Source organism: Poromitra crassiceps (assembly GCF_964638095.1).
Source record: "Poromitra crassiceps genome assembly, chromosome: 14".
Lineage (NCBI taxonomy): Eukaryota > Metazoa > Chordata > Actinopteri > Beryciformes > Melamphaidae > Poromitra > Poromitra crassiceps.
Window position 1 is genome coordinate 36,461,519 of NC_139633.1, and position 72,089 is coordinate 36,533,607.

Genomic DNA, 72,089 nt, shown 5'->3' on the forward strand with positions numbered 1-72,089 from the left:
CTAGTGTTAAGGCGGCATGCCCCCTTTACAGCTGTTATGAATGCTGCATTCAGTCCTGTGGGATTGATGGTACAGTGCACTCCTGTTATTAGTGATCAGTGATCACCTTGGGACGGGTCAAATTGATCACTATAAGCAGATGATCATTATAACCGATTTCCCCCCCCCCCTTTTTCTTTATTTCTCATGCAGATTAACCATGTAATTGACATTTGTATATGTATTACATGAATACAGTACATATAAAGTAAAGGAATGTTATTGACTTTAAAAATCCATACAGTAAGTTAGGCCTCCAGCTGTTTCAAACACAGTGGTCTCATGTAGAGTGAGATGCTGCCATCTCTCCACAGACAGAGATGCCGCCATCTCTCTATACAGAGAGACATGCATCAAGTATCACTGCTGTATCTTGTTGGCTCATTTTTGGCAGTTTGCAAGTAAAAAATAATAAAACTACTGTAGTTTGAAACATTTTTTCCATTGTTCTCAGGTGGGACAAGATACCACCCTATGAGGGTGGTATCGTCCGCGAACTTCAGGAGCTTGACGGACTGGTGACTGGAGGTGCAGCTGTTGGTGTACAGACCAAAGAAGTAGGGAGAGAGGACACCGCCCTGGGCAGCACCGGTGCTGATGGACCGAAAGTCAGTTATGTCAACTAATCAATGTCAACTAATCAATGCTAATACTGTATTCTAATAGATAAAGGAGTGAGGATAATACAATTCCTTACTTTTAGCTATGCAGTGTTCTAAGCAGACCGGATGGCATCCAGCAGATGATAGAAGGCTCATTTTGTCAAATTTTACTTTAACATAATGAACTCCAATCAAAATGTACCATGTACTGAGTGATGTTGCCGTGTGTTCATCCCCACCCTGTTACCGCGCCACCCTGAGGAGGTCAAAGGTCAACTCTGTGACATCAAAGGCGAGGTGCTGATGGGCGGGCTCGAGGAAGACCTGCGGGGTTCCTGATTGGCTGGCGGCTTGCTGGGCGTGTTTGAGGGCATCCAGTGTGTCATAGATGACTCTGGCCCGCTGCTCCTCGGAGGGCGGGTCCGCCCAGCGGGGGCACGGCAGCGAGGGGCAGTGGAGAAGGTAGTAGACTGATGACATGTAGGTCTTAATGAACTCCTGTTTCACATGGAGAAAGTCTCTCTGCAAACAAACAATAATAATAATACAAATTAATGGATTAAGTTTACAGTATTAACTGTTATTAAACACAGGGAGGAAGGAACGGTTCATACACAAAGTCAGTAGTCTGCAATAACTGTATGTACTGTATACACACACGCACATGGTAACACTTTGCAATAATAGTACATTAATTAAGGGTTAGTTAATGATTAATAAGCATTAGCTAACCCATAATTAACCATTATTAAACATTAACTAAACATTAATGAAAGTGTTACCCAGAAAGGATTTACCAGAATGGAATTATGTTAACATTTTGGTAGAGAAAAGCCAGCAGGTCAGAAGACACACATGGACAGGCAGCATTACAGCACTATCTACAGGTTAGTATAGGTATTACACGCGCAGGCGCACACACACACACACACACACACACACACCCAGAGTCTGACCTTCTGCGCTCTGCTCATGTTGCTCTCAGCATCCAGCCAGGCGCTCTGAGGGAAAACACCAGTCAGTCAAACAATAAAACTCCACATCAGCCAGAGCACCAAAAGTCAATCAATATAACCAGTCAACAAGTCAGCCAGTGAGTGAGCCAGTCATAACCAGTCAACAAGCTGAACTGTGTATGGATATATAGAGTATGGATATCACATTTTCAAAAGGTTTTCCTCATCGAGTCTGGAATCACACCCGTTTCAAGGATTATGAAACAAGTCAACGTTACGTTATTATGTGGAGTGCTGTGCTGAACAGTGCTGCTGGACACTACAGGGAGGGGCAAGTTAACACCGGCCGTCGCTGTTCCTTGTTGTTCTGTATTCAAAGTTGGCAAAGTCGACATAATATTCTGTCAGAAAAGAGTCAGGTTCACCAAAGCACCGTGAAGTTGTTCTGTCGTCCCCCTGACAAGCATCATCACAGGGCAGCCTGACAGCTGAATACTGTATGTATGTATGCCAGTATGAAGCTCTGCCTACTGACCCTGACAGCATCCAGCAGGTCTGACTGGTCCAACAACACAGGGAAGGTAGACAGCACAGGACTGCACATCACATCTGAGAGAGAGAGCAGAGAGAGAGAGAGCAGAGAGAGAGAGAGAGAGAGAGAGCAGAGAGAGAGAGCAGAGAGAGAGAGAGAGAGAGGGCAGAGAGAGAGAGAGCAGAGAGAGAGAGAGAGAGAGCAGAGAGAGAGAGAGAGGGCAGAGAGAGAGAGAGGGCAGAGAGCAGAGAGAGAGAGAGAGAGCAGAGAGAGAGGGCAGAGAGAGAGAGAGAAGGAGAGCAGAGAGAGAGAGAGGGCAGAGAAACAGAGAGAGAGAGAGAGAGAGGGCAGAGAGAGAGAGAGAGAGAGCAGAGAGAGAGAGAGGAGAGCAGAGAGAGAGAGAGGGCAGAGAGCAGAGAGAGAGAGAGAGAGCAGAGAGAGAGAGAGAAGGAGAGCAGAGAGAGAGAGAGGGCAGAGAGCAGAGAGAGAGAGAGAGAGAGAGCAGAGAGAGAGGGCAGAGAGAGAGAGAGAGCAGAGAGAGAGAGAGAGAGGGCAGAGAGCAGAGAGAGAGAGAGAGAGAGAGAGAGAGAGGGCAGACAGAGAGAGAGAATAACAGCATCAGCAAAGCAGCACTGTTCCTGGAGTCGCTAGAAGAAATGTGCAGGTTTTGTGTTGGTCTATTTTTGTTTTGGAGTTTGTTTACCTGGTTTGTTGATGGTTTTGTTTGGCGTTTGTTTACCTGCACTCTGCATGGTGGGCCTGTCCATCAGCAGTGTGTCAGCCAGCAGCTGTCTGTGCAGAGCCAGCAGGTGGACGCAGCTCAGACAGTGAAGCAGAGAGTCTGGGAGGACACTGAGAGGGGACGCATCAGAATCAGAATCAGAATCAGCTTTATTGGCCAAGTATGTACACATACAAGGAAATTGGGTCCGGTTGGCTTAACTCTCAATGTCCTCAAAAGAAAAAGAAAAAAGCATGCTCAGGCCATGTCCACACGGAGACGAGTTTAGGTGTATCCGCTAAAGTTTTTTGTCATATAGACGTTTCGTCCAGATGGAACCGCGTTCTGGGACTATACGTTCTGGGAGTATACGCTAATTTTTCAAAACGGGTCCCAGAGTGATTAAATCTGAAGACGCCACCCTTGCATTTCCGTGTTTACAACCCATACGCATCTTTCCTGAAACGATGACGCCATAGCCCCACCTCTCTCCAGCAGCAACAATAATCATGGCAGTAGCGTTCGTGCTACAGCAGTGGGAATCTTGCAGCAAAATATAATGCTCCTCTATTACCACCGTCAGCAACAAGTGGACACGGAGAACAGCGTGTAGCCTACAACATCCTCAGGGCTCCACACAGCTGACTCTTCCCATCCACCCCTCCCCTCCCTTCATCGGATATTTCCCAGAAGGCTTAGCGGCGGCTACATTTTTACAATAACACAAACAAAATCAGGCTTAACGTGTTAGATAGAAATTATATTTATTTTTAATACAACATGCAATTCTGGAATATTTTAATATTGGACAAAATGAAATGAAATGAAATGTAAACCCTGAATGTAACCAACATACTCTCTTGCCCTATATATAGCCCTCGTAAATACAACGTGAATAGGGAAGTGAGAGGTTTGAGGAACACACAGGTTGCACTGTGATGTCTGTGATATCCGCTCGTGTCCACTCCAACAAGACTTTAGCTTACTTGACGCGACTTTTTCCAATAAAAACACATTTATGCCATGAGTTTATATAATGTATATTTATGTTGCATCATTTAGCCTGTGCTGTGATGTGCAGGAGCGGCCAATACGCTGGGATGTGTTTGCAACATGTCTAAAGATCATGGAAGTGGATGATATCAGGAACGTCACCGATAGTTAACGTTCTATATTGTAGGCTACAGGGAGACCATCAGCCCTGCTGAACAGCTCTGCATTTGCCTGTATACTGTAGGTTTCATCATTTTATTCATCGACATGGCAAACCTCCCCGCAAAGCGAAGGGTTTAAGCTGCTGCTACAGTGAGATACACATTATAGACTGTGCGCCCCTAGAGGTTGTATGCCATTATTGACGAGATTGTCTTTCTCTGTTATTCTACAGTGGTTTCATGTGGATACACACATTTCTTGAAACGTTTCCATGTTTATGGAAAACTTTTCTGAAACGAAAAAAAAAAAGATAGCTTCCGTCTCCGTGTGGACATGGCCTCAGGCTAAAACAAACAAGAACCATACCATTAACGTGTTGGGGGTAACTCATTACAAAAGTAACATATTACATGTAATATATTGCTTTTAGCAGTAACTCAGTAATATAACTTATTACTTACGTAATATTATACCAGTTACTTTGTCAAGTAACTCAAGTTACAAATTGAGTTACATTTTTTTAATCAAAGCACATATTTAAATAATTTCCTAATCAAACTGTGTATTATGCAAATAACCACTACAGATGACAATAACAAAGGAAAAGGATCACATTTAGAATTTTTTATTGTTTACACTGACTTCAAGATGGTTGAAATAATTTTTCGGGATGGTTCCGGGGTGACGATGTCATTCTGATACTGCTGTTATTACAGTGAAAGTAATGCAAAAGTAGTGTAATAATTAACGAGTTACTCTACACAGACAGTAATATTGTAGGGTACTTGTGTACTCATCATGCGATTAAATAATAATCTAAATTTACGTGAAACGGTCATTTTCGTAGTAAATCCACACACCGAGAAGTAACAAAGAGTAATTGAACAAAGAGTAACGAAAGTTACTTCCTTGTTTGCCATGAGGTGCATGTGCTGTGCTGATGACTGCACACAGCACATGTGCCTCATGGCAAACGAGAAAGTAACTTTGGTCATACTCTGTTAGTTCAGTTACTCTTTGTTAGTTCTCGGTGTGGATTTACTACGAAAATTACCATTTCGCGTTATTTTGGATTATTATTTCATGGCGTGGTGAATACGTGAGTGTACATGTGAGTGTTTCTGGCACTGTTGGAATGTGTATTTTGGGCATCTGAACGGGAGTAGGCAAAAGTACCATAGACTGCCATTGTAGCGCTAAGCTAAGTAGCGGCCCACAGGTTGAGAATGGCAGATCGAAAATACATTGAATACATATGTCGGTCACCCAATCCAATGTTATCGCTTTTGCTTCGTTAATTGCTCGTAGGAGGATTCTTTTTCTTTGGAAAACCTCTCAGCCACCTTCATTTAAAGCTTGGCTTGAGGACACTTTATTTTTGCTTAAATTGGAAAAAATTAAATTCACCCTGCGGGGCTCCTCTGACAAATTTTATTCACATTGGAGACCGCTGATCGAATACATAGATGGCCTTCCCCCAGACGACGTGGCTCCATAGAACAAGGGCCTGGGCCCTCCCAGGGATGGACGAATACCTTGCTGCCGCGCAGTATTCTTCTGGCCTCATGAGACCGAAATAGGCCAACTTGACCCAGATGCTTGCAAGTATAAACTTTGACAACTTGAGTTATTACTGTTTTCACTGTTATTCTACCTCTTACTGTATGTACGTGTGTATATGCGTATACATATGAATATGTGTATGTATGTATAATATTATTATTCTTATTTTATTTTATTTTATTATCTAATTTTATTTATTTTTTCTGTTGGAATGGGATTGGGTTGTGGGGAGGCAAAGGAGGGTAGATGTGTTGGTTGCGATGTTTCAATGTGAAAAAAAGAAAGAAAATTACACTGGTTACTGTACTGTAATGCCAATGCTCCTTGCTCAAAAATAAATATTATAAAAAAAAGAAAATACATAGAAAATACATGAAACTAAGATAATACGATGGTTAGGATATTTTTTTAAATCTTTACTATCAAAGAAAATGCTTACATTTGTGTTTTCTTTTAGCCTTAGCCACCATCTTGCCGATGATTCGCAAGGCATTCTGGGAGATTTCTCATAACCTACCTCTGAAAAAGCTCTGTTTGGTGGGCTATATAGTCCTACCACTTCACCCTAGCCCTCTGTCCCAACAAGAATGGGGACACTCTACCAGGACACGTCTCTGTCCCAACAAGAATGGGGACACTCTACCAGGACACGTCTCTGTCCCAACAAGAATGGGGACACTCTACCAGGACACGTCTCTGTCCCAACAAGAATGGGGACACTCTACCAGGACACGTGAACGCACGAAACAAGGCTTAAGGGCTAAGTGATTAGGGGCAAGGGGTGTATTGGGATGTGAGGGTGGATTTTTCCTTGAAGGCTGAACACATCATCCACTGGGTGTGTTAAAGCTCTCCAGTGGTTCTCTCACCTGAGCTGGGTTCTGGTCCGACTTTTGGCTGATTTCAGTTTGACGATCAGCTTGGGCTGCTGCCTGGCCAGCAGCATCTGCTGCAAAACACCAGCTGGAGCTGAGAGAGGAGAGGAGGAGAAGAGAGGAGTGGAGAGGAGAGGAGGAAAGGAGGGGAGAAGATATTAAGAGAGGAGAGGAGGACAGGACAGGAGAAGAGAGGAGAGAAGGAGAAGAGAGGAGTGGAGAGGAGGAAAGGAGGGGAGGGGAGAAGATATTAATAGAGGAGAGGAGGAGAGGAGATGAAGAGAGGTGGGGAGAGGAGGAGAGGAGATGAAGAGAGGAGAGGAGAGGAGAGGAGAAGAGGACAGGAGAAGAGGGGAGAGGAGAAGAGAGGTGGGGAGAGGATAGTAGAGGAGAGGAGGAGAGGACAGGAGAAGAGGGGAGAGGAGAGGAGAGAGGGTGGGAGAGGAGGAGAGGAGAAAGGACAGGAGAGGAGGTGAAGAGAGGTGGGGAGAGGAGGAGAGGACAGGAGAAGAGGGGAGAGAAGAGAAGAAGAGAGGTGGGGAGAGGAGGAGAGGAGGGGAGAGGATAGTAGAGGAGAGAAGGAGATGACAGGAGAAGAGAGGAGAGGAGAGGAGGAGAGAGAGGTGGAGAGGAGAAAGGACAGGAGAGGAGGTGAAGAGAGGAGAGGACAGGAGAGGAGGTGAAGAGAGGAGAGGACAGGAGAGGAGGTGAAGAGAGGAGAGGACAGGAGAGGAGGTGAAGAGAGGAGAGGACAGGAGAGGAGGTGAAGAGAGGAGAGGAGAGGACAGGAGGTGAAGAGAGGAGAGGAGAGGAGAGAAGAAGAGAGGTGGGGAGAGGAGGAGAGGAGGGGAGAGGATAGTAGAGGAGAGGGGGAGATGACAGGAGAAGAGGGGAGAGGAGGAGAGGAGAGGATAGTAGTGAATGAATGAATTTATTTGGTGATAAAATAAAATAACACAACAGTACATATAGTAATGAAAGAACAGACAATATATCAATCACCGAGGATAAAAACACAAAAAAGTCCAAGGGCTTATTTCCATTGTGGTCCTCACATAAAACATATACGGTAGTAAGACGAGGCATAAAAAACATAAAACACTTAAAACAATTTAAAAGAAACATAAAACAGCGGAGAGCGGTTACATTAAAGGAACTCAAAATAAAATAAATAGCAGCAGATCAAGCAAATAGCAGCAGGGCAATGTATCACTTATAAAAAGACTAAAATAAATAAAAAGGCTATAAAATAAATGTAAAGTGCATTGCCATGAAGCCAGTAATTTAAAGTGCATTTCCATGGAGCCAGTATTTTAGGGCTCTTTTAAAACTGGTCACAGTAGTACTTGCTTTTATGTCCCTTGGTAGATTGTTCCACTGGACTGCTGCGCTGTACCTGAAACTATTTTTCCCCATCAGACTTTTAAATCGACAGGGTATAAAATCTGTCGACCTACCTCGAGTAGCGTGCTGATATGTTTCTCGTACAAGTAAGAAGTAGTTTAGTAGGTACTTCGGGACCTCACGTAAAGCGATTTTAAAAGTGAGCAGCATTTTAATATATAAAGTGCGCTTTTCGACCGATAACCATCGGAGACTTTCAAAGTGCTTGGTGTCAAGGTGAGTACGGGGGTGCAACTTAAGTATAACTCTGATTAATTTGTTTTGGGCTGTCTGCAACCTGCCCTTTAATCGTTGTGATAGTCCGGTGTACCATGAGGTGGCAGCATAGTCAAAGTGACTTTGCACTAGTGCCCCGGCAAGAGTGTGTAATATATGAGTGTCTAGGAAAACCGTAGAGGAGAGGGGGAGATGACAGGAGAAGAGAGGAGGGGAGAGGAGGTGAAGAGAGGAGAAAGGACAGGAGAGGAGGGGAGAGGAGGTGAAGAGAGGAGAGGACAGGAGAGGAGATTAACTCATTGGCTGCCAGCCACTTCTGGAAAACGGATGCTCCCAGTGCCAGCCCTTTCAGAGCGTTTTCAGTGATTTCTCAAGACCCACAGAATATTGTGTGATATTACTATGTAAACACCGAACACGCCCAAAGAACGATGAGACTCTCTTGTATCATTAGCAAAAAAGTTTATTGATATCATTTTCCGTTCTTTAGTTATCAGCAGTAGAAGATAGGTTGGTTTCACCAAAAACAGACGTTTCAAACTAGAAGCTGAGATAATGAGCCTTTTGTGAAATGAAGCATTTCAAGCACATCACTGACTCTGAAGCTAATATTTTCTGATGTAGTGACACCTCAAAAATAATTTCCTTCAATAAAACAACGAAAACAAAGGAATTTTGATGGCAAAATAATATTTTTTAGCTGCAACCAGCAGCGCTGGCCCCTGCGTGCGCAGACCCTACACCTTCTTGCTGATCTTGATTTACTGCTGGTGGGCATCAGGTATTCCAGCTTGTGTTTGCCAATCTGTCCATCGAGCCTGCTGTCTGGGTCGGTGTTGTATGGTGCCCTGCGTGCCCCACCCCCCTCAACTGCAAACTCCTCCGTGGGAGTGTCTCTGGTGGCTCTCTGCTCTGAATTTTCTGCTGCACGTTTCAAAGTGCGCTGGCTGCACCCAGCTCTATTTTCACAGCGCTCCGCCGTTTTTGTATGCCGGCTCCCAGCGCTTCCAGCTGAGAATGATTTGGCTTTTCAGAAAGACGCTGGTGTCGGGTGCTCCTTTTCTGGCAACTAATCATGTGGAGGGGCTATCGCAGCAGAGACGGAGGGGCTCAATTGTGGGAGCAGATTGGCTGCTGTTCACAGCTAACGTTACAGCATGCATCGGTTTCCGTTTCCCCACGCCTTCTTCTACTCTTTTTTCTCATCTTTCTCTAATCCGGAGAGCACTGTCGCCACCTAATGGGTCCGTAAAATAGCTTCTACACCTTCAAAATCCCCCATACTTTTACAGGAGATGCATCAGGCTTTGATCCACGTCCCACCGTCAAAAAACGCAATTGACGTCTTTAGACGTCATTGGCACTCTACGTTACTATTTGAATTGACGTCTTTAGACGTCATTGGCACTCAATGAGTTAAGAGAGGAGAGGACAGGAGAGGAGATGAAGAGAGGAGAGGACAGGAGAAGAGATTTCACAAATGCACTTGCCAGTTTGAAAACAAGGCTGCTTCTCTCCAGAGACTGTTTAGAGCGAGAAGGCTCAACTGTCTGTATCAGTGGTGTTGTTTTTTACCTTTATTTATACAGGGGGAGTCTCACTGAGAGCAATGCTGTCTTTTTCAGGAGCGCCCTGTTCACATTCACACACACCTTCACACCTGGAAGCTCACCAGTGCAACCACAGTCTGATCTGCTGGCCACTGAGCAGCTCCACTGGAGCAGTTGGGGTTAAGGGCCTTGCTCAAGGGCACCTCAGTGGTGGTAACGGGGCAAGGGCTGCCTTGTCACTTAACCCCACCCAGATTTATTCTGCCGGTCCAAAGCATTGAACCGATGACCTTCCGGTCAGAACCTCGCTTCTCTAACCTTTAGGCCACCACGGCCCCAAACGTGTCACGTGGGTTTGGCCCCTGCCACGCCCCTTTAGGAGACGAGCAGGTCCTGAGTCTATTGGAGTCAATGGGAGAAGTGATCGTGATCACAAATTACGATTCTTTCGCTCCTTAGTCACCAAAGTAAATATCACATCCAGTTTGCCACATACAGTATCTTCTGAGCATTCTGACACTAAAATGGCATTTTTCAGACAGACAGATTTGGCAATAGAGCTAACGTCAGCAGGTAGATTAGCTAAAACTACACGTGAAGCTTGCAGATGTATTAGCTTAATCTGTGGTTGGAATCTTAGTTGTATCTTAGATACGATTAGATTGAGCTAAGACAAAGGGAGTTTTGTGTTTATGTGTGCTATTCAGTTTTGTTTATATGTGTACTATTCAGTTTTGTGTTTATGTGTGCTATTCAGTTTTGTGTTTATATGTGTGCTATTCAGTTTTGTGTTTATGTGTGCTATTCAGTTTTGTGTTTATATGTGTGCTATTCAGTGTTGTGTTTATGTGTGCTATTCAGTTTTGTGTTTATGTGTGCTATTCAGTTTTGTGTTTATATATGTGCTATTCAGTTTTGTGTTTATGTGTGCTATTCAGTTTTGTGTTTATATGTGTGCTATTCAGTTTTGTGTTTATATGTGTGCTATTCAGTTTTGTGTTTATATGTGTGCTATTCAGTTTTGTGTTTATGTGTGCTATTCAGTTTTGTGTTTGTGTGCTATTCAGTTTTGTGTTTATGTGTGCTATTCAGTTTTGTGTTTATGTGTGCTATTCAGTTTTGTGTTTATGTGTGCTATTCAGTTTTGTGTTTATGTGTGCTATTCAGTTTTGTGTTTATATATGTGCTATTCAGTTTTGTGTTTATGTGTGCTATTCAGTTTTGTGTTTATGTGTGCTATTCAGTTTTGTGTTTATGTGTGCTATTCAGTTTTGTGTTTATGTGTGCTATTCAGTTTTGTGTTTATGTGTGCTATTCAGTTTTGTGTTTATGTGTGTGCTATTCAGTTTTGTGTTTATGTGTGCTATTCAGTTTTGGGAACTCATCTCTAGCTCAAGTCAACATGTTAGGTCAGTCACAACACATCCGGATGACCACGCCCATTTAGGAGACGGGAAGAGTTACCATTTCATACTATTGGCGGAGTCTGTGATGATTCATCTTCAGTGCATTAAAGCAACAGCTCACCCTAAAATCCAAAACACATATTTCCTCTCTCCTGTAGTGTTATTTATCCATCTATATCATTTTGTGTTAGTTGTTTGAGTTTTGGAGATAATTGGCTGCAGAGTTTCTGCCTTCTCTTCAATACAATGGAACTGGATGGCACTTGGCTTGTGCTGCTCAAAGTGCCAAAGAAATACATTTGAAAAACTCAACAGCAATGTCTCTTTCCAGAAATCATGACCCGGTTACTCAAGATAATCCACAGACCTTGTTATGAGCAGTTTCATGGAGGAACTATGTTCTTTTGGCCGAACTACACCCGCTAGCTGCTAGCTATAGTTCCTACATGAAAAGAAAATAGTTCCTACATGAAACTGCTCACAACAAAGTCTGTGCATTATTGTACTTGTAGGAAATGATGATAATGTTTGTGTATAAGGACCACAACGGAAATAAGTCTGTGACTTTTTGTGCTATATTGACATTTTTATGATGTGTAACGTAATTTGTCATGTATTATATCAACTGTCCAATAAACTAAACTAAAGAATGATGAGCTCTGCTGCTCCTTCTTACCTCCTCTGGTTACTGAAGCCTCCATCGCTACGTCTTTCTCATAGGGAGTGCCACCATTCACTGGCAGCTCATAGGTCCTACACACAGAGTAGATCAGATCAGATCATAGGTCCTACACACAGAGAGTAGATCAGATCAGATCATAGGTCCTACACACAGAGTAGATCAGATCAGATCATAGGTCCTACACACATACTGTAGAGTAGATCAGATCATAGGTCCTACACACAGAGAGTAGATCAGATCAGATCATAGGTCCTACAGACAGAGAGTAGATCAGATCAGATCATAGGTCCTACACACAGAGAGTAGATCAGATCAGATCATAGGTCCTACACACAGAGTGGATCAGATCAGATCATAGGTCCTACACACAGAGTAGATCAGATCAGATCATAGGTCCTACACACATACTGTAGAGTAGATCAGATCATAGGTCCTACACACAGAGAGTAGATCAGATCAGATCATAGGTCCTACAGACAGAGAGTAGATCAGATCAGATCATAGGTCCTACACACAGAGAGTAGATCAGATCAGATCATAGGTCCTACACACAGAGTGGATCAGATCAGATCATAGGTCCTACACACAGAGTAGATCAGATCAGATCATAGGTCCTACACACATACTGTAGAGTAGATCAGATCATAGGTCCTACACACACAGAGTAGATCAGATCAGATCATAGGTCCTACACACACAGAGTAGATCAGATCAGATCATAGGTCCTACACAGACAGAGTAGATCAGATCAGATCATAGGTCCTACACAGACAGAGTAGATCAGATCAGATCATAGGTCCTACACAGACAGAGTAGATCAGATCAGATCATAGGTCCTACACACAGAGAGTAGATCAGATCAGATCATAGGTCCTACACAGACAGAGTAGATCAGATCAGATCATAGGTCCTACACACAGAGAGTAGATCAGATCAGATCATAGGTCCTACACACAGAGAGTAGATCAGATCAGATCATAGGTCCTACACACAGAGAGTAGATCAGATCAGATCAGATCATAGGTCCTACACACAGAGAGTAGATCAGATCAGATCATAGGTCCTACACACAGAGAGTAGATCAGATCAGATAATAGGTCCTACACACACACAGTAGATCAGATCAGATCATAAGGGGGGCACGGTGGCGCAGTGGTTGTCGTGGCGCTGTCGCCTCACAGCTAGAAGGTCCTGGGTTCGATTCCCACCTGGGACGCTGTGAGCACTGAAGAAGTGCATGCCCGTCTGCATGTCCTCGAGTGCCCACCGCCCGGGTGGGGTTGTCAAAAGGGCCTTTCTGTGTGGAGTTTGCATGTTCACCCCGTGCCCCCTGGGGGTTTCCTTCATATAGGAACCCCTCATGCAATATCCTGGTTGCTGATGTGGTGCCTCCTTTGATCATTCGGGGCGCCTGTTCGGAGGGAGGGGAACTGGTTGGAATAGCATGATCATCCCACGTGCTATGTCCTACCGGTGAAGGATCCCTTGTCAGGTGAAAAGAAGCGGCTGGCTAACTGCCCATGTCTCGGAGGAAGCATGGAGCCAGTTTATAGATAGATAGATAGAGTACTTTATTCATCCCCGAGGGGAAATTCTGGCGTTACAGCAGCAGTAGCATCAATGACAGCAACAAGAGCATCAATGACAAGAGCATCAATGACATTAAACAATTAAACAATAAAATAAAAAAAAGTTACACAAATAAAAAAGTTACACAAATTCCGTAGGTAAGGTGCAGAAACAGCAGTATTAAAATATTGCAATAAGAAAAGAAACAAACCAATACGTGAAAATATACAATATACAATATATACAACTTTACTTCCTCCGCCTTTACATCTTACGTTTCCCAGAAACTGTAGGTAAATTAAATCAAATCAAATAAATACTCCTAAATAGTATTGAATAATACTATTATTTATATTTCTATTATTTCTATAACTAAACTAAAGCTGTACAGTTTGTTATTTATATAATGGTTGATATGACTATACATACTATACATAGTGAGTGTGCAATGTGGGCATGTGCACAGTGCATTGGATTCAATGTTCAGGAGGGCAGGAGGGGAGGGGGCGGTAGGGACAGTGACCAAATTGGTGCCCCTAGGCTAGGCAAGATTTTTGCTGGTGCCCCCCCTCCCCCAAAGAAAATATAATCGCCCTTCCCCAGTGGCGCTGTAAGTACTTTTAGGTAGGGGGTGCTGTAAGGAAGGGAATCTCGGTGCTGCTCGCGAGGGCAGCGCCGAAGAAAATTTGACGTTTTTTGGACTTTCATCCATATTTAGAAGAATATTTAATAAAAAAAAAAAGCTCCCAGCAGGTAGAAGGGGGCGCGGCCACGCAGGGGGTGGGGTGGTATGGATTAGGGACCATGGTGAAAGTGCTGCAGCCCAGGCAGCCAGAAAGCCAGAATTAGAAAAATGATTTCACTATTATTTAAAGACTTAAGACGTTGTTCTGCTTATTTTTTGTCTACTATTGTAAAATATTAGTAGGCCTATTATCATGAAAAAGTATTGAAAAAAAAAAAAAAAAATTACCCTCTCTGGCGCCCCTAACGGCTCAAGCGCCCCTAGCATTTGCCTAGTTCGCCTAATGGACGGCACGCCACTGGGTAGGGAGAGGAGGGCCCTCCTCTCTCTGCGTGTCCAGGAGTTATTTTAAATTGTTATTGCGGTGGGTACGAAAGACCTCCTGTAACGCTCCTTGCTGCAGGGATGCTGACAGAGCCTCTGACTGAAACCGCTCCGTTGTCCAGCCAGCAGGTCGTAAAGGGGGCGTGTCGTGTCATCCATGATTTTGAGTATTTTTTGTAGCATCCTTCCCTCCACAACCACCTCCAGGGGTTCCAGAGTGGTCCCCAGCACAGAGCCCGCTCTTCGAACAAGTTTGTTCAGCTTGTTAGAATTGCTGGCTCTGATGCAGTTGCCCCAGCAGGTGGCTGCAAAGAGAATTGCGCTTGCTACCACAGACTGATAAAAGATATGCAGCATCTTGCTGCACACGTTGAAGGATCTGAGCCTCCTCAGGAAATAGAGTCTGCTCTGCCCCTTCTTGTAGACAGCCTCGGTGTTGCATCTCCAGTCCAGTTTTTTGTCCAGGTGAACGCCCAGGTATTTATAGCTGTCCACACTCACCACCTCCTCACCCCCGATGGAGATAGGGTTCGGCTCAGTGCTGGTCCTCCTGACGTCCACAACCATCTCCCTGGTTTTGGACACGTTAAGGAGGAGGTGGTTTTCTCAGCACCAGTCCACAAAGCGGCTCACCAGATCCCTGTACTCCTCCTCCTCTCCATCTCTGACACACCCCACAACTACAGAGTCATCTGAATATTTCTGCAGATGGCAGGATGTTGAGTTGTATTGGAAGTCAGAGGTGTATAGGATGAAGAGGAAAGGTGAGAAGACAGTACCCTGTGGTGCTCCTGTGCTGCTGACCACCCGGTCGGACACACATCCCTTCAGTCGCACAAACTGTGGTCTGTCTGTCAGGTAGTCGATAATCCAGGAGGTTGTGGAGGCGTCCACCTGCATCCTTTGAAGCTTCTCACGCAGTAGTGCAGGCTGGATGGTGTTGAAAGCACTGGAGAACATCATCCTCACAGTGCTGCCTGCTGTGTTGAGGTGAGAGTGGGCTCGCTGGAGCAGGTAGATAATGGCATCGTCGACTCCAACCCTGGGGCGGTATGCAAATTGCAGTGGGTCCAGGTAGGTGTCCACCTGGGGTCTGAGATGAGCCAGCATCAGTCTCTCCAGGACCTTCATGATGTGTGATGTCAAGGCCACCGGTCGAAAGTCATTCAGGGCAGATGGAGAGGGCTTCTTAGGAACCGGAGGAGGTCTTCCACAGCACCGGAACCCTCTCCTGGCTCAGGCTAAGGTTGAAGAGGTGCTGTAGAACCCCACATAGCTGTTCTGCACAGGTCTTCAGGACCCTTGGGCAGATACCATCCGGACCGGCTGCCTTGTTCTGGTTTAGCCTCCCCAGCTGTCGCCTCACCTGTTTGTTGGTGACAGACAGTCTGGTGGTGGGGGTAGGGGGGGTAGAGGGGGGATCAGCGGGTGGGGATGGTGGTGCTTCTTGAAGTCTCTGTTGGGAGGGGGGAGGGTCGTAAGGAGGGGGGGGAGTGGTGGCTCTGAGTGAGCTGGTTGAGAGAGAGGAAAGAGAGTGAAACGGCTGTGGGGGCAGGGAGGCAGGGGGGGGGGGGGGGGGGCAGAGTGGCTGGGGCCAGAGGGTGAGCCAGCTGAGGGTCCTGTGCCGCTGAATCTGTTGAAAAAGTTGTTCAGCTCGTTTGCTCTGTCCAGGTTACCCTCAGCCTGATCCCCCTTTGCTTTGAATCCCGTTATCTTCTTCATACCAGACCAAACTTCCCGAGTGTTGTTCTGCTGAAGCTTGTTTTCCAGCTTTTTCCTATATGTCTCCCTGCCCTCCTTCAGCCTGACTTTCAGCTCTCTCTGTGTGCTCCTCAATAATTCCCTGTCCCCCTCCCTGAAGGCTCTCTTCTTTTTGTTTCGGCTCTCCCCAGATCGACAGAGGGTGGAGCAGCAACCAGGATAAATAAATTTAAATTAGCACTAATGGGGGATAAAAATGGGATACAAAAAATAGGGGGGGGGATCTGCTCATAGGTCATATACACACAGAGTAGATCAGATCAGAGGTCATATACACACAGAGTAGATCAGATCAGATCAGATCAGATGCAACTTTACTACGTCAACAGGGTCAGTGCAGCACCAAATAGAAATAGGATACAGCAAAGAAAAAAAGATTATATAATTTAGAGCAATGCAAAGAGGGTGTATTAAATGCAACCAACAATAATCAAGTAAAATATAAATGAACAAATATGGTGCATGTGTTTGTGTGTGCGTGCATGCGTGCGTGTGTGTGTGTCTCAACAGCTAGAACAGACCATTTCACAGCTGGGCTACAGGTGTAAACTTCTAGTTTTCATAATTGGTAGCCTAGGTCATGTCCATAAGCTGGTTATGAGAGGCTTTCAGATGGCTGGTCTCCCAAAGAGAAGGGCCAAGCAGTTAGCGAGATATTGTTCTGCTATTATCGGTAGCCGCTCAATATGGAGGAGGCGCTGCTTTTTGTACCCTTAAAATGGATACTGACCGCTATCTTGCATTACAGTATAACTGTATATATCAACCTGCCATGTTATCATCCTGTGTGTTTCTTATGTGTATGCATTATTGTGGTTGCCATCTGGGCACTCATGTAACTGACTGACTCCCAGCATTTGAATGCACTATTACGGTTTATGTCCTTTGCATACTTGTATTTATGTGGACATAAATAAATATTTAAAATGTGCGTGCGCGCGTGCGTGTGTGTGCGTGTGTGCGTGTGCGTGTGTGTGTGTGTGTGTGTGCGTGTGTGTGTGTGTGTGCGCGTGTGTGTGTACCTAGCGGGGAGTGGATTTCCGGTGTCGTCGGTCAGTTTGAGGAAGGCCCAGCCACAGCTCAGGTCTCCTCTCTCTCCTGTCGACTAAAAACACACACAGCTCATCACACACCAGCGCTTCACATACACACAAATCAGATGGACAAATTCAGCTTTTCTGTGTGCGCGCCTGTGTGTGTGCGTGTGTGTGTGTGTGTGTGTGTGTGTGTGTGTGTGTGTGTGTGTAAGCCTTACATTCCGTATAAAGGTAACTCCCAGTTCAAAGAGGATTCCCAGGTCAGGCGAGTTAGAGCTGCAGCGCAGAAAACAGTCTCCGTCTAGGAGGGTGGGCAGGACACCGGTCATCTGGAACACACACACACACACACACACACACACACACACACACACACACACACACACACACACACACACACACACACATAGTCTGTGTGTGTGTCTGCTTTCACTTATGGGACAGTCATGGCATGTACACTGTAGGAGGTATCATCAGTCAGATAAATGTGAAGTCATGAACAGGGCTGGGTATCCAACTTCCATACTTTTATGGCAGGGTTCCCCAAATAGTGGCCACACATTTTTCGCTGGCAACCTTTGGTGCCAACATACTTCCATGCATCTTTCATAGATAAGATCAACACATTCAAACCACAGCATGATACTTAGGGTTACTGTAAGCAGGGTTTTATATTGGGTTTGAGTGCAGTCTCTGTCACCCGAGGTAAAGAAAGAGAGCAGCGTGGACTGAGATGATGGTGTGGTCAACAGAAGTCTCTGTCACCTGAGGTAAAGAAAGAGAGCAGCGTGGACTGAGATGATGGTGTGGTCAACAGAAGTCTCTGTCACCTGAGGTAAAGGAAGAGAGCAGTGTGGACTGAGATGATCGTGTGGTCAACAGAAGTCTCTGTCACCTGAGGTAAAGGAAGAGAGCAGTGTGGACTGAGATGATCGTGTGGTCAACAGAAGTCTCTGTCACCTGAGGTAAAGGAAGAGAGCAGCGTGGTCTGAGAAGATCATGTGGTCAACAGAAGGGCTTCTGTTGCTAAACAGCTGCTGGCTTGAACATCCTCAAGTTTGGTAATACTTTGTACTTCAATGATTTTGGTTTTATTGCAGTGTGGGATTTTCTGTCAACGTCCAATTTGCTGATGCCTTCCTGCTCTCATGCCCGACTGCCGATACCGATGTATCCCACATCTTTTTATTTATGTATGTATTAATTTATTTTTTCTGCCTGATTTCGGGGGGAGCATCAGGTTTCTCCTGGTGCGGAATTGGTGCGTGTCGTGCCTGATTTTGTGTGAACCTAAGTTGTGCTTCAACTTAGGTTAAGTAAGTCACGCTGGCGTGCACACCCTCACACCGGGGATTACTGGCATCGAATAGCTAGTCAACCATGGAACATTTGGGCGTAATTGGGGCATCATTGTTCCGTCGTATCGGCAGGGATGTTTCCCTGTGCATCCCTAATTAATCATACATTGATGATTATTGTACTGTTATATAGAACTAACGTGGGGCGGGAGGGGAGGGCATTGGACGCCACATGGGTGGGAGGGAGGGAGGGAGGGATGAACTTCTTTTTATTTATTTTGATTTGCTCCTAGGTGGGATTATATGATTCTTTGTGTCTGTCATTGCGATGTCTGTTGCTTTTCTTTGAAAAAAAAAAAAAGATAACAAAAAAAGAAGCATTTGTGTGGACCCCTGCCTCTTCATACCCTGGGAGAGAAGCTCCAGGTCTTGGGGCTCTTGGAGCTGTAGGTCGCCCTCACCGTGTGGATGTTACTCAACACCTGCAACACAAACACAGTCCCTTCACTATCAGACAGAACGTCCAAACAACATCAGCTAGAACTAGAATGACCGCACCACAGATATATGCCTCCGCCAAACAAGTGAGCAGTCGACATCCATGTCTGTCAGACTTGGACTTTTGAGTCAAATGTGAAGAAATTCCGTCAAGGCGTTACTGAGATATGGCGTTAAAGAGCTCGAAAATGGCGTTCGTGAGTTCACAGTGACCTTGACCTTTGAGGACCAATATGTAATCAGTTCATCCTTGAGTCAAAGTGACGTTTGAGGCAAATGTGATGAAATTCATTCAAGGCCTTCCTGAGATATCGCGTTAACAAGCTCAAAAATGGCATTCGTGACAGAGACAGTGACCTTCAACTTCAACCTTTGACCACCAAAAGGTAATCAGTTCATCCTTGATTCAAAGTGGACGTTTGAGCCAAATTTGATGAAATTCCGTCAAGGCGTTCCTGAGATATCGTGTTAAGGAACATCGGAGGGACGTACGGACGGGCAACATGAAACCATAATGCCTCTGGCTCGGCTAACGCTGGCGGAGCCATAATAAAAATGTAGGCCTACGACTAATGATTATTATCAATTAATTACTGTTTCAATTAAACATTTAGTCTACAAAATCTTTAAAAAAAAAAGAACATCACAAAAGAGCCCAAAAGTGACTATTCAAATATGTTACTTAGACTGACCAAAAACCAAAGTATTAATTTTATAATATGAAAATCTTTTCATTTGTGAAGCTGTAACCAGGAAATGTTTGGTATTTTTCCTTGATAAATGAGTAAGTAATTGATGATCAACATTGTAATAAATTAATTTGCTGTCATTTGACAGCACTAATAGTAATAATAATTTGTATATTGCTAGTCCACAACCCAAAGATATTCAGTGTACTGTCATAAATTAAATTAATTATTATTATTATGTCATTCTTTTTCCCCACCTCCCTCTCTTCCGTCTGGCCCCTGTCCCTCCCACACTCTCCCTCCCTCCCCTCTGTTTCCATAGATCCCTGATCGATGTGTTAATTGTTACTTGTATCTGTTGCCTGTTGTTATCTTGTTTTCTATGTACTCATACTGTATCAGCGTCTTTGGGTCACTGAAAAGCGATTTATAAATTAAATTAATTATTATTATGATGATGATGATGATTATTATTATTATTATTATGTCTAGCAGAATTCACACTTAAGCCCCACCTGAGTTCCATCGAAGGCACAGAGGCGAATGTGTCTGCTGAGGACCTGAACTCCAACACCAGGAGTGGGAATCCTCCTGCAGCTCCACAGGGTGAAACAAACACTCGTCCTGACCTGACGAGAATGAACCTACAGGAGAGGAGAGAGGAGGAGAGAAAGGAAGAGAGGAGAACAGAGGAAAGGAGAGGAGAGGAGAAGGGAAGAGAGGAGAGGAGAGAGGAGGAGAGGAGAAGGGAAGATAGGAGATGAGAAGTGAAGAGAGGAGAGGGGAGGAGGGGATAGGAGGAGAAGAGAGGAAAGGAGAGGAGAGGGGTGAGGAGAGAGGAGAGTTGAGAGGAGTGGAGAGGACAGAAGAGGAGAGGAAACAGAAGCATTAATTAATGACTAGAGGCTTTTAGCCTGGTAAACTGAACTCACATTACATTTCGTTCTACCAGACCGTCTGGCCTCAAGCCCTGCGAAGGCTTTCTGCAGAAACTGCAAAGCGTACGAGCCAATCAGCGACCAGCGTCGTAGTTGATATCGTAACTGGCCAATCAGGAACGCTGCTGAAAAAACAGTAATGGCTGCCTCCGTGCCTGTCCACCTCGAGTAGTAATGTCAACATTCGTCGAGTTTAAGCAGCCATAAAGTGCAGTTATTGCTGAAATAGACTCAATAACAACAATTAAACAAGTACAGGAGTTTACATCAGCGGGGTTTCTCGGCGGAAAAGATGGTTTCCCCGTTCTCTGAAATGTGAGTTGACGTGACCGGCTGGTTTACCAGGCTAAGAGGCTTTGCCCTGGTCCATTAAAACACACAGACAAACAAATACCAATCTGGGCACCCAGAGTCTCTCAGGCTGATGACTAATAAGACTCTGAGACAGACGGCTGATACTTTGGGCTTTCCGATGTAGAGCGGACGTCTGCACCAACACTTCCACTTCCATCGTTGTTTCCAGTCTGACAATGTCTCAAATGCAGTTATCTGTTTATAGAGATGAGCCACAATGATGTCTGGACCTAAAACACCTACAAAAAGTATCGATCAATCAACTCCAACTCAATTCTCTCAGAGGAAGTCTTGGTGCACCTGTGTTACGTCCTGCCTTTTAGACACAAAAGGGCTGCTGTGAAAAAGGCCTATTCTCTCAGAGGAAGTCTTGGTTCGGACAACCGACATACCGGTCGTCTGGCCCAGACTCGTATTAGTCGTCAGACTGAGAGACTCTGAGGTACCCAGATTGCACACATACAGACAAACACACTGTCTCACCTTGCCAGTGTCTGGGTCCAGGAAGAGGTCTCTAAAGGAGAGCTGTGATTGGCTGAGCTCAGGCTGAAGGTAATGACTTCCTCTGTACGTCAGCCCTACAGAAGAAATGTTTATATCAGTTAGTAAAACAAAACAAATGATGGTCTCTGATGGTCAAGGATCCCACTTGAACTTTTACTCATGCTTCTCTGCACCCACACCAAAGAGCACCTGTTTCAGTGATTTGACCAAGGACCCACGCAGCGCTTCCTCATCCCTTCTCTCAATTAAAAATGGTCTTTTACAGCAAGGTTTATTTTGCACAAATTCATAAAAAAAAGATTCTCATGTTGTAATAATAAAAAAAGAAATGCCTCTTAATGTGTTGTAATTTTTTCGCTGTGGTATCGAAAATGGTATCAAGTATCGATACTTTCTTGGGTATTGATATCAAAGCTGAAATTCTAGTATCGTGACAACCCTATATAACATCAACTACATTTGACCAGTTAACGGCATGCTGCTTGATAAAAAGAAAAAGAAAAAAGGCAGCAGATTCCACCTGCTAGTTTGTTCCAATGCAAATTGACTGCAGGCGCACTTATTGTTTATTGTTTATTTCAGGTCCCCATTAGTCACTGCCTCAGCAGCCACTATTCTTCCTGTGGTCAAACACATCAGTTACAGTACAATTAAAAAGTTAAAAAAAGTACACCAATAAAGTACTCAATACACATACATACATATATATATCCACATACATACATCCATCCATACATCCATCCACATACATACATACATAGGCTACAGTGTATACATACATACATACACACACACACACACACACACACACACACACACACACACACACACACACACACACACACACACATATAACAAAAACAAAAGCAACAATTATCCTAGACGAGATGTTGCAACTCTTCTATTATATGGCTCTGGCGTTAGCTAATGATCACATGAGTGGGGGAAAGGGTCAGTATCATCCATCTGCAGCGCCGGAGCACCATCGCCCCGCCCACCGTGTACGTTCTCAGACCCGCTGGATGTGTACACGTACAGACCAGAGGACGTTTCTAGACTCCTTCAAAAATGAAAGCCTGGATATTTTTATTTTTAAATCAGCGTTCTGTAGGTATATGATATTCTATATGCTTCTGTGCATTAGTCATTCGGATGATTGAATGTTTGTATGATTCATGACCTTGGCGTTGATCTCGCTGGTTAATTGGCTAGCTATTCTACTAGCTAGCCAGCAACTACCCCCACTATGAGCTCCATGGTCAGCCTCTGAGACCCAGGACAGCCCCCTCACCCCACCCACCCTCCAGCCCGCTTCTACCCCGACTTAGAGGCCCCTTCTCCAGGGGAGACCACCTCCGGGAGCCACCCACCTTCCATGAACCTGCCCAACCGCATACCCAGTATTAAGCACCCCTCCCCAGGCTACACACAGACCCCCGCCCCGCCAGGACCTTGTCCTCCAGCGACCTACGTTACCAACTTGCTGGACCTTGCTGGCTCAGTGGCCACACTTTACGGACTTTGCTATCTAGCTATAGCTAACATCAGTGTTTGGCTGCTGCAGTGCTCGCCTACCTCGCTCGCAGTGACTGCTTTTATTTTAGAAGGAGTAGGTCTAGAAAGTATCCGGTCTGTACGCGTACACTTCCAGTCTGTATGTGTACACTTCCAGTCTGTATGTGTACACTTCCAGTCTGTACACGTACACTTCCAGTCTGTATGTGTACACTTCCAGTCTGTATGTGTACACTTCCAGTCTGTACACGTACACTTCCAGTCTGTATGTGTACACTTCCAGTCTGTACACGTACACTTCCAGTCTGTATGTGTACACGTCCAGTCTGTATGTGTACACTTCCAGTCTGTATGTGTACACTTCCAGTCTGTATGTGTACACTTCCAGTCTGTATGTGTACACTTCCAGTCTGTACACGTACACTTCCAGTCTGTATGTGTACACTTCCGGTCTGTATGTGTACACTTCCAGTCTGTATGTGTACACTTCCAGTCTGTATGTGTACACTTCCAGTCTGTATGTGTACACTTCCAGTCTGTATGTGTACACTTCCAGTCTGTATGTGTACACTTCCAGTCTGTATGTGTACACTTTCAGTCTGTATGTGTACACTTCCGGTCTGTATGTGTACACTTCCGGTCTGTATGTGTACACTTCCAGTCTGTACACGTACACTTCCGGTCTGTATGTGTACACTTCCAGTCTGTACACGTACACTTCCGGTCTGTAGACCGGATACTTTCTAGACCTACTCCTTCAAAAATAAAAGCAGTCAGTGCGAGCGAGGCAGGCGAGCACTGCAGCGGCCAAACACTGATGTTAGCACGCAAGCTAACGTTTGATAGCTCCCGGGGGACGGCTGGCTGTCTGTACCCCGGGAGCAGTGCTTAAGTGTGGGCCACTGGGCCAGCAAGGTCCGGCCAGTGGGTAACGTAGGTCCCTGGAGGACAAGGTCCTGGCGGGGCGGGGGTCTGTGTGTAGCCTGGGGAGGTGTGCTAATAGTGGGTATGCAGTTGGGCAGATTCATGGAAGGTGGGTGGGGTGAGGGGGCTGTCCTGGGTCTCAGAGGCCGACCATGGAGATCATGCTAGCGCGGGTAGGAACAGGATGGACGAGTTGCTAGCTAATGTTAGCTAGTAGCATAGCTAGCCGATTAACTAGCCAGATCAACCCCGGGAATGTGATCAATGTTGGGGGGAATAGTCTGTCAACATCGGTCATGAATCATGCAAACATTCAATCATCCTACAGACACTAATGCACACAAGCATAGAATATCATAAAACCTACGCCGATTTGAAAAGAAAAATATCAAGTCTTTTATTTTTTGAAGGAGTAGGTCTGTGGTCTGTACGCGTGCACTTCCGGCGGGAGAACGTACACGGTGGGCGGGGCGAGATGCAGATGGATGTATCTGGAAAGGGGGGGTTCACCGTGACGTAACGCTGAATCAAATCTGCGATTTTGGAGACCCCAAAAAAAGGAGGTTTGAACCCCTAGAGGGCACTCTCACTGGCTGAAAATGACACAGTGTACCGTGTAGAATTCTAACAGTTTAGTCTCAAATGTAGAGATTTTTCCTTCACACACCACCTCAAAAGCCATAATACAGTTGAAAGCTGAAAAAAAATTGTTTTAGGGGTTAGTCCTCCTTGAAGTGTGTGTGTGTGTGTGTGTGTGTGTGTGTGTGTGTGTGTGTGTGTGTGTGTGTGTACTAACCTTCCTCCACCAGCAGTTTATTAAGAGTTGATGGTCTGAATCCTGAAGGGATCGCCCCCATGGCAGAGAGCACATCGGTCGTATCAATCTGTCCATCACAATCACACACACACACACACACACACACACACACACACACACACACAGTGAAAACAATAAGAATCCTCAATGCAGTGCAGAACACTTGGTGCGTGGAGAGAGTCTCACCTCAGTCAGAGCCTTCCTGACAGTAGACCAGTTGGAATGGGAAGCAGTGCTGTTAGAGAGCAGAGAGGAATGGAAACACTGACATTATTCAGAGAAAGCATCATTAAAACAACATCATCATCAATTTCAATCTAAATTAATTCTGTATTTTCATCACTTGTTGTTGTCGTCGTCGTCATTTTTGTTCCCCCCCAGTTTTCTCCCCAGTTGTACTCGGCCAATTCCACCTGTCTAAGCTGTTCCCGTCGTTGCTGCAGCCCCTCTGCTGATCTGGGGCAAGTTGTAGACTAGCACCTGCTTCCTCTGATACATGTGCAGTCGCTAGCTGCTTCTTTTCACCGGACAGCGAGGCGTTTCACCGGCAGGATGTAGCAAATGGAGGGATCATGCTATTCCAACCCAACGACCAAAGGAGGCGCTAGTGCAGCAACCAGGACACGTACCCATATCCGGCTTCCCACCCGCAGACACGGCCAATTGTGCATGTATGGACATCCGACCAAGGCAACATGGGGCGCGAACCTGCGACCCTTGTGTTGGTGCTGTATTTTTTATAACTAATATAGTCCTGGGATCCTTTCATTTGACCGCATCACTCAGAATAATCTGAAGGACAAAACTGGTCTAAGAACCTCTGGAAACAACACAGTAAAACCAAATCTCAGCAGGTTCCAGTTTTTAAAACGGAGAACCTCACCTCCGTTTGTCTTGGTCCTCGGCCATGTCTTCACCATCCTGCTCCTCCTCTTCCTCGTCTGACTCATCATCATTATCATCATCATCTTCATCTTCATCATCGTTGACACCAGAACCACTCTGAAATGTTTTGGTACAGTGAGCGGTTTTAATCATCTAAGCCAGCGGTTCACAACCTTTCCCCACTCATGGCCCACTTGAAAATCTCAAAAATGTTCTCAGCCCACATTCAACTGTAAACACTATGGAGGCCAGATAATGTGTTCTCAGCCCACATTCAACTGTAAACAGTATGGAGGCCAAATAATGTGTTCTCAGCCCACATTCAACTGTAAACAGTATGGAGGCCAAATAATGTGTTCTCAGCCCACATTCAACTGTAAACAGTATGGAGGCCAGATAATGTGTTCTCAGCCCACATTCAACTGTAAACAGTATGGGGGCCAAATAATGTGATGTGTGAGTGTGAAGCAGGACAAACTGTCAAGGTGGATTTTGGAATTTTGTAGATGTTAAATGGATGACACACCTATACATTTTTTACTGGAGGCCAAATTTGCTGGCTGTGTGATGACTATAAGTGACTGATGACTATAAGTGACTGGGCAGTGTAATAGTATGACTATAAGTGACTGGGCAGTGTAATAGCATGACTATAAATGACTGGGCAGTGTAATAGTATGACTATAAGTGACTGGGCAGTGTAATAGTATGACTATAAATGACTGGGCAGTGTAATAGTATGACTATAAGTGACTGGGCAGTGTAATAGTATGACTATAAGTGACTGGAAAGTGTAATAGTATGACTATAAGTGACTGGAAAGTGTAATAGTATGACTAGCAGTGTAATAGTATGACTATAAGTGACTGGGCAGTGTAATAGTATGACTATAAGTGACTGGGCAGTGTAATAGTATGACTATAAGTGACAAGGCAGTGTAATAGTATGACTAGAAGTGACTGGGCAGTGTAATAGTAAGACTAGAAGTGACTGGGCAGTGTAATAGTATGACTAGAAGTGACTGGGCAGTGTAATAGTATGACTAGAAGTGACTGGGCAGTGTAATAGTATGACTAGAAGTGACTGGGCAGTGTAATAGTATGACTAGAAGTGACTGGGCAGTGTAATAGTATGACTATAAGTGACTGGGAAGTGTAATAGTATGACTAGAAGTGACTGGGCAGTGTAATAGTATGACTATAAGTGACTGGGCAGTGTAATAGTATGACTAGAAGTGACTGGGCAGTGTAATAGTATGACTAGAAGTGACTGGGCAGTGTAATAGTATGACTACAAGTGACTGGGCAGTGTAATAGTATGACTAGAAGTGACTGGGCATTGTATTAGTATGACTACAAGTGACTGGGCAGTGTAATAGTATGACTACAAGTGACTGGGCAGTGTAATAGTATGACTATAAATGACTGGGCAGTGTAATAGTATGACTACAAGTGACTGGGCAGTGTAATAGTATGACTATAAGTGACTGGGCAGTGTAATAGTATGACTAGAAGTGACTGGGCAGTGTAATAGTATGACTAGAAGTGACTGGGCAGTGGAGAAGAGGGCAGTGACAGCTGGAGGAGTGAAAATCAATGAAATAAACTGGTGTCATCAGTGTCATCTTGAGACACAAAATGGCTGGTTGACTGGTTGTGTACCTTCAGGTAGGTTTTAGGGACGACTCCTCTGTTGCCTTTAGTGTCCTGCGCCAGCCACCATCCATCTGCCGTCTTCCTGATGATCCTCAGCACCGCGCCCCTCTGAAACACAGGGCAACAAACCAGTTTGTGTGACTTCTCCCACATTATAACTTGCAAATCTGCGGGAATTGACAAAAATATGCACGATTCTCGCAATCCCGCGGCAAATTTTAAGCCCTGCGAAGCAGCACTTCATAGAAGCTTCGAGCAGGAGCCTTGCCATTCACACCAGAAGCATTCTCTTTTCTTTAACGCTTCGCTCGGCTCTGCCCTCCCCCTGCTCACAACTTGCATTGACTTCGTGCCTGGCAGCTCGGGTGCAGCGCGCTTGAAAAATAGAACAGAAGCTGAAACTATCGCTGCAGCCCGCGTGCTGGTGTGATCGGTCTCGCTCTTAACAAGGACGCTGAAATGAAACTGCCTCCACGCTGCGTAGCTTCAGCATTGCTTCAGCATAGCTTCGGCGTATGGTGTGTCCGGGCCCTGCAAGTCAAAGTTGCTCCTTTGACTTGCAGAATGCACAACTGTTCTATTCCAATCACTTAACTTTCTGCATTTCTCCTGCTTATTTATGAACCTTGTTACATTGAGAAATTCCATCAGCCTGTTTGATGGAGAGGAAAGCTTTCAGAATGAATATCTGACTTGTATAAATGGTCTAGAGAAGGGATTACCAACCTTTTTTGATTTGTGATGCCACATTGACGTCACAAAAATCTAGGGACCCCAGAATTTCACTACATTGGTAATATCATAAGTATCATCATCAGTGACATCATCAATTGGGGTCGCGACCCCAAGGTTGGGAACCACTGGTCTAGGGGCTGATCTTCACCACACACCAAACAGTGGCTGAAAATAAAGGTGTGTAGTTGCCTTGCGTGAGTCCTATCAGCCCAGAGCCATAGAGATATAAGAGTTGTGTCATCTCCATTCACTCCAATGGACCAGTTGATTTGTTGTATTTGTTTGACCTCGCCATAGTTCCTGGAAGTAAGTTTCTGGATTAAGCAGCAGTGTAGAATTGCAGCAGAATGGGCCGTTTGTGAGGTACTTTGAAAGGGTTTAAAGACGTTTAAAGAATCAAATTGTATATTATCAGCTTTATTTGATGCATTCAAGCGTACTTCCTGGAACTGTTCCCCCACACACACTAATAGCTATGTGAGTCACATGTCTATCAAGCATTTTGGACATCAGTTGGCACCACTCTCTCTTTAGCTCACTCACTCTGTATCAGCCTAGATTTCAGAATGATTCTACTAGGACTAGAACTGTGGAAACACTGTTTGAAGGACGTGAGCGCCCTCTGCTGTTTGAAGTCAAGATGATGGACCACATTTTTAAGACCAAATAAAAAGGCCAAGATGAAAGAAAATGTCCTCTGTTCAATTGATCAAGTGAGAAACTTTAGGACAGCACGGCGCCAGCTAGACATACATGCTCCAATGTCAGCTTGATGAGGGGGTCCAGGGGAGTCCCCAGCAAAATGAGTCAATGGTGTGAATTCACTAGGATTTCAATGAGTAGAAGTTAGCCCAAGGAGAGAATGTAGTGTATATACTTGGTCATAGCTTTCACTCGCTCCTGTTATCTCCCCATCGACATTACATTAAATTATATTATTATATTATATTATATTATATTATATTATATTATATTATATCATTATTATAATATTAATATCACATTATATTACATTACATTACATTACATTACATTACATTACATTATTTTATATTATATTATATTATATTATATCATATTACATTATTATATTATATTATATTATATTATATTATATTATATTATATTATATTATATTATAATCATATTATATCACATTATATTACATTACATTATATTATATTATATTATATTATATTATATTATATTATATTATATTACATTACATTTTCGGGGAGCTGCACGCCGGCAGGTTCGCCAGCTGCAGCGTGACAGCTTGACACCCGACCATGAGTTCCGCTTAACAAATAAGCAATTTATTTTGCAGTCATGCAAACACATTGAAGAGTGCCTTTTTGTCTCTTTTATTTATTTTTTACAGAAAACCTCTTTTTCATGATTATTCGAGAAGATGGAAAAACAATTGTTAGACCTGGTTATAAGAAGCCATTTTATAGAAATAGTGAAAGGGGCCTTAGTAGTAAAAGATTAGCGAGATGGTAACACTTTATTTGGATAGTCCACCTACACAGAGTCTACAGAGTATAGTAACAGTTTATTACCGGTAGTTGAGATTGGGCCTGCACGATATGAGGAAAATCTGCGATGTGCGATAACATTGTTCAATATAGCGATGACGATAAATAAACAGATATTAAAGCATGCATATTAGCTATACAGGTCCTATGTCTTTCTGCTTTAATAATGCTAATATAGACCCCAAACATAGCCTATGCCCACTGAATAAAGAAATGAAATACACACTGACTCTAGCTGAAACTACACACAGCGTGTTTGGGCTTTGGCAGAGGGGCGGAGCGCACTGTTGCAAGGGAAAGGTGTACGCTGGATTTACAACACAAGACAAAATGATCCGATGCTGAGTGGGAATGCATGACGCGTGTAAATAAAACCACTTTTGTTATTCATTGCGTTTCAGGCAGTCTTTGCGATGTGTTTATTGCGCATGTTCATATTGCGATGACGATGAAAATACGATTAATTGTGCAGCCCTAGTTGAGATTCAACAATTCAGCTGTTTGTCTTTGTCTGTAGATGTTGTATGAAAAGCTTATTAGTTTACATTTAACAAACAGATTCTGTTGCTTCCTGTTCCACACACCTGCACCTAGTGTAACATGTATGTTCATCAATTGTCACATAGACTCTAGGGGTGCTCCGATCCGGCTAAGCCACCATCCGATCCGATTCCGATTCCTGGGGTCACGATCCGATTCCAGAATCGATTCTCGATTCCAACGATTCTCGATTCCAGAATCTAGAATCGATTCTCAATTATGTAGTTTTATATTGCAATAACACAAAGGTAAATATAAGACAAAAAATTACAAATGTATTAATGCTGAACTTCAAATTCAACTTCTGTATTAGAGTCAGGGCCTAAATTCATTTTGCAAACTAGGGGGGAATTCCCCCCTTATGTTCTTCAGATAAGATGGATTTATAGGCTGGGGGGGGATCTGTAGACTTTGAGAAGGATTTATAGATTTTGGGGGGAATACATTAACCAGAGTTCTTACAGTTCAAGAGGTGGTGGCACCGTGGCAGTACAGTACACAAATGACATGAACATTTGGACACTTATTCAGCCGGTATCTTGCATGTTGCGTTCAGGTGCACTGTAAAAAAATTTTTTTTTTTTTTTTTTTTACGATTTTAAGAATCGATTCTTGGGAGTTTGGAATCGATCCAGGAATCGTGGCATTAACTCATTGAGTGCCAAGGACGTCGATCGATGTCCAAGTAAATAGTGACGTAGAGTGCCAAGGACGTCGATCGACGTCAAATGCGTTTTTTGACAGTGGGACGTGGATCAAAGCCTCAGGCATCTCCTGTACAAATATGGGAGCTATTGAAGGTGTCTAACCTATTTTACGGACTCATTAGGTGGCGACAGTGCTCTCCAGATTAGAGAAAGGTCCGGAAAACAACTGGAAAAAGCCGTGATCAAAGAGAAACCGCTCATGCTGCAGCCAGAGCCATATAGATTGCTCTGTCTGCAGCTGACGTTGGCTGCGAAGAGAAGTCAATCCGCGCACACAACTGAGCCCCCCCTCTGCCTCTGTCTGTCTGTCTGCATAGTTTATCCACACGATTAGCCACCAGAAAGGCAGCACCCGACGCCGAAGGGCCAAACCTTTCCTGCAGTCCGGTTTGGCATTTCCGTGTGCGCTGGGAACAAAAACGGAGCCTCCGAAAATAGAGTGGGTGCGTGTTGGCTGTGTGTAGTGTGGGGAGGAGTTTGCAGCTGAGGGGGGGAGGGGGGGAGGGGGGTGGGGCACGCAGGGCATCACACAACTACACCACATCACTACATCAGAAAATATTATCTTCAGAGTCCGTGAATGTGCTTGAAATGCTTCATTTCACAAAAGGCGGAATATCTCAGCTAATAATTTGAAACGCCTGTATTTGCTCAAAACGACCTATCTTCTCCGGCTCATAACTAAAGAACGGAAAATGGTATCAATAAACTTTTTTTTGCTGATGATACAATAGAGCCAGCTCGTTCTTTGTGCGTGTTCGGTGTTTACATAGTAATATCACACAATATTCTGTGGGCCTCGAGAAATCACTGAAAACGCTCTGAAAACTCTGGCACTGGGAGCGTCCGTTCTCCAAAAGTGGCTGGCACTCAATGAGTTAAGAATCGCGATCCTTTCAGAATCGATTTTTTGGAGCACCCCTAATAGACTCTATAGATAATCTGCTTAGAGTTTCAGCCCGACGGGACCCGACTCAGCACGACGGGCTCGGGCTTCAACTTACTCGGGTCGGGTCGGGTGGGGTTTGAATTTTCAGGCCCGGTGAGAACTCTAAATCTGTTGAACAGTTGAATTGTTGAATGTCAACTACAACTAATAAGCGGTTGAAATGTGACAAATACTCTGTAGATGATTATTAGATGTTACCGATGAGTTAATGTCATTGAAGACTAAATCCTAATATTGTTTGTATGAATGTGTTTATTTATTTATCGCTTCTTCTGCCATGTTGCTCCATGTGCAGGAAATGATGAACCATCACGATGCCTTGTGGGCCGAATGCTGCCCTCGCAGGGGCGATCTCGGGAAACAGGAAGTAACTCACCTGAACAGAAAGATCTCCTTCCTGTTCTCATCTGAAGTCGCTGAGTGCTGTGTAGATACGAGGGTCAGACTGAGAAGGCGGCTTCACTGCTCTCTTCTCGTCTTCATCATTGACGTCACTGTCGTCATCGTCACTGTCATCGTCGTCATCGTAATCATCTTCCTCGCTGTCTTCCTTGGAGGTGTGACTGTGGATCAAAACAAAGCATGTGGAAAAAGAGCCACACCGTCTTAACACGACTTTGCAATGTTAATTGACCAGACGAGCGTCGGGCTAGTACACCGGTAGATTCCTCGTATAGCAACACAAGGGTCGCAAATTCGAGCCCCTGTGTTACCTCCAGTTTGTCGGGCGTACATACAGGCACAATTGGCCGTGTCTGCGGGTGGGAAGCCGGATTCAGGATATGAGTCCTGGTCGCTGCACTAGTGCCTCCTCTGGTCGGTTCGGGAAGCCTATTCCAGGAGGAGGATAACGTAATCCTCCCACGCGCTACGTCCTGCCGGTGAAACTCCTCCTTCAACAAACCATGGTAATACTTAAAGCATATTTGAACATTTGAAGGCAAACTGTTACGTTACGTTTCTGCTGACATATTCACCTTATGTAGCCACGCCCATTTGACCCGGTTGTGTGGTCGTGTGACGACTTCCGGCAAAAAGAAAAAGGCTGGCTGCTCCAATATCATCTAACTCTGAATTAACTACCGTAAATTCCGGACTATAAGCCGCGGCTTTTTTCCCGTTTTTTGGCCCCTGCGGCTTATATAACGGTGCGGCTTATCTATGGATTTTTTCCAAAAAAAAAAAAAAAATCTCTCTTTTTTAGCACTCTTTCTAACTATAAATCCACTTCTGTTTTAATTTCCTCTCTTGCCCTCTTTTAACAACATAACATAACATAACATAACACAACACAGGTAAGCAGAAAGAAAAAGACGAAGCAATCACGCCATGAATGAGGAAATGACTCACCTGCTGGAGGCTGGAGATACACGGCTTGGGCTAAACTTTTACTCCGTGAAACACTATCGATTAAGTCCGACATCGCTCAGAGGTTTTGAGCAGCTTGAAAACAAGTTTGAAAACGTGCAGAAGTCCATCCACTCACTCACTAAAGAAACTAAGGCAACCGTGAACAGAGTTTATAATGCGGAAAAGCGCATCCGCGCACTGGAGGACAAAAACAACACAGTGAGTCCGAAAATGGATAAAATGCAAAATCGAAACCCTGCACACGCAGGTTGATGACTTAATCAGCAGGAGTAAAAGAAATAACATTCGCCTGATCAATGTAAAAGAGGGAGCTGAGATGGGTGACATGGACGCTTTCGTGGCAAAATCGTGTGTTACATCCTGGACCTGAAGGAAGGCGAGAAACCACCAGAGGTGGACAGGGCACACCGGGCGCCTCGGCCACGTCCAGACCCCGGCCTGCCACCGAGGGCCATCTTCATCTGCCTACTCCGCTGGCCCGACCGTCAACTCATCCTCCAGGCTGCGGGGAAGAAGCCCCTCACCTGGGAGGGTACGCGCTTTTTCGTCCGGCAGGACCTCTCCGCGTTGGTGCAACAGAAACGCGCAACATACAACAGCATCATCGAGTCAATGGATATCGCTTTGGCGTACTGTACCCAGCGAGACTCGTCATAACCATTGATGGACAGCGGCGGAACAAGAGCTCAAAGTGAAACTGCCGAATATCTTTTGAGTTGGACTGGTCAATAGTACTGTGAGTAACTAAAATAAAAAAATAAAAAACGGAATTCTCTCTTCTTTAGCACTCTTTCTAACTATAAATCCACTTCTGTTTTAATTTCCTCTCTTGCCCTCTTTTCACCACACCGCGGACACTGTGTGCACTGTAAAAATAAACAACGGTGGTGTTGTGTTATGTTGTTTTGTTGAAATGTTACGGTAATACGGTAAATGGGAGCTTCCTCAAACAGCCATCTCTTTCCCGACAATCCCCTCTGTGCGTGACCACTTACATATGGTAATTACGGTAAGCAAACGGCCACTCGGCCAACTCCCTCCCCCGACTACCAGGAGAAAATCACAAACTTCGGCGAATTCACACAAAGGAAGATCAAGGAATATTCACAACAAGACGAGCAGTAGAAGCGGAATATTATAGGAGTGTGAAAACATCCACAATCACCAACGGGTTCCAAAACGCTGGACTGCTGCGGGATGAAGAGGATGACGCCGCCACAGCTGGCGCTGAGGGCCGTCAGAGGCTTCAGAGGCTGTTCGATGCCGACAGTGACGAAGAGGAGTTCGTTGGTTTTGAGTGACAATGAAGGAGAGAGGAGAGTGGTTGACGAAGCCACCCTGAACCTGTTCGTTTCCGACACTGAAGATGAGGACTTTGGTGGTTTCAGTACGCAGGAAGAAGAGGAAGACGAGGATTAGTGACTTGACTTCTCTGGTTACAGGTTTGCTGCACATATAGCCTATTGTTGTGTGATTTTGTCTGGGGATTAGTGACCTGACTTTTGTTTTGTTTTGTTGAAATGTTAATAAATGGGAGCTTCCCCAAACAGCCAACTCTTTCCCGACATTCCTCTCTGTGCACGAACCCTTTCATATGGTAATTAAACATCAAAACACCCGCGGCTTATAGACCGGTGCGGCTTATAAAAGAAAAAAATAGTCAATTTTGGTCCCGCGGCTTATAGACCGGTGCGTCTTATAGTCCGGAATTTACGGTAATAATTTAGCCAATTGTATGTAACATACCAAATAAAAGCAAACGGCAATGTCTAAGAATGCAATGCCATGTAACTGGCTTGTTAATTCTCGCATTCCAGGGAATTACGTTAACGCTTGCAGGTCTTATAGACGTAAGTGGCTCGAGCTGCGCTCGGAGGAGAGAAAACCATCTGAAGCTTTCTTTGTTGGAGTCCAGGTATGTTTTACAAGAAAGTGCTCGTCATTGTCGATGATAACGTTATCTGACCTGGCTAACAGTGGATACTCCGCTTACTTGCTGTGTACCGAGCTCAAAGTAGTAGGCTACGTTCTTTGTTTTACCCCCTGCACTGTCCGCTACAAGAACAACTCTCTTATTTGACGTTCTTTTATATTTCGCGCCGTGACCACCTGAAGTGTTAACACGACCCGGAAGAATTTGGCCCACCCCCGCGTCTGAACATAAGCTGAATACAACACACTTATTTTGTTGCATGTTCTTGAAACTAATAATAACATATTTTGTCATATCGTCAAGAATATGGTTATGGCAGAAATAGCCTGAAATACAGTGATATTATTTCAGGGCCATATGGCCCACCCCTACCGTGCAGCAGCGCTGGGTCCTGGAGGTGAAAGCTCCAGAGAGAGGCTGTGGAGATGCTCCATGAGGCCCTGCAGTCGTCTCTCCTCCTCCTGCTTCCTCTGCTCGTAGTTCCCCACCGGAGCCGGGTCATCGGCCTGACGGCAACACAGACAGCAGGTTATTGTTTCAGTTTAGGTTAAGAGTCAGCTTTGATCAGACACAACACAATATAGTAGGGTAACTAAACTTTTTGTTGTGGGGCTAAACGTTCAAATTGAACTTTTTGTTTTGGGATGCAAGCGTTAAACAGGGGCTAAACTTTCAAATTGAACTTTTTATTTTGGGGCTTAAACGTTCATATCGCTGCTGTCGTGCCGAAACCTTGTATCTCCAAAACCACAACTTTTCAGGAGATGAAAAAAACCCTGTGTTTTTAAAATAACTGAACACCACGTCGCCAAAGTTGGTACAGTGTCTTCATATAGGGTCAGTTACTTGCATGTGTCATTACATTATTAATATTTTACCCGAATGAAGCTTAAATGGAGTTACAGGATTTTGGAAGACACATTTAGTAAAAATATGGATATTAGAGATTTTGTCATTTATTGATTCAAATGGCAGTAAGGCATCACATTACGTTATCATCAACTCACAGTTGCCTGCCTTCCTGATCAAACCCCCCCAAACGTGAATAAAGCTTAAATGGAGTTACAGGATTTTGGAAGACAAATTTTGTGAAAATATGGATATTAGAGCTTTTGTCATTCATTGATTCAAATGGCAGTAAGGCATCACATTACGTTATCATCAACTCATAGTTGCCTGCCTTCCTGATCAAACCCCCCCAAATGTGAATAAAGCTCAAATGGAGTTACAGGATTTTGGAAGACAAATAATGTGAGAATATGGACTTCAGAGATTTGGTCATTCATTGATTCCAGCTGCAGTAACGTTGTGCATCGCATAAGGTTATCAACTCATGTTGTTGATGCCTCAGCCTACCTCATCAAAGCCTCCCCAAACGTAATCCAGAAGGAGAAATAATAATCCATGGAGTAATCTGAATAATCCACTTTTCCACATGCAGTGATGAAGCTGGGAAACTTCTCTTATTATGATTGTTGTACTTTCTAGAAATTCTAGCAGCAAAACATGTTTTTTTCAAGCTCACTACCAATAAACCATAACATTTTCCTGCCATACCTTTCAAAATAAAACACATTTGACGTTCCAATGAATACAGCACTGGCTGACTAGCGAACTGAGTCTACTGGCTGACTAGATGGTTTGTCTGCACTCCTCTCCACTAGCATTGTCGCAGTCCTCAAAATTAATAAAAACATTAGTCTTGAGTGTTTCTTGAGTAAAGAAAGCCATTGCATAGCAAACCAATGCAAGAAGACACATTGGAGTGGAGAACAGTCCAAAATGTGTTATTTTGAAAGGTATAGCAGGAAACTGGTGGCTTCCTCCAGTTTCTGGCTCGATACTGATGCCTACTGGAGACATACAAGACTATTAACAATACTAGTTACTCAAAGGTATTGTGATTAATTGATTTTTGTCACTTTAGCACAGATTGGAAGAAAAGGCAAGAGATTAGGGTAATTCAAGGTTTAATGCAAACAAACCCCACGAATAGAAAAATACAATTTAGAATCAGTAGCCTATACATTTTTTGTAAGTAAAATAACCTATAGTTACAACTATACCCTACCTCATATTTAACCACAACTGCAACATCTTAAGATAAGGTCCACAAGGGATCACGGCATCACAGAGCCACAAAAACCTGACAACCTGCTGTGGGCACATAAATAACAAATAAGCCCCTGCAGCTGCCCAAAGTGTTACCCCATACCCTCTGCCTGTCCATAATGTCTGCAGACAGACAAACCCCAGCTGCCCCTGCCACAGCCATCAGACCTCCTATTGTAGGTCCTAGACCCAGCACAGGTACAGCCAGCTTAATGGCACCTGCTGTCTTGAATCAGTAATTCAATTAAAATTAATAAATTAAATTAGAATGTAACCTGACAAATCAGTGACTGTGTCGTAGTTGAGGGCATAACCGGGCCAATCAGTGCTGCCACTGGCAAAACCGTAATGTCATTTCCTTAAGCAACAAGTGGTAAAGTTAACATTAGTAGAGTAAACAGCCATAAGGGCAGTAATTGCAGAAATAGACTCAATAACAATTAAACAAGAACAAGAGTAATGCCCCAGAAAAGACTTTCACTGTTCTTCTGAGTTGATTTGGTAACACGGATTGGCTGAAGGCGTTGTGCAAGTACTCGCACCCACTGACTGAAGTCCAGACTGATACAAAACAAATTATAATCTTACAAAACACAAATATGAAGATAAACTCCCACTCACTGAAAAAACACACACACACACACACACACACACACACACACACACGCCGGCCTCGTACCCGCAGACATTTTTACTGGGTCTCCTGGTCTGATTATACAAAATATAAATATAAATAAATAAATAAAATAAATAGCGCTGGCGCCGTCCTCTGCACCAATCTCCTTGAGCAGCGTTGACCACCTCCCCCCTGCGACGGTGCTCTGGGCAGACAGAAAGATGGAGGGAAAAGAGTCAATACGACAAACGACCATAGTTTATACAAAGATTTAAAAAAAAGTGTGTGTGTGTGTGTCTACTGTGAAATGTGTCTATCCACTCATGAAACATTGTAATATCAATTCCTGATTACAGTAACACATTCACCCTACCTGTGTCCGCCTCCAAATCCTCGCTCTCTGCACTCTCTCTCCTCGCATGCTCCACTGTCCCCTCATCCTCTGATTCTTTCCTGGGTTGAGATGAGCTGCCTCCTTCTTCTGCTGTGGAAACAACGAAAACATCAGTGTGTGTCTGTATTATGCACTGTGACAGCTGCTGTGGAGATAAAAAAAAAAAAGTGTGTGTGTGTGTGTGTGTCTTCTGTGAAATGTGTCTATCCACTCATGAAACATTGTAATATCAATTCCTGATTACAGTAACACATTCACCCTACCTGTGTCCGCCTCCGAATCCTTGCTCTCTGCACTCTCTCTCCTCGCATGCTCCACTGTCCCCTCATCTTCTGACTCTGTGCTGGGATGAGATGAGCTGCCTCCTTCTTCTGCTGTGGAAACAACAACAAAAACATCAGTGTGTGTCTGTATTATGCACTGTGACAGCTGCTGTGGAGATTTAAAAAAAAGTGTGTGTGTGTGTGTCTACTGTGAAATGTGTCTATCCACTCATGAAACATTGTAATATCAATTCCTGATTACAGTAACACATTCACCCTACCTGTGTCCGCCTCCGAATCCTCGCTCTCTGCACTCTCTCTCCTCGCATGCTCCACTGTCCCCTCATCTTCTGACTCTGTGCTGGGATGAGATGAGCTGCCTCCTTCTTCTGCTGTGGAAACAACAACAAAAACATCAGTGTGTGTCTGTATTATGCACTGTGACAGCTGCTGTGGAGATTTAAAAAAAAGTGTGTGTGTGTGTGTGTCTACTGTGAAATGTGTCTATCCACTCATGAAACATTGTAATATCAATTCCTGATTACAGTAACACATTCACCCTACCTGTGTCCGCCTCCGAATCCTCGCTCTCTGCACTCTCTCTCCTCGCATGCTCCACTGTCCCCTCATCTTCTGACTCTGTGCTGGGATGAGATGAGCTGCCTCCTTCTTCTGCTGTGGAAACAACAACAAAAACATCAGTTTTTCCATCATAATCAAAAACCACCCGGAAATGTGGAACCCTGCAGCAGTTAACTAGTATGAGTTGTGCCAAACAAACGCCAATATCTCAAAAAGTATACATCACATCGCTTATATTTTGACATTCTGAGTGAGAGCAGAAGTAGCTCAAGAGTCTGATGTATCATGTATGTTGTGTAACTGTCGCTCAGGGCTGGCTCCATAAGGTCCCATTATAAAGTTACCCCCAGTAAGCCGTTTGTTTACCAACACTGATCCCTCGTATTATCCAGTAGAGAGAGAGTCCCACCGCACTTCAGCTATATTAGTAGGCAGGTCCGGTGCATCACAGAAACAGGAAGGTAGCATCAATAAAAAAGGAGAAAATCTTGAGCAGCTCGGACAATTAAATCCCTTCATTAAGTGCATCAGACAAAGTATCAGACTAAAAGTCTGATAATATACGTCTGATACTCTGCACCTATTAAAATGTATAAAAAAATTAAAGGTATTTAAATTGTCAGCGCTGCTCCAGACTTTTTCCCTCATATTATCCACTGTGAGAGCTGCTGTGGAGGGGGGGAGGGAACAAAAACAAAACAAAAAACATGATTAAGTGTGTGTCTGTGAAATGTGTATCCACTCATTAACCATTGTAATATCAATTCCTGATTAACACAATTCACCCTACCTGTGTCCGCTTCAAACTCCTCTCTCTCTCCTTGCTCCACTGCTGCCCCATCATCCTCTGAGCCTGTGGGATGGCAGGAGCTGCCTACTTCCTCTTCAGATGTGCTGTCAGATGCAACTACACTAACTGCCCTTATTGCCTGTGAATACTTCACATTGACCAGCTGGCACATCTCTTCCAGCGACAGAGACATTTCTACTGCAAAAACAAACAAACCGGGTCATAACAGATTAGTTTGCATCAACAGGTTATAGCATCATGTTGAAGCAAAAAGTTATCTAGCTAACTAGATTAGTAATTATGAATTACATACATCTGATGATGACAGTCTTAAATAGCGACAGCTCAAGTGAACAATAGGCTAACATGATAACATTAATTTGACCAGCTTGTATCTAGACTCAGAGAGCAAGCAATTTCTTTGCTGTTGAGACTACATTTATCATCACAGTTTCAAGAGAATTTCAAGTGACTGTTCTATCACCTTTCATGAAGTAAAGATTGAGCGAATGATTGATCTAATGTTAGAAGCTAACGTAGTGATATGACGATGATTCAACATTTCTCAGGCTAGAAAAAGGTAGCTAACATGGAGCGCTAACGTTTGTAACATTAGCTAGCTTTTCTAGCATTACTGTCAACAACCAACCACTTCGATTTATAATCACAATGTTGCCATCAGACATAAGGATAGGTACACTGACTGACTGCATAGTTTAAATGTTTATTGTGACGATGATTCAGCTTTTCTCTCCAGAAACAACATTGCTCGTTAGCCGCGATAGCATGTTAGCCCTTTGTCCCACTATCAACAACCACTTCGATTTATAGTGTTACCATCAGACATAACGATAGGTACACTGCATAGTTTAATGAGTTTGCAGTTTGAAAACATTTTATTGATCAATTTACCTCAGACGAAGTCAAAAAAAACCTGTGCCAGCTGGGAATCTGCGAATCCTGCGGTCTTTGCGGGTGGTTTTCTGCCTGGAGACAGGAGGCAGGGGTGGAGTTTCGAGGTTTGATGGACAGTTTGAGGGCCAATGGCGTTACGAGAATTACTCACAAGATCGTTTTAATGCTTTTCTATTGGTTAAAATTTGTAAAACACACACAGAGGGGTGGGGGGTGCCTAGTGCCACTGATTTATGAGAAAAAGTAAAAAAGTGAAAAAAGTGAGATTCGAGGTCCTGGCCCGACACCGACGATATGTGTGTAGATAAGCCGGCCGGCAGGGGACAAACAGGGTTGTTTATTTTGTTATGTGGATCCACAGTTATGTTTTATTTTAATCCATACCTGCCTACAAAAAGAGGGATTGGTTGTTATTTTGTTTTTATTGGTAATATCATAAGGTATTGGTTTTGATTTCGCACACACAAACAAAACCACAGTTGTTTAGAGAAAGCTCACGAGGAGCTATGGGTTTGTATAAATATGGGTTTGTGTAAATACACACCAGGAAAGCACATTTGTCTCAAGCAGACCTACACGCCACATTTAGAGGGAAATATAGACTGTATAAAAGTTGGGCAGCACTGTAGGCTTTTATGTTGAAGGCCGGAAACGGAAGTGTGGGTTGTTGTAGTTGTGGGGAACTTGAGGCTGGAAGAGTACGAGGAGGAGAGAACGGGAAGAGTGAATAAAGCTGGCGTCTCATGGTGAGAGTGTTCAAGTGGGAGTTGCTCCGTTTATTGCTTTTTATATATCCAAGTCTAAGCGCAGCCTAACGCTCGGCTACACTGGTGGCAGCGGTGTTTCAAGGGAACGTCCCGAGGAGAACTGAAGTATAACGCTAAGGAGGTTAGCTGGGCGTGCTAACTGCTACGAGGCTAGCTGCGTGTGTTAGCTGATAGGAGCACCACGTGCGATCATGTTGCGCGGCGGAGAATGGCCGTCGGTGAACGGGATGAAAGAGGAGCTGACAACGGTGATCAGCTCGGTGCTTGCGGGTGTGGAAGCCCGTTTGTTGAAGGAAGTGAGACGGCTATTGGATGCTACACTGGCCTGGGCAGAGGGGCTGATGCGGATGCTACGAGAAGTCATGCAGCAGGTTGACTTGCTGAGCACAGAGGTGACGAAGCGTGGAGAACGGCCGGAGGAGCCGCAAGAGAGACGGTGTTGGACTTGTGGAGAACCTGGGCACATAGCGAGGTGGTGTCGCAGCGGTCCCGGGGGACAGACCAGGTGCGCGGAACAACGGTACTGGGGACGCCCGGGTGTCTGTTGGTCATGCGGTGCGTTTGGACATGTAGCCAGGGAGTGTCAAGAGGCTGTCTGGGACCGGAGGACAGCGGAAGAGGAGAGACGTGCAGGCGGCTGGCAGGTGAGACTCTGCTGGTCGTGTGGTAGGCCAGGTCATTTGGCCAGAGAGTGCACTGAGAGGATAGAGGACAGAGGGGAGATACAGGCTCGGGAGAATGTGAGCAGCCGGAGAGAGGTAATCTGCAACGCGGTGACAGTCGGGGGAGCGACGCTCGTGTCTCCAGGTGAGCGAGAGGGGTTGACGCCGGAGGAGCCGGCCCAACCTAGGCGCTCCACAACCCCCACGGTTGCTGTGCAGAAAGCCGAGGTGGAGATGGATGCCGGTGGGGTTCGCCCTGCTGCCCTCAACACGCCGCCCCCTGGGGGAGGAAGACGAGAGGACGAGCGAGTGCAAGAGGCGGAGGAACAGGAGGAGTGTCCAGATGTGGACCTGACGGACGACAGAGTGACCATCAGGGATGTCGAGGTGGGTGAGTGGAAGCGCAGACAGATGGAGGATGCGGATATCGGTCCGGTGTACGCGTGGGTAGCGGCTGGACGCCGGCCCCCTGTGGAGGAGATTCCCCTGTGTTCCGGTGCCATGAAGGGACTGTGGGAGATTTTTACCGACCTGCGTCTGGATGAAGATGGGCTGTTGGAGAGGACAGGGCACAGTAGAAGGGGGTTCCAGACGGTTGTACCCAGCTACCTGCGAGAATTAGCACTGAAGGGGGCGCACAAGGGCCCTAGATCCAGTCATTTTGGGCCCGAAGAGACACTCAGCCGCATCCGTGGACATTTCTACTGGAGCGGACACACTGGGGATGTGCTGAGCTACTGCAGTGCATGTGATGTCTGTGGGACACAGAAGGGGGTGTGGGAGAATTTTTGGGGTTGAGGGAGTAGCGTGCTTCAGGTGGGACAGAAGCTGTAAAAGGGGGGATGGAAATGGTGGTGGTCGAAATGAAGGTAGAAAGAGAAAAGAAGTAATGAAAATAAATAATGTAAATGTTGGGGTTATTGTGGAATGGAAATGTGTGTAAAAAAAAAAGAAAAAGATTGTTGTTATGGAAATGCACTGTGAATGTTTGGGAATATTGATGCCTCTGCACAGGGGGGGATGCAGTGTGATGGAGTGTGTTAATGTCCGTGTCTCTGGGGGATTGGAGTGATGGGGTGTTTAGTTACTGAGTTAAGAGTGTGTAATTTTGAGGGTGATGGAATGTGTTGGGTGCTTTATGTTACATTACAATGCCAGGTAGTTACACCGTGAATGGATGCTGAAACGAGGACGTTTCTTTTGGAGGAGGGGAGGTGTGTAAGCTATTTTTATGAAGGTGCTATGCGATGTCATTTATGTTTACGTTCTAGGCAGCACTGTAGGCTTTTATGTTGAAGGCCGGAAACGGAAGTGTGGGTTGTTGTAGTTGTGGTGAACTTGAGGCTGGAAGAGTACGAGGAGGAGAGAACGGGAAGAGTGAATAAAGCTGGCGTCTCATGGTGAGAGTGTTCAAGTGGGAGTTGCTCCGTTTATTGCTTTTTATATATCCAAGTCTAAGCGCAGCCTAACGCTCGGCTACAACAATATTCCTGGAATGCGAGTGTAACAAGCCAGCTACATGTCCTTTGCATTCTACATTAAATGAAGATATTACTGTTAATTTTATGTTGTATGTTACATACTTATTGGCCAAGTAGTAACAATTATGGGCTGGAAAAGTCTGCCCAGGTGGGCTAAATTACTGGCTTCCGTAGGAGGACTATCATATCTTCGGATCTGCAATCGGACGTCTGAAACAGGAGAGCGTCAGCCTTTCCCCTTTATTGCCTATTGGAACGCTATGTGCACGAGTATATTAAATATAATATACAGAGTACAGTAGTAGGGTCACTTCTGGGGCTAGGTTTCTGGTGACTCGGGACTCGACTTTGATGATTCTAGTCTTGAGAAAATATCTTGGTTGTGTAAATGACTTTGATTCAAAGTGATTTGATTTGTTCCCGCAGACGATTGAATTTAAATTCTTCTTATATACATAGCACTTGTATTTTGATCCTTTTTTTTTTTTTTTACTTTTAAAAGTCTAAGAAATTGAGTTTTCTTTCTTATATTGAATTGAATGATACTCGGCTGTTGAATTGCTCTGACTTGACTTGCTGTTCTATCTGGAAACGTGTGTGCATAGTTAGTACCTCTCCTATCTTGTACGCGTGATGACAGGATCTACTACACAAACTTTGTTTCAGTTCAGCCGCCTGTAACGTTACATGGTACCTTTCATTTCCTGGTGTCGACAGAACATCACAGTGAAATACAGAAGCGTGGTACAAAGGAACTCACACACAGCACAGCTCGTAGATCAAGACTCAAGCGACTGCATCAGCCTAGCCTGGTAACCAGCCCCAATGAAAGTGCTGAATGAAGAGTAGGTGCTGCTGACAACTGTGATTCATATGGAGCTGGATACCAGGCTACATTCAACCTAGCCTCAACGACAGACTCATCAGTCATTCTGATGAGTCTCTCGTTGAGGCTACATTCAACCATAGTTTACTAACAAACCTGTCGTTTGATGTCGTCCGTTTCTCTCTGGACAAGTTGCAAAGGTCCTTTTCGTTTTGGAGGCATTTGCACAAAGATAAACAGCCCACATGTGCAGCTCTGCAGATGCTGCTACTCCATCTGACAGCACTAGCTAGCGTTAGCAAACATGCAGACGTCCTGCCATTGGTCGCTGGGCAACCTTCTTCTTCTTCTTCTTCTTCTTCTTCTTCTTCTTCTTCTTCTTCTTCTTCTTCTTCTTCTTCTTCTTCTTCTTCTTCTTCTTCTTCTTCTTCTTCTTCTTCTTCTTCTTCTTCTTCTTCTTCTTCTTCTTCTTCTTCTTCTTCTTCTTCTTCTTCTTCTTCTTCTTCTTCTTCTTCTTCTTCTTCTTCTTCTTCTTCTTCTTCTTCTTCTTCTTCTTCTTCTTCTTCTTCTTCTTCTTCTTCTTCTTCTTCTTCTTCTTCTTCTTCTTCTTCTTCTTCTTCTTCTCCGGTGTTTTATGGCGGTTGGCATTCTTAATTGTTGCATTACCGCCACCTAGTGTATTGTAACAGCTTCACACTTTATGGTCATTTAGTTGCATGGTTGCAAGTCCACCCTTTTCTCCCCGAGAAGAGCCTGGTGACGCGAGGTTATGTCCACCCAAGTGGCAACGTCGTTGGATTACGCCTTTCTGTCATAGATAGATAGATAGATAGATAGATAGATAGATAGATAGATAGATAGATAGATAGATAGATAGATAGATAGATAGATAGATAGATAGATAGATAGATAGATAGATAGATAGATAGAGAAATAGATAGATAGATAGATAGATAGATAGATAGATGATAGATAGATAGATAGATAGATAGATAGATAGATGATAGATAGATAGATAGATAGATAGATAGATAGATAGATAGATGATAGATAGATAGATAGATATATAGAGAGATGATAGATAGATAGATAGATAGATGATAGATAGATAGATATATAGATAGATAGATAGATAGATAGATAGATGATAGATAGATAGATAGATAGATAGATAGATAGATAGATAGATAGATAGATAGATAGATATATAGAGAGATGATAGATAGATAGATAGATAGATAGATAGATAGATAGATAGATAGATAGATATATATATAGATATATATATAGATGATAGATAGATAGATAGATAGATAGATAGATAGATAGATAGATAGATAGATAGATAGGCTATATGGATGGATGGATGGTAGAGGTCCTCTGCATTCGCGGCTCCTGTTGAAATGTCTAACTTGTCTTCTGTAGCCTAATGTGCTTTTGTGTCTGTTATTTTTAATTCTGCTTTTTATTCTTCTCCATGTTGGAGATGTAACATAAATGTATGCTCAGTAATACACAGTGTTAAGTGTAGGCTATATATAGTGTTAAGTGTAGGCTATATAGAAGAACGATCAATATATATATATATATATATATATATATACCGGTATATATACAAAATAAATTTGAGGCAATTTGAAGGCCAATTTAGGGGTATAACTCATTTTAAATATTCCTATTTTAACCAGATTTAGAGGAATATCTCATTTTAGGATACAGCCTTGTATATAACAGGTAATACTGATACCAGCCTTGTATATAACAGGTAATACTGATACAGCCTTGTATATAACAGGTAATACTGATACAGCCTTGTATATAACAGGTAATACTGATACCAGCCTTGTATATAACAGGTAATACTGATACAGCCTTGTATATAACAGGTAATACTGATACAGCCTTGTATATAACAGGTAATACTGATACCAGCCTTGTATATAACAGGTAACACTGATACCAGCCTGGTATATAGCAGGTAATACTGATACAGCCTTGTATATAACAGGTAATACTGATACAGCCTCGTATATAACAGGTAATACTGATACAGCCTTGTATATAACAGGTAATACTGATACCAGCCTTGTATATAACAGGTAATACTGATACCAGCCTTGTATATAACAGGTAACACTGATACCAGCCTTGTATATAACAGGTAATACTGATACAGCCTTGTATATAACAGGTAATACTGATACAGCCTTGTATATAACAGGTAATACTGATACCAGCCTTGTATATAACAGGTAACACTGATACAGTCTTGTATATAACAGGTAATAATGATACCATTGTATATAACAGGTAATACTGATACCAGCCTTATAACAGGTAATACTGATACAGCCTTGTATATAACAGGTAATACTGATACAGCCTTGTATATAACAGATAATACTGATACCAGCCTTGTATATAACAGGTAATACTGATACAGCCTTGTATATAACAGATACTACTGATACAGCCTTGTATATAACAGGTAGTACTGATACCAGCCTTGTATATAACAGGTGATACTGATACAGCCTTGTATATAACAGATAATACTGATACAGCCTTGTATATAACAGGTAATACTGATACCAGCCTTGTATATAACAGGTAATACTGATACAGCCTTGTATATAACAGGTAATACTGATACAGCCTTGTATATAACAGGTAATACTGATACAGTCTTGTATATAACAGGTAATATTGATACAGCCTTGTATATAACAGGTAATACTGATAGCAGCCTTGTATATAACAGGTAATACTGATACCAGCCTTGTATATAACAGGTAATACTGATACAGCCTTGTATATAACAGGTAATAATGATACAGCCTTGTATATAACAGGTACTACTGATACCAGCCTTGTAACAGCTAATAATGATACAGCCTTGTATATAACAGGTAATAATGATACAGCCTTGTATATAACAGGTAATATTGATACAGCCTTGTATATAACAGGTAATAATGATACAGCCTTGTATATAACAGGTAATATTGATACAGCCTTGTATATAACAGGTAATACTGATACAGCCTTGTATATAACAGGTAATAATGATACAGCCTTGTATATAACAGGTAATACTGATACAGCCTTGTATATAACAGGTAATATTGATACAGCCTTGTATATAACAGGTAATAATGATACAGCCTTGTATATAACAGGTAATAATGATACAGCCTTGTATATAACAGGTAATACTGATACAGCCTTGTATATAACAGGTAATATTGATACAGCCTTGTATATAACAGGTAATAATGATACAGCCTTGTATATAACAGGTAATACTGATACAGCCTTGTATATAACAGGTAATATTGATACAGCCTTGTATATAACAGGTAATAATGATACAGCCTTGTATATAACAGGTAATAATGATACAGCCTTGTATATAACAGATAATACTGATACAGCCTTGTATATAACAGGTAATAATGATACAGCCTTGTATATAACAGGTAATAATGATACAGCCTTGTATATAACAGGTACTACTGATACCAGCCTTGTAACAGCTAATAATGATACAGCCTTGTATATAACAGGTAATAATGATACAGCCTTGTATATAACAGGTAATATTGATACAGCCTTGTATATAACAGGTAATAATGATACAGCCTTGTATATAACAGGTAATATTGATACAGCCTTGTATATAACAGGTAATACTGATACAGCCTTGTATATAACAGGTAATAATGATACAGCCTTGTATATAACAGGTAATACTGATACAGCCTTGTATATAACAGGTAATATTGATACAGCCTTGTATATAACAGGTAATAATGATACAGCCTTGTATATAACAGGTAATAATGATACAGCCTTGTATATAACAGGTAATAATGATACAGCCTTGTATATAACAGGTAATATTGATACAGCCTTGTATATAACAGGTAATATTGATACAGCCTTGTATATAACAGGTAATAATGATACAGCCTTGTATATAACAGGTAATAATGATACAGCCTTGTATATAACAGGTAATAATGATACAGCCTTGTATATAACAGATAATACTGATACAGCCTTGTATATAACAGGTAATAATGATACAGCCTTGTATATAACAGGTAATAATGATACAGCCTTGTATATAACAGGTACTACTGATACCAGCCTTGTAACAGCTAATAATGATACAGCCTTGTATATAACAGGTAATACTGATACAGTCTTGTATATAACAGGTAATAATGATACAGCCTTGTATATAACAGGTAATAATGATACAGCCTTGTATATAACAGGTAATAATGATACAGCCTTGTATATAACAGGTAATAATGATACAGCCTTGTATATAACAGGTAATAATGATACAGCCTTGTATATAACAGGTAATACTGATACCAGCCTTGTATATAACAGGTAATACTGATACAGCCTTGTATATAACAGGTAATAATGATACAGCCTTGTATATAACAGGTAATAATGATACAGCCTTGTATATAACAGGTAATATTGATACAGCCTTGTATATAACAGGTAATAATGATACAGTCTTGTATATAACAGGTAATAATGATACAGCCTTGTATATAACAGGTAATATTGATACAGCCTTGTATATAACAGGTAATACTGATACAGCCTTGTATATAACAGGTAATAATGATACAGCCTTGTATATAACAGGTAATAATGATACAGTCTTGTATATAACAGGTAATAATGATACAGCCTTGTATATAACAGGTAATATTGATACAGCCTTGTATATAACAGGTAATACTGATACAGCCTTGTATATAACAGGTAATAATGATACAGCCTTGTATATAACAGGTAATACTGATACAGCCTTGTATATAACAGGTAATATTGATACAGCCTTGTATATAACAGGTAATAATGATACAGCCTTGTATATAACAGGTACTACTGATACCAGCCTTGTATATAACAGGTAATAATGATACAGCCTTGTATATAACAGGTAATACTGATACAGCCTTGTATATAACAGCTAATAATGATACAGCCTTGTATATAACAGGTAATAATGATACAGCCTTGTATATAACAGGTAATATTGATACAGCCTTGTATATAACAGGTAATAATGATACAGCCTTGTATATAACAGGTAATAATGATACAGCCTTGTATATAACAGGTAATATTGATACAGCCTTGTATATAACAGGTAATACTAATACAGCCTTGTATATAACAGGTAATAATGATACAGCCTTGTATATAACAGGTAATACTGATACAGCCTTGTATATAACAGGTAATATTGATACAGCCTTGTATATAACAGGTAATAATGATACAGCCTTGTATATAACAGGTAATATTGATACAGCCTTGTATATAACAGGTAATACTGATACAGCCTTGTATATAACAGGTAATAATGATACAGCCTTGTATATAACAGGTAATATTGATACAGCCTTGTATATAACAGGTAATACTGATACAGCCTTGTATATAACAGGTAATATTGATACAGCCTTGTATATAAAAGGTAATACTGATACAGCCTTGTATATAACAGGTAATACTGATACAGCCTTGTATATAACAGGTGATACTGATACAGCCTTGTATATAACAGGTGATACTGATACAGCCTTGTATATAACAGGTAATACTGATACAGCCTTGTATATAACAGGTAATACTGATACAGCCTTGTATATAACAGGTAATACTGATACAGCCTTGTATATAACAGGTGATACTGATACAGCCTTGTATATAACAGGTGATACTGATACAGCCTTGTATATAACAGGTGATACTGATACAGCCTTGTATATAACAGGTAATACTGATACCAGCCTTGTATATAACAGGTAATACTGATACCAGCCTTGTATATAACAGGTAATACTGATACAGCCTTGTATATAACAGGTAATACTGATACCAGCCTTGTATATAACAGGTAATACTGATACAGCCTTGTATATAACAGGTAATATTGATACAGCCTTGAATATAACAGGTAATATTGATACAGCCTTGTATATAACAGGTAATACTGATACAGCCTTGTATATAACAGGTAATATTGATACAGCCTTGTATATAACAGGTAATAATGATACAGCCTTATATATAACAGGTAATACTGATACAGCCTTGTATAACAGGTAATACTGATACCATCCTTGTATATAACAGGTGTATATACAAGGCTGTACATTACATTCATTTACTTCATCCAAAGCGACTTACAACACTCTTACAGCTGATGTGCGTTCATGATGTATCCGTTTCTTATACCAAAGCCCCGTGCTGCTTCTGTCTGATGCTGCTGCCAGCACATCAGCAGAGGCTCTGGATAACGTTAAGCTCCTGTACCGTCCACAAGCACTGCTCCGACTTTGAATAGGACTACAAGTCTTGTAAATATAATTGTTTTTTTTTACTCAAAGTTTATTCATTTCTTCTTTCAAACATACAAACAAAAACAAAACGGGCGTCACAGTACATAAAACATAAATACGTTGCCAAACCAAGAAAAAATCTTAAACAAAAATCAGTCAATACAAAAAAAAACAGGTGTCTTAGCACATCTTTGGGTTCATGTGAGTTATTCTTGAAATAAAAGACAGAACTAAAACAAAAGTACTCGTGGCATAGCTGTATAAACAGAGAGCGTCAGTGGGCAAGCATGTTTTGTTATACTTCAGGATGGAGACAAACCATCCACATTCCTCATTCCGATGCATATAATAACCACTTTGTCCATCTTGCGATGTACAAGTCATATTTCAGTCTCAATAGAGAAGTCAGTCTCTCCATTTCATGAATTTCTCTAATGATTTCAAGCCAATTTTCTACTGTGGGAGAGTCGGCCTGCAACCATCTACGAGTGATCGCTTTCTTTGCAGCCACAGTTACAATTTTAAGAAGGTATTTATCTTTTCCTCATATATCTTCTGGTATATCACCCATATACAGTGATTTACATGTTAGTGTGACTTGCCAGCCAAGAATCTGGTTAATGGTTTCCCAGACACTCTCCCAAAACGGCTTTAACTTTGGGCAACCCCAGAAGATGTGGAAATGGTTTGCCTCATCAGACCCACAGTTTCTCCAGCATGTATGGTTTACTGGTGACATATATGGTTTCATTTTAGGTGTAATAAAAAACCTTATAAGGTTCTTCCAACTAAATTCACGCCACTGCAAGGAGCAGGAAGTAGAAAAGACTGTTTCACACATATTCTCCCATTCACGTTCAGTTATTGTATCGTTTAGTTCTTTTTCCCATCTTTTTTTTATATCATTTGTAGTATTTCCCCTTCCCATTAGAATTCCCTGCTACAATTTTGAGACTATTGATTTAGAATTACTTTTGTATGCCATTACCATTAATTGTATTAGACCACTGGGTTCCCGAGTTATTTCCCCAATCTTAATTTCTTTCAATAAATAGTGTCGTGCCTGCAAGTATCCCAAAAAATCGTCCTTCTCCAAGTGATATTTTTTACTTACTGTTTGAAAGCTCTCTAATGTATCTCCATCCATTATATTACAATAGGCAGTAATACCTCTATCAGCCCAGGATTTGAATCTGGTACCCATGCAGTTTGGCTTACAATCTGTGTCATATGCAATCCATCTGAGTTGTTTCACCTGCGACCTCCATTTCAGTTGTTTTATGACATCAAACCAAGTACACAGAGTAAACAATGTAAAGGGACTCAGATAATTCTGATGAGATAATGTGAGCTTATGATCTCCACTCATTGCTTGTATTGGGATCCCCCTGCATTCAGTCTCAATCTCTTTCCATCTTGCCACATACTTATCATCATACCAAAGAGCTATGTTTTTTAATTGGGCAGAGTAAATATAATAGTTTTGAAGGCTAAATGGCAAGTATAGTTTCTTATCTCACTGGATTAGTCTTTAATTTGATTTGAGAAATAAGCTCATCCAATGAAAATAAATGCTATGAAGTTGATTATTTTAAACTGGATGAAGGATTTTTATTTATTTTTAGGGTAAGTCAATCTGCTTTCAAAGTTATTTTCTTTGTCACTTTTCATTTTGAGTTTGAATGAGACTAAAAGTCTTGGAAATATAGCAATAGTTTTGTAAATAGTTAGTTTGTAGCCTACATAGTTAGTTTGCGAATAGTTTTGATAATTATAGTCTTGTAAACATTGGCCTGTCACCTGAGTGAAAGTTCCTGCTTACAGTTTGGTGACCCAAAACAGAATGGTGACTCCTACTGGAACAATTTGGTGTCCCCAATTACACTTAACTCTGGAAATGGCTTCTACACCCTGCTTCAACTCATTCTTTATAAATTTGACTATAATGCAACTTAATCCCCATCCCCGAACCGACGACCTCTGGCAACCTACCGCCAAAGTTGTCCCCTACCAGCCCACTCTAATGTAGCAGGCTAAAATCAGGCCTGACCACTAGTACGAAGCGGTTGTGTCTCTCTGTCTTGTTTAAGGGTCCCATCAGGTGGACTGTGATCCTCTCCATAGGAGCGCAGACTCACACAGTGCCCATAGCAGCTTGGGGGGTTTGCTTAGGGCGAGCTTTTGCCGCACAACTGGTGCAGGTGTGGCACCACAAGTTGACATCGTCCTTCATGTTGTACCAAAAGTACCTGGTTTTAAGGTGTGCCAGGGTCTCTCCACCCCGAAGTGGCCACCCACAGGGCCGTCATGCATCTGTTCCATCATGGAGGGGAGGTAGGCGCGAGGCAGTAGTATCTGTGGGTAGAACACCTTGCCTTCAGTGCAGTAAAATCTTCTCATTACGACTCCATCTTTCTGGTAGAGCCTTTTCCATTGTGCCCAGTTGGTTTTGGTGACAGGGCTGCAGGGGGCTATATCGGCCCATGGGGGGCGCTCCCTCCCTTCCTCCATCCACTTCTTCACAGGCGTTATGTCTGGGTCAGTCTCTTGAGCGTTGTTCAACTGCTCTAGTGTCCAGCGACAGAAGAGGTTAGTGTGAGATGGCTCACTCACCATGTGGACGCTTGGATGTGACAGAGCTCAGTCACAGCTGTCGTCACTTGATGTGCTCAGTACCCTTATGAGAGGAAACTCCGGCTTAGCAGCTGTCCTGCTCATGTAGTGACTGTCGGCCACCACTACCCCCACTGGATGAAGCTCTGTCTCACTTGAACTTTCAGCCAGATCGCACTGCACTCCCTGATGTTGAGGCGGCTCACCGAGGTTAGGCTCTGGCACGGTGCATGGACACAACTTCCGGCAGGGCCTCCTCCAGAGTGCGTCTGCATTCTGATGGTGCCTCCCTGGACGATGGATCACCTTGAAGTCGTACTCTGCCAGTTTCTCAAGCCAGCGGGCAAGCTGGCCCTCCGGCTCCCGCATCCGGGTCAGCCAGTGCAGGCTGCTGTGGTCGGTCTGGATGGTGAATGCTCTCCCCAGTAGGTACTGTCTGAAGGGAGGGAGGTGAACTCCACCGCTGCCAGAAGCTCTTGTCGGGTGGTGCAGTAGTTTTGTTCAGTAGGTGACAATATCCTGCTTCCATAGGCTAGAAGCCTCTCCTCCCCCCTTTGCACTTGGGAGAGGATCTGCTCCGATTCCCCAGTCACTGGCGTCAGTGTCGAGGAATAACTCGCCACTGTCGAGGGGACAGCCTAGCACAGGTGCTGCTGTCAGCCGACTCTTGTTTAGTCCCTTGAATGCCTCAGAGCGCAAAACACATTTTACAGCCTATGGCCACACACACACACACACACACACACACACGCACACACGCACACACACACACACACACACACACACACACACACACACACACACACACACACACACACACACACACACACACACACACACACAGTCACACACACACACACACACACACACACACACACACACACACAGAGTCCGAACAGCTGTAAAATGTGTTTTTTCAAATATCAACAAGAGTGAATTGTACACCTGTTTGGGTTAGACACTAGTTAGGCATGATAGAGGGACTACTGATGTACATGACTGCAGTGAATTTTCCCCAACGCATTAAAATTTGAATTTCTGAACAATATTTCAAAATGGGCTCATTTTACTGTTTGGACTCTGCACCGTAGGCTGTATGTTTTTTTTCCCCCCAAATATCAACAAGAATGAATTTGACATGTATTTGATTTAGAGTGCAGTTTGCATGGGTATTTATTCAATCTGTGTGACATCACTTCAATTTGTGTATTTTATCGATTTTTAATGACAGCTTTTATTCTGAAAAGTCCTGACCGGAAGTCAGAAATTCCTGCTGGCACACTGGCGGGAACGAGAGCGACACCGACACCGGAGGTCACAGCAAGCGGGAACCAGCAGGCACGAGAGGCCGAGGGCAGCAGCCGACAGGCCAGGCACTTGTCGGAGTCGGACTCGGGGAGTGAGACTGGAGCTAACAGCGAGGAGGAGGCAGCAGCAAGCGGGGGGAAGTTGCATCGCGGCCCCGGCAGACGCACCTGGAGGAGGAGAGCGACCGGCGGGGCAACAACAGTGTGAGTGAAGCCGAGGAGGAGGACAACAAGGCGGGTCTGGCAGGCGAAGGGGATCATGGAAGGCTAGACAAGCAGCAGGAGCAGCCGGGGGAGAGATCTTATCAACTCAAAAGAGTGAAGAATGAACTCAGGACGACTATGAATCAGAAACGACTGTCTGCGCTCTCCCTGATGGCTATTGACTCCCAACTAGTCATGGGAATAGACTTTGAGGATTTAATGAACAATTTCGCAAGCACAAAGTCAAGAAAAGAAGATCTTCTAAAGGTAAGGTTGATATTTATTGACAATAAGTTCTTGGCATGGTTATTTATCATTATTTCTGAGCAGAAATGTGATGCTGGCTGCAGGCTGCTGTCATTCTTTGAAGTGGTTGCGCAGTTTGCAGGCTTGTGTTGGTCTGTGTTGTTGCATGCTGCATTCAGCACTATAGCTGGCAGGGCCGCGGGAAGGGGGGGCAGCACCCTCTGCTGTTTTGTTTTGGAATTGCAGTCTCAATAAAAACATATTACAATGTGTTTTATATGTTTTATACTGCGATATTTAAGGGTTATGAGCAAAGCAAAGAGGGTGGAGATGTTATTTTTGATGTTTGGTTTATAATAATAAGATAATAAAATATAATAATAAGCTCAGTGTTTCTGCCTGTGTCTGTTGTAGTGTAACACGACCTAAAGGGAGAGAAGGTGGTGACATGAAAGTGAGTGAGAAAAGGAGAAAATACTATCAGAATCAGAATCAGAATCACTTTTATTGCCACAGTATGCAAGTTACATATGAGGAATTTGTCTTAGTGTCTGTATGCAGCATAGTGGTCACATCAATATACAGAGATAAGAAGTAGGAAGATAACTAAAGACAATCACAAAGTTGCAAGTGCAATCAAATCGAGTAAATATAATAATATGTACATGAGTGGTGAAGTGTTCTGTGGATAATAAATATGAATTTACGTTGAATTTACATGAGACTTACAGACTGAGTTAAATAGACGTTAAATAGGCAGTGGATTTACATGAATTTACAGTCGGAGTTAAATAGAGTTTACATTGAATGTACATGAAATTTACAGGCTAAGTTAAATAGGCATTCAATGTGCAGGGAATTTACATGAATTTACAGTCCCAGTTAAACAGGCATTAAATTAGATATGAGTTCCAGTTTTATGGGGGGGGGGGGGGTTCAGTTGAGTTTAGGAGGAGGTAGTGAGTTTGTGTGTGTGTGTGGGGGTGGGGGGGGGGGGGGGTTGTTAGTGAGGTCCTTGGTGGAAGGGGTTTCTGGGCCTTGTTGGTGAGGCTGATGGCGGTTGGGAAGAAGCTTGTCTTGTTCAGTCTCTTGCCATGAGTGTCTTAGGTCGCTTTCACATAAGCTGGTGGACTCGGTGCGATTGTGAAGTTGCAACATTGTTTCATTTTTCATTTGGTCTGGTTCACTTTCACACAGCAATTTGTCACAAGCACCAAACTTTCTGAACAATGTCACATGGTCCAAACAGTCACTCATCTATTGGACAGAATAGAGAAGGGAAATCTCTCCTCTCCAGCAGGCTTCTAGCCGGCTGAGGGCAGACTGAACAACACAAGTGAATCCACAAAACATGGACATGGAGCAACACCACCTGCGATATTGGGATTTCTGGTTTTACTATCAAATAATTATTTAACAAGAATGTGCCCAATATGAGCAGCAGATGAGGCAGCAAGCTGTTGAACATTTCATTCTGCAGATGAAACGAGTAGCCTACGTACCGAAGGAGATAGGCAACCCGGGGCCAGTTGTTGATAAATGTGATGTTGTTATGACGACATAATGTCACGACGCAGCGCGCAGGTACTGTACACGTGTGCACGCCGCAGTGTTTGTTTTCCTCCATTCTCCCGTCTCCTACTCATGCACTGTGCATCAGATGCACTGACGCTCTTGTGTTTAGTCCGGGTTGCTTTCACACAACAAATGAACCGCGCCAGGGTTCACTTGGAAGCGAACCGAGACCCACATTTTCAAGCGCGCCAGAGTTCGTTTGTTTGTTCCGCAACAGAGTTCGTTTGCGCTTTCACACCACCCCAAACGAACCAAACTATCCAAGGAAACGAACATATGTGCGAGACCGCTTCAGTGTGCATGCAGGTCCTGGAGGGATGGCAGGTTGCATCCGATTATCTTCTCAGCACAGCGGATGATGCGCTGAAGTCTGTTACGGTGTATTCACACCTATCTCGTTTGAAGCAGTTGTTCCGAAACAGAGAGCATTTTCCCCCTTGGTGCGGTTCGTTTGGGGGAGTGTGAACACAGCAATCGCACTCGGATGCGGGACAAAACAAGCGGACCGAGATCGCCAAGAAAGGGTGGTCTCGGTCCGCTTCCAAACGAACTCTGGTGCGGTTCGTTTGTGGTGAGAACGTGATCCGACCTCGATCCGCCACAACAGCAGTAAACGGTGCGCATTTTTGGATAAACCAGCTGCCGTAGTCAGCTGCGCTGTGCGTAACGACCTGAATAACCAGCATTTTTATCGTTTAAAAACAACATCTTTCAGATCCTGTTTTGGCGACTTGTGACTTGCATCGATAAACTTTGGGGGATTTTTGGATCATCACATCAGCAGTTTGAACTCAATCAACTTACTTCGGACCATGGGAAGCAACGTTAATGTGTTGAATCTCTACGGATTTTGCCTGTAAATTGTGTGCTGCTGCGCAGCGGGTGCTGCTGGCTCTCTCCCTCCCTCTCTCTCCCTCTCTCTGGTCTCCATTCAATAAATGAAAACAAGTCGTGGTAATCAGAGCCAATCTTCTTTGTGATAAGATTGTCTGGTTCAATCAGACTGATTGCATGTCTTCCTCGAAATGTCCGTTATTATTCAATTATTTATTAATATTTTATTCCTGACAGGACAGGTGTTCATATAGCTTATGTCTCGGCTAATCCTCGTCTCCGTGATAGTAGCCTAATAGCAGAATTTGCGAGGGTCTTTGATCTTCTATCTCCAAATTCCCGATAGCCTAAATAGGCTAAATAAATACATAGGCTTACATAGGCTACATAGCATACATAAATAAATAAAGAACTTTCTCCCTCTCTCTCTCTCTCTCTCCCGATCCCTTCCTCTTTCTTTCTTTCTCTTTCTCTTTCTCTCTCTCTCTCCTCGCACGGCGCACGCCCGACATAGCCTACAATGTAGGTCTAACAAAACACATTCTTATAATCATAATAGGAAAATCTCTGGGAATTATTTTGTCCATCCCGAGAGGCTATTAGCCTATCAGAGTGTCTGCTGGCCAATCCAGGAAGTTTGACAATACTATTTGGACCGTTTCATTTGTGGCTGTGTGAACCGGTGTGAACACAAACGAACCAAGGCACAAATGCAACAATTGTATCAATTAAGTACCTGAATCGGAACAAAGCAAACGACCTACAGGTGTGAATACACCCTCAGTGTCTTTGAGAGTGGCAGCAGCATACCAGACAGTGATGGAGGAGGTGAGGATGGACTCAACGATGGAGGTGTAGAAGTGCACCATCGTGGCCTTTGGCACTTTGAATTTCTTCAGCTGCTGCACAAAGTACATCCTCTGCTGTGCCTTCTTGGTGAGAGCTCTGATGTTCAGCTCCCATTTTAGGTCCTGGCTGATGATAGTCCCCAGGAAGTGGAAGGACTCCACAGTGTTGACTGGGGAGTCACCCAGGGTGATGGGGGAAGGTGGGGCTTTGTACACAACAGTATAATCCTAATGTTAATTTAAAATGAGATATTCCTCTAAAGATGAGATGAGATGAGATGAGATATACTTTATTGTAATAAATACATGTTCTAGTGTACATAACATACACCAACATATACACAACATATATATATATATACAGTATATATATATATATATATATATATATATATATATATATATATATATATATATATATATATATATATATATACACACAACATATACATAACATACACCAGGGGCACTCAATTAAAATTCAAAGAGGTCCAGAAAATATCCTCAAGCGAAGGTCCAGAACATCCTAACGTAGCTTGTGTTATGATTCAGTGCCATTGAACTTAGGCTACTTCAATGATTGCTGTAGCGGGTAGCCTAATGGTACAATGTCTGTATGTAGTCAGCGACTGACTGTTGAATCAAAATAAACATAAAAAATGTTGATTAATTTACAGTTTTCATATTTAACTGGATTAATTATAAATAACTAGCCTATTATAATAATAAATACATGTTGTTTTCTCATTTCAAGTAAAATAATGGCTGCATTTAAAAAATAACATACAACAGTGCTTTGGAAAAATGTGCATCTTCATTGAGTGCCAATGACGACTATCGTCGTCAATTCAAATAGTAACGTAGAGTGCCAATGACGACTAAAGTCGTCAATTGCGTTTTTTGATGGTGGGACGTGGATCAAAGCCTGATGCATCTCCTGTGAAAGTATGGTGGATGTTGAATGTGTATAAGCTATTTTACGGACCCATTAGGTGGCGACAGTGCTCTCCAGATTAGAGAAAGGTGAGGAAAAAACAGAGAAGAAGTCATGGGGAAACGGAAATCGCATGGGTATGCATCGATATGCATGAAGCATAACGTTAGCTGTGCCTGCAGCAGCCAATCTGCTCCCACAATTGAGCCCCTCCGTCTCCGCTGCGATAGCCCCTCCACATGATTAGTTGTGGAGTTGTTATTATTCTCAACTGGAAGCGCTGGGAGCCGGTGACAAATACACGCGGAACGCTGTGAAAAAGCTGGGTGTAGCGCACTTTTCAGTGCAGAGCAAACGCAGCAGAGAGCCACCAGAGACACTCCCACGGAGGAGGAGGGGGGTGGGGCACGCAGGGCAGCATACAACACCGACCCAGACAGACCCAGACAGCAGGACAGGATTGGCAAACACAAGCTGGAATATCTGATGCCCACCAGCAGTAAATCAAGACCAGCAAGAAGGTGTAGGGTCTGCGCACGCAGGGGCCAGCGCTGCTGGTTGCAGCTAAAAAATATTATTTTGCCAAACAAAATTCCTTTGTTTTTTTCGCTGTTTTATTGAAGGAAATTATTTTTGAGGTGTCACTACATCAGAAAATATTAGCTTCAGAGTCAGTGATGTGCTTGAAATGCTTCATTTCACAAAAGGCTCATTATCTCAGCTTCTAGTTTGAAACGTCTGTTTTTGTTGAAAATAACCTATCTTCTACTGCTGATAACTAAAGAACGGAAAATGATATCAATAAACTTTTTTTTGCTGATGATACAATAGAGTATCATCGTTCTTTGGGTGTGTTCGGTGTTTACATAGTAATATCACACAATATTCTGTGGCCCTCCAGAAATCACTGAAAACGCTCTGAAAGGGCTGGCACTGGGAGCATCCGTTTTCCAAAAGTGGCTGGCACTCAATGAGTTAAAATTAAGTGCTTTAATTTGAGAAAAATAAGTTCCCTCTTTTCTTAACTCCATTTCACATTTTTATCAGTCTCAAGCTCCCAGCCAACAAACCTTCTTTTCTCTTGATAGAAGTGAGCTCCCACCCTGTCTGTCTGTCTGTCTGTCTGTCTGTCTGTCTGTCTGTCTGTCTGTCTGTCTGTCTGTCTGTCTCTCTGTCTGTCTGCCTGTCTGCCTGTCTGTCTGTCTGTCTGTCTGTCTGTCTGCCTGTCTGCCTGTCTGCCTGTCTGTCTGCCTGCCTGTCTGCCTGTCTGTCTGTCTGTCTGTCTGTCTGTCTGCCTGTCTGCCTGCCTGTCTGTGTGTCTGTCTGTCTGTCTGTCTGTCTGTCTGTCTGTCTGCCTGTCTGTCTGTCTGTCTGTCTGTCTATCTGCCTGTTTGTCTGTCTGTCTGTCTGTCTGTCTGTCTGTCTGTCTGCCTGTCTGTCTGTCTGTCTGTCTGTCTGTCTGTCTGTCTATCTGCCTGCCTGTCTGTCTGTCTGTCTGTCTGTCTCTCTGTCTGTCTGTCTGTCTGTCTGTCTGTCTGTCTGTCTGTCTGCCTGTCTGTCTTTCTATCTATCGATCGTTCACATGCTGTTGGGCAGTGAATGTGTGTGTGCCCTCAGTCTGGATTTGAGTGTGTGTTTGCTCATGTGTGGTGCTTCCATAGACAGCTGGTCAGGATCATGTTCGAATGAACATGAGTCTGCTCTGGATTAAAACTAAAGCTTTGTTTTCGTGGTCTACTCGTTTCTTTTGAGCACGCCATGTGAAATTACTTCTATCTCTGGCATTTCTCCGAGTCTCACCTCTCCTCCGTCCGTGTGTCACTCTCTCACAGCAGCAGCAGCAGCAGCAGCACAGCCTAGGCAAGCAACAGGCAGAATCAATTCGCTTGTTGATTGGCTGAGTAGCATCACGTCCGGAGTCCGGACTTTGAGGATGGCTGATATACACTATAAGGAGGATTCAATCAATCAATGTTACCCCATTTAGTTGTAGTTGATGTTGTAGTTGTCATAGACTGTGTTACATACAGTAGTTGATTGCTCTATTGCTGACAAAAATGTGTTATTGTAAGTCGCTTTGGATAAAAGCGTCTGCTAAATGACGTAATGTAATGTAATGTAATGTAATGTAATGTAATGTAATGTAATGTAATCACGTGTGATGATTTACAGCACATGCATTGGTCTGTGAGCTTCCTGGCAGATAAACCAGTACCGTAAAGGCTAGAAAAGCCTGTGCCGGTTAAAGTAGAAACGCTCTGTGAAAATGTAACTATTCAATGATTTGTAGGTTAGAGGGCTCGGTCCAGATAGGACGGTGTCTGGGTCCGGACAGGACGGCGTCTGGGTCCGGGTGCGGACCGGAGTCCGGACTTTGAGGATCGCTGATATACACTATAACGTCGCTGTGCAATGAAAGCCACTTATCTCCAAATCGCCAACTTTTCAGGAAACGGGAAAAACCCCGTGCTCATAAAATACTGAACACCACGTTGTCATATTTGACACATGTCTTCATTGTAGACAGTTTATCGCTGAATGTGTCATTACATTATAAATATCTCACCTGAATAAGCTCAAATGCTGTTACCGGATTATCACACGGAGTCTTGAGCACTTTCTGGCGGCCAGACAGCAGCGTGTGGGAGCCTGCGCGAGCACGAGCCGCTGTGCTCCAGGCAGCGGGGGAGAGCTTCACTCTGCCAAGCCGAGGAGAGTGGCTCTGTCATGGGTTGAGCAGTCCCGGTCGGAGTAACGTGACATTATTCTTGTCAGAAACAACTGCGATTTGCATACTTTAAATGAGTTTGCAGCCCAAGGACAACCCGAAAACACCTTATTGATCTATTTACGTCAGACGATGCCAGAATCACACAAAACCAAGCCGAAACACAGCCGGCATTCGGGTCAGCAGCTGCCTGGTGACTTTTCTGGGGAAGTCCTCATGAGGTGGGGCGGAGCATGGAGGTCTGACTGTCACATACGTGATGTGATGGGCGGGTCTAGCATCCAATGGTGGTACGTGTTACATACTTTACCCAGTAAAACGTGTTTTTATTGGTCATTTAGACGCCAAAACCTGCCAGTAGATGCAGGAGAATGGATATATTCCATTTATACTCAAAAGTAAAAATCATAAAAAATGGACTTAGGTGGTTTTCATTGCACAGCGACGATAAGGAGGATTCAATCAATCAATGTTGCCCCATTTAGGTCAAATAATAACCAAACGGGAAAAGCGCTGGCAAGTACAGCAACTCAATAAAGTAGTAAAACCGAACAAGAGAATAAAAATATAAGAAAATAAAATGAATAAAATCATATAATCAAGCAAATCAATAAAAGCACTGCAGAACTGCCACTATTGGAAGGTGCTAGCTGTGTGTGTGAGTATGAGAGAGTCCACACACACACAGCTACACACACACACACAGCTACACACACACACACAGCTACACACACACACACAGCTACACACACACACACACACACACACACGCGCGCACGCACGCACGCACGCACGCACGCACGCACACACACACACACACACACACACACACACACACACACACACACACACACACACACACACAGTCATCATCATACACAGAAGGATAACAAAAAGAAGAGGGAAAAGAGAAAGCACATGTTTTAAACACACAGAAAAGACTGTCTCCTGTTCAGGATGAGATGGCAGCTTTGTTTACCAGCTGTCTACATCCTAGTTCCTCATTGCGCGGCTCGCGAGACGCTGGCGGCTCTCGAAGCTTTAGTTGGCGGCTCTAAGAGATTGCGTGCCCTCAACGTGAGAACCCTCAGCTTGGCCCTCCAGCCCAGCCAGGTGAACCAACACGTGGGTATGAAAGACTGCTCCACTGGCCCACTGCCTCACAGACCTGCAGGGACGGACCATTTAATGACTTACACACACATTTACTCTACTGTATTCTACTAGTATGTACTCCACTCTGTGCTACTCTACTGTATTCTACTAGTATGTACTCCACTCTGTGCTACTCTACTGTATTCTACTAGTATGTACTCCACTCTGTGCTACTCTACTGTATTCTACTAGTATGTACTCCACTCTGTGCTACTCTACTCTACTGTATTCTACTAGTATGTACTCCACTCTGTGCTACTCTACTGTATTCTACTAGTATGTACTCCACTCTGTGCTACTCCACTGTATTCTACTAGTATGTACTCCACTCTGTGCTACTCTACTCTACTGTATTCTACTAGTATGTACTCCACTCTGTGCTACTCTACTGTATTCTACTAGTATGTACTCCACTCTGTGCTACTCCACTGTATTCTACTAGTATGTACTCCACTCTGTGCTACTCTACTCTACTGTATTCTACTAGTATGTACTCCACTCTGTGCTACTCTACTGTATTCTACTAATATGTACTCCACTCTGTGCTACTCTACTGTATTCTACTAATATGTACTCCACTCTGTGCTACTCTACTGTATTCTACTAGTATGTACTCCACTCTGTGCTACTCTACTGTATTCTACTAGTATGTACTCCACTCTGTGCTACTCTACTGTATTCTACTAGTATGTACTCCACTCTACTCTACTGTATTCTACTAGTATGTACTCCACTCTGTGCTACTCTACTGTATTCTACTAGTATGTACTCCACTCTGTGCTACTCTACTGTATTCTACTAGTATGTACTCCACTCTGTGCTACTCTACTGTATTCTACTAGTATGTACTCCACTCTGTGCTACTCTACTGTATTCTACTAGTATGTACTCCACTCTGTGCTACTCTACTGTATTCTACTAGTATGTACTCCACTCTGTGCTACTCTACTGTATTCTACTAGTATGTACTCCACTCTGTGCTACTCTACTGTATTCTACTAGTATGTACTCCACTCTGTGCTGCTCTACTGTATTCTACTAGTATGTACTCCACTCTGTGCTACTCTACTGTATTCCACTAATATGTACTCCACTCTACTCTACTGTATTCTACTAGTATGTACTCCACTCTGTGCTACTCTACTGTATTCTACTAGTATGTACTCCACTCTGTGCTACTCTACTGTATTCTACTAGTATGTACTCCACTCTGTGCTACTCTACTGTATTCTACTAGTATGTACTCCACTCTACTCTACTGTATTCTACTAGGATGTACTCCACTCTGTGCTACTCTACTGTATTCTACTAGTATGTACTCCACTCTGTGCTACTCTACTGTATTCCACTAATATGTACTCCACTCTACTCTACTGTATTCTACTAGTATGTACTCCACTCTGTGCTACTCTACTGTATTCTACTAGTATGTACTCCACTCTGTGCTACTCTACTGTATTCTACTAGTATGTACTCCACTCTGTGCTACTCTACTGTATTCTACTAGTATGTACTCCACTCTGTGCTACTCTACTCTACTGTATTCTACTAGTATGTACTCCACTCTGTGCTACTCTACTGTATTCTACTAGTATGTACTCCACTCTGTGCTACTCTACTCTACTGTATTCTACTAGTATGTACTCCACTCTGTGCTACTCTACTGTATTCTACTAGTATGTACTCCACTCTGTGCTACTCTACTGTATTCTACTAATATGTACTCCACTCTACTCTACTGTATTCTACTAGTATGTACTCCACTCTGTGCTACTCTACTGTATTCTACTAGTATGTACTCCACTCTGTGCTACTCTACTGTATTCTACTAGTATGTACTCCACTCTGTGCTACTCTACTGTATTCTACTAGTATGTACTCCACTCTACTCTACTGTATTCTACTAGTATGTACTCCACTCTGTGCTACTCTACTGTATTCTACTAATATGTACTCCACTCTACTCTACTGTATTCTACTAGTATGTACTCCACTCTGTGCTACTCTACTGTATTCTACTAATATGTACTCCACTCTACTCTACTGTATTCTACTAGTACTCCACTCTGTGCTACTCTACTGTATTCTACTAATATGTACTCCACTCTACTCTACTGTATTCTACTAGTATGTACTCCACTCTGTGCTACTCTACTGTATTCTACTAGTATGTACTCCACTCTACTCTACTGTATTCTACTAGTATGTACTCCACTCTGTGCTACTCTACTGTATTCTACTAGTATGTACTCCACTCTGTGCTACTCTACTGTATTCCACTAATATGTACTCCACTCTACTCTACTGTATTCTACTAGTATGTACTCCACTCTGTGCTACTCTACTGTATTCTACTAGTATGTACTCCACTCTGTGCTACTCTACTGTATTCTACTAGTATGTACTCCACTCTGTGCTACTCTACTGTATTCTACTAGTATGTACTCCACTCTGTGCTACTCTACTCTACTGTATTCTACTAGTATGTACTCCACTCTGTGCTACTCTACTGTATTCTACTAGTATGTACTCCACTCTGTGCTACTCTACTGTATTCTACTAATATGTACTCCACTCTACTCTACTGTATTCTACTAGTATGTACTCCACTCTGTGCTACTCTACTGTATTCTACTAGTATGTACTCCACTCTGTGCTACTCTACTGTATTCTACTAGTATGTACTCCACTCTGTGCTACTCTACTGTATTCTACTAGTATGTACTCCACTCTACTCTACTGTATTCTACTAGTATGTACTCCACTCTGTGCTACTCTACTGTATTCTACTAATATGTACTCCACTCTACTCTACTGTATTCTACTAGTATGCACTCCACTCTGTGCTACTCTACTGTATTCTACTAATATGTACTCCACTCTACTCTACTGTATTCTACTAGTACTCCACTCTGTGCTACTCTACTGTATTCTACTAGTATGTACTCCACTCTGTGCTACTCTACTGTATTCTACAAGTAGATACCCAAATTGAGGCACGCCTAGCCGCGTGTCTCAAAGACATTTTAACCTGGATGACCGCCCATCATCTAAAACTCAATCTTGACAAAACGGAACTTCTTTTCATCCCTGGAAAAAACTGCCCTCTCACAGACCTTTCCATCACCATAGAAAATACTACTGTACGGCCATCTAAAACTGTCAAAAACCTTGGTGTAATCTTAGATAACCAGCTTTCAACCTCATCATTCATCTCTGCAACCGCCCGCTCATGTAGGTTCTCACTGTACAATATTAGAAAAATCCGCAAATTTCTTACAAGGGAGGCAGCTCGACTTCTGGTCCAGGCACTTGTTCTTTCCCGCCTCGATTATTGCAATGTTCTCATGGCGGGGCTACCTGCCTCGGCCTTCCAACCCCTCCAGCTCATCCAGAATGCAGCTGCCCGACTGGTGTTCAATCTACCTAAATTATCTCACGTCACTCCCCTTCTCCGCGACCTCCACTGGCTCCCAATTATAGCCCGCATTAAATTCAAGACTCTTGTACTGGCCTACCGGGCAGTTCACCGGTCAGCCCCTACCTATCTGCAATCTTTGGTCAGTTTTCAAACATCCAACCGTCCCCTCCGCTCCTCCACCTGCACAGCTCGCCTTGCCCCTCCATCACTACGTGACCCTGGGGGCCGCTTAGCCCGCTCACAACTCTTTTCCTCCCTGGCTCCTCAATGGTGGAACGAGCTTCCCCCCTCTGTTATGCTGGCTGACTCGTTGGCCATTTTCTGCCGGAGACTAAAAACACACTTTTTCGAACTACACCTGGGCCCCTCCGAAAAGTGATGTGTGTATTTTATGTTCCCGTTTTTTGGTTTATTGTTGTTTACTGTTGCATTTTATTGCTGTATTTTTATGCTATATTGTAATATGCTGTAAGTCGCTTTGGACAAAAGCGTCTGCTAAATGAAATAAAGTAAAGTTAAAGTAAAGTAAAGTATGTACTCCACTCTGTGCTACTCTACTGTATTCTACTAGTATGTACTCCACTCTACTCTACTGTATTCTACTAGTATGTACTCCACTCTACTCTACTGTATTCTACTAGTATGTACTCCACTCTGTGCTACTCTACTCAATGTGCACTCTATTCTCACCTTCCAGTCAGTTGCTTAGCAACATTCCCCATGCGTGTCACTCTCCTATGCGTCACGCCAAACTCAATACAATAACCTGTCAGTTTTACTGTTGCCTTGCTTGTCACCAAGTGTGCCAGACTGCTATAATGACTTTAGACCTGTTATGAATCAGTTGGGTCTTTTGTAATATTCGGATTAAAGACTGAAGTTCAGTTTGTGTCATTATTTTGACTTCCTGTTCTGTGACCTCAGGGTGTCCCCAAGAATGCTGTTCTACTTCACAGTATTCTACTCTCCACTACTATATTCTACTCTACTCAGATCTATGCTACTTACTTAACTCTACTCCACTGTATTATACCATACTCTATTAAACTCTATGCTACTGTGCTCTCTGCTAGACTACTTGATTCTCAACCTTTTTTTTTTGCCCCCCAGCAGGCAGGTCTCTGTGTGGGTTACCTGGAGTCACAGCTCCCTGGTCCCAGCAGGCAGGACTCTGTGTGGGTTACCTGGAGTCACAGCCCCCTGGCCCCATCAGGCAGGACTCTGTGTGTGGTTACCTGGAGTCACAGCCCCCTGGTCCCAGCAGGCAGGACTCTGTGTGTAGTTACCTGGAGTCACAGCCCCCTGGCCCCAGCAGGAAGGTCTCTGGGTGTGGTTACCTGGAGTCACAGCCCCCTGGTCCCAGCAGGCAGGTCTCTGGGTGTGGTTACCTGGAGTCACAGCCCCCTGGTCCCAGCAGGCAGGACTTGAGCTGGGTGAGGCAGAAGCTGAGCTGGGCCTCCAGTCTAAGGCTGTCCTGCCTCAGACGCTCCGGGTCACCCAGGCTCATCCTGCAGCGCTTCAGGTACTCCTCCATCACCTGCTGCAGCTCACACATCCTCTGCTGCAGCACACATGGAAGCAGAGACAATGGACTGTAGAGACAGTTCAACTTCCAGTCACGCCCACTTAGGAGACTAGCAGCAGGTCCTGAGTGTAGTGGAGTCAATGGGAGGAGTGAACATGATCTCAGATTATGAGATATTATCTTGCCCCCATAGGCATCAAAGTAAATATTGGGGCCATTTTCCACAAGCCACATATCTTCGGAACATTCTGACACTAAAATGGCATTTTTCAGAGAGACAGAACAGGAGGAAATTAACTTTGTTTGAGACCTGTCTCTGTCTCAGCAACACACGTTAGCAGGTAGCAATTAGCTAAGCTACATGTGAGTTCGCCGATGTAGAAGCTAAATTTGTGGTTGGAAAAAAAACTTCACCACATATCTTACAACTAGACTGAGCTCACAAAGGGCAGTTTTATGTTTATACTGTATGTGTGGTGTGTGGGTTTATGTTTATACTGTATGTGTGGTGTGTGGGTTTATGTTTATACTGTATGTGTGGTGTGTGGGCTTTGGAACTCATGATAGCTCAAATTAGCTTGCTAGGTCAGACTCAGCACCCATTTGGGAGACCGGAAGAATATCATTTCATACAAAAAAATAATAATCAACTTATCTATATAATCCATCATCTATGATGGAAGCCAGTTTAGCATGGAAAAAAAGAAGAAGAGCTAGGCTGATATTGCAAGCCTACATTTTGAATCCAGAACATTGGATCCTAACTTTCAGTGTCCCTTCCATCGCTTTACAATCAGTAGGTATATTCACCCATTCACACAGACATTCATACAGCGATCAAGCTACCACGCAGGGTGCTGGCACACCATCAGGAGCAAATTGGGGTTCAGTATCTTGCCCAAGGACACTTTGACATGCAGACTGGAGGAGGCGGGAATCGACCCACAGACCTCTTTTATCCAAAGCGATTAGTGGACGACCCGCTCTACCTCCTGAGCTACTTCCTGCAGCTTTGCTACTCTTCTGTGATAGGCTGAAGTTAAGTACTCTTGTGGCTTTGTCACAGGTTATGCAATGCTGTGGGAATATGCAATATGTTGCTGCTTTGGATATGAAGCGTTTGATTGAGCAAGCAAAAAACAACACACATTTGGTATTGTTTGGAAAAATCTGGCATTTTAATTACAATTAATCGATTGATTGCTCGTTAACATTAGCGATGATCGATTCAGGAATTTGCGTACAATTTGCATTCCTACTCCCCATAGAAAAACAATGGCACAGCGGGCGCAGAGGTGTTTTACAGCAGATTGTGTGTGGGAGGCTTAACAATATATTATACATCAGACCCTTTAGCTACTTCTGCTCTCACTCAAAATGTAAAAATATAAGCGATGTGATATATAGTTTTTGAGATATTAAAGTCGAAGTGAACCGGAAGGGAATGCAATAGTGCGAGCGTCGGAGACTGGAAACAAATCTTGTCTGAGATGACAGGGTTGAGAGTCGGACCATGGTGTCGATGATTTGATTTGACAATTCTGGGGACTGGCTTTGGCATTGGCCAGTCCTGGCGTGTTCCACCCCCAAATCGAGTGGGATTCAGCGTGTTGTCGTGCTACGCGAGTGGGATCCGCCGAGTACCAGGCAGCCAGCTGCTTCGTGCGGAATGAGCGGACAATCCGATGCATGGGTGCTGCTCGCCCGCCTGGAATTTATTATTGTCGTGATGTCACGCTGATTCGTCCTATGTACATTCCAATGCATATGTTTATATTATATTTTTATTTATATTGTATTATTGTACAATTCTATTCATTATTTTTCATCAGATCCTTTACCTGGCACGATGATGACTCCGCCCCCGACGACCGCTTCGATGACGCATAGGCCATATCCATCACCATAGTAACCACCAATCCCACCAGGCCGGCCAGGCGGGGCTCGTCAGAGAACGTGGCCAATCGGCCAATCAGATCCCTCAGGTAGGTCGGCGCTCGGTTGCCTATGTCACCCTGCAGCTGAGAGAGGAGAGGTGAGAAGAGGCATCAGGGACCTGATTAGAGATACTTAGGTTGATCTGTGTGATTTTAATTTAGGATTAAATTAGGTTAGGTTCCTCCCCTCCAGTGTATTTTGTCATTTTTAAGATATTTCACTTTTTTTCGAGTCGTGTCCTGACAAGCCACACTATTTGACAAATAACTTAATTTTATGCTCAAGTTCAAAAAGCTAAGTTAGTTGCTAAAATGGGAAGATGACGTACGACTATAAATGGAATTATAATGACAATACGATTCTGACTGAGGACGAGCTGGCGTCTTAACTGGCTAGCTAGCTGTTAGCTACATTAGCCAAGCCCACTGGGTGCTGCTGTAACAACGTCCCCCCGCCAGTCACTTTTTCCTACCTGTTCCACTGTTGATGTTCTATGAAAACATACATGCCCGCGCGCTGTAACAACACACATCACCATTTGTGTCAAAGAGCTTATATTGATAAGAACCGAGGCCTAATAGTTTGTTCCACTCATGTTCCACTGCGACATAATAAGAGTGCAGGCGCTGTGGTAAAAGAAGCAGAACAGCGTCTCATCTTGTCTTCAGTATACTCTTTGTCTGCAATAAAACGGAAATGGAGGCAACACTGTTTCCGGTCATATCTCTGTGAAAAACGTTATTTTAGAAGCCAAAATCTCGCTCACTGTCAACAAAGCGGCCAACAGATAACAAAGCTGATGGATTTTTTCACCACGTTTTGAGCCTGGTGAACACTTAAGTGGAAAACATGCTTGTGCATCAGCCTGGACTTGGAGCCTTGCTGGCAGCAGCTACTCCCATACATGTATACTGGAACGTCAGCTTGACGAGGGGTCGCAGGGGAGTCCCAAGCAAAATGAGTAAACTGTGTGGTTTCACTAGGATTTCAATGACTAGAAGTTAGCCCAAGGAGAGAACGTGTGCTTATACTTAAGCAATATTACACTAGAGGGTGTACTTTACCGTGGTTATTGGCACAACGGTGATGCAGCAGTCCGTACGCGTCTAAGTATGCTTCTAAGTATGTAAGTATGTATGTAAGTAAGTGTAAGTATGTGCAGCTAAGTTTCATGTCTAGATATCGATATTTGATAATTGCACAGCCGATTATCTGGCACCATTTAAAAGTTTTGTGATGTCACTGATGATGCAAGAAGGGAGTAAGTGGGTTATGTCTTTCTCTCTGCGATTTTTGTGCCGGATGTGATGTCACCCAACTGGAAGTGATGTCATCCGTGATGTCACTTGTGCAATTGTGATGTCACAATGCATATGACATCATCAGTGATGTCACTCAAGCAATTGTGATGTCACTGATGATGTCACAATGTCTATGACATGCGAAGTTGAGCAATTGTGCACTGAGTGAGTGATGTCACTCGAGCACTCCATGATGTGAACAGTGATGGTCACTCAAGCAATTGTGATGTCATCAGTGAGTGAAGTCATCTGTGATGCGAAGTTGGCAAATTGTAGGCTGTGCATGCCAATAGGGCAGGCAGCAGCCGAGCTGCGGGCGAGGCCGTGCAGTGGTCGAGGTGCGTATGCGAGCCCGCATAGCGGGCAAGGCCGCGCAGCAGCTGACCTAGCAAGGCCACTGTTATATTATACTTGCACTGTTCACGTCAGCTGTGTCGAGTCACATTTTCGAGGAGCTGCACGCCGGCTGCGCCGACAGGCTCGCAAGCCGCGGTGCACCCCTCAGCGCATTTGGCGAGGGCTTTGACGCACAAGTATATAAAGGCTATTGATAGTATACATCACCACACGGCCATCTTGTTAGGAAAATAACAGGTGATTGTAATCAATTAACAGGTGATTAAATTAATTACAATTAAGTGACACAAACACCCAATGAATGAGCTGTGTGTATTGTAGCTCT

At 43.5% G+C, this 72,089-nt stretch overlaps 1 pseudogene across 1 annotated transcript; it reads right to left on the reverse strand.

Annotated features, from left to right (window-relative positions):
* Positions 1-884: 884 nt before the first annotated feature.
* LOC310789172 (nephrocystin-1-like) lies at positions 885-39,937 on the reverse strand (annotated as a pseudogene). Its single transcript has 23 exons — positions 39,740-39,937; positions 38,937-39,047; positions 38,654-38,764; positions 38,373-38,483; positions 38,089-38,199; positions 37,861-37,920; positions 35,360-35,493; positions 32,060-32,246; positions 27,221-27,322; positions 25,558-25,676; positions 24,861-24,909; positions 24,654-24,741; positions 21,398-21,492; positions 20,138-20,266; positions 18,843-18,917; positions 17,356-17,466; positions 17,123-17,205; positions 11,696-11,772; positions 6,438-6,537; positions 2,869-2,981; positions 2,133-2,206; positions 1,598-1,642; positions 885-1,163 (listed from the first exon to the last, which is right to left on the reverse strand). The product of its transcript is annotated as a nephrocystin-1-like (transcript).
* Between the last annotated feature and the right edge of the window lie 32,152 nt (positions 39,938-72,089).